This window comes from Bubalus kerabau, chromosome 11 (genome assembly GCF_029407905.1).
Source record: "Bubalus kerabau isolate K-KA32 ecotype Philippines breed swamp buffalo chromosome 11, PCC_UOA_SB_1v2, whole genome shotgun sequence".
Taxonomy (NCBI): Eukaryota; Metazoa; Chordata; class Mammalia; order Artiodactyla; family Bovidae; genus Bubalus; species Bubalus kerabau.
Genome location: NC_073634.1, coordinates 27,428,617 through 27,498,708, shown reverse-complemented (window position 1 = coordinate 27,498,708; position 70,092 = coordinate 27,428,617). Strand labels below are relative to the sequence as shown.

Sequence of the window (70,092 nt, the reverse complement as noted above, 5' to 3'; positions counted from 1 at the left end):
TGAGGGAGTCCATATCAGACATTCTTCTTCTCAGTAAGATAAGAGGTGATGATCCTGGCCCGAGTTCAGAATAAGGGGCTCAGGGGTAGGACTGGGGCCTGAGAAGAATGGTGAAGGTGAGAAGAATCAAGGTGGAAAGTCCCAGAACAACCGCTCTAGCAAGAAATAAGCAGCAGTTAGGAACAAGTGAAATCTGATGATTTACCATATTGTGTTTTCCTTAATTTATTGCTCTTTAGGACTGTCTGCTCTGGAGCTGTTTTAATAACAAATTCTGTTTTTGACTTTAAAAAGGGAATTGGGTGGGCAATTCAAGTTAACTATATAAACATTTGTTTGACACCCATGATATGTCAATTACAGGGCATGGAAAAATGAGTAAGACTTGGGCCCTGGTCCCAACACATTCCAGTCCAATAACAGAGATAGACCTGGTTGTAAATAGTTACATTGCAGTGCAAGAGTGGAATGATGGAGAGAAGAAAAAGTTACAGATGTATAACCAACTGTGCCATGCAGATGAGCAGTGCTGTGAGGGAAGGCTTGGAGGGAGGCTCGGTCTAAGTCTTGGTTTTAAGGGCAGGTGAATGAAAAAGTTGGCTTAAAGCTCAACATTCAGAAAACGAAGATCATGGCATCCGGTCCCACCACTTCATGGGAAATAGATGGGGAAACAGTGGAAACAGTGTCAGACATTATTTTTCTGGGCTCCAAAATCACTACAGATGGTGACTGCAGCCATGAAATTAAAAGACGCTTACTCCTTGGATGAAAAGTTATGACCAACCTAGATAGCATATTCAAAAGCAGAGACATTACTTTGCCAACAAAGGTCCGTCTAGTCAAGGCTATGGTTTTTCCAGTGGTCATGTATGGATGTGAGAGTTGGACTGTGAAGAAGGCTGAGCGCCGAAGAATTGATGCTTTTGAACTGTGGTGTTGGAGAAGACTCTTGAGAGTCCCTTGGAATGCAAGGAGATCCAACCAGTCCATTCTGAAGGAGATCAGCCCTGGGATTTCTTTGAAAGGAATGATGCTGAAGCTGAAACTCCAGTACTTTGGCCACCTCATGCGAAGAGTTGACTCATTGGAAAAGACTCTGATGCTGGGAGGGATTGGGGGCAGGAGGAGAAGGGGACGACAGAGGATGAGATGGCTGGATGGCATCACTGACTCGATGGATGTGAGTCTGAGTGAAGTCCGGGAGTTGGTGATGGACAGGGAGGCCTGGCGTGCTGCGATTCATGGGGTCGCAAAGAATCGGACATAACTGAGCGACTGATCTGATCTGATCTGATCTGGAGAAAGTTCTGTCACTAAGATTAGACATGAACAACCTTGCTTAGATGCCTGCCACCCAGCTAGCTCTCAACATGCTCAGTCTGTGTTGTAGCCAGTGTAGGTTTAATCCTCATGGGAGGTGAGGGAGGTTTTGAGCTGCTTCCCTGTAGGTGTGTGTGGGGTGGTGAAGGTAGGTGATGGTAGGGGCTGTGGAGGGTCCCACTTTCTTGAGATTTCAGGTGTCCTGGGACATTGTGGGACTACAGGGCAGTAGCTTGGATGGGGAGAGAGCTGAGTATGGCTCCCGTGCTGGCTGATGTGGAAAGATGAGCCACTGGAGGCGGGGGCGTTGGGAAATGTAGCCCGGAGTCCCTGGGTGCAGAGTTCTGGACGTAGCAGTATCCTTCACAGAGGGCCTTTACTGACATGTTCTCCATCCTGTCTGCTTGGGCCCCACAGGTCAGGGGCCCACCAGCCTCTCTGTTCCCATCACCTTCCTGCCTCTCCATCTCCCTTCACTATTAAAGAGGAATCTTGACTGTTTATCTTTGGGGAGTGTAGAGGAAGGGTGGAGAGAAACCCTGTTCTCACTCAAGATGTTTCTCCTAAATATTTTAATCTTGCCCAGACATCAAAGGTTGTATTTTCCTTTTTCTCCCTATCACATCCTCCCCTCGAGGCAGACAGTATAGAGGAGACTGGCTGCTTGGATACGAGTAGGGGTGGGATGGTGGTGGAGGAGCTCCTGGGAGCACAGAAATTGGTCATTATCTCTGAAATGTCTCCTGCTGCATTCGAATTTTTGGTCGCCACCTGTAGCCGAGTGTACTACTTGCAAGTAAGGCAGTAAGTGAAAATTGCTAGAGGCCCTAGTTGGCAACTGAGATCTCTAAAGTGGTGATTTATGTTCACAGAACAAAAATGGGGATCAGAGTGCAGATGCGGATGAAGGATTGCCTGGGTTCCTCTGCGTTTTCCCGAGGGGTGGGAGTCAGTGGGAGACTGGGGCTTGGGAACCACTTTGTGGTTTTGCATCGCAGCCTCAGTGCCTTGGGTCTCTGGTTTCTTGGTTTTGCCTGCACTGTCTGCCCATTTCAGGAAAGGGTGAAATTTGGGAGAGTTGGTGTTATAGAAAGCAGGGAGAGGGGACTTCCCTGGTGGCTCAGTGGTAAAAAAAAAATCCTCCTGCCAATGAAGGAGACACAGGTTTGACCCCTGGTCTGGGAAGGTCCATAAGATCCGTAGGGAAGGTCCAAAGAGTTGGACACGGTTGAAGTGACTTAGCACACACACCCACACTGGGAAGATCCCACATGCCATGGAGCAACTAAGCGTGTGCGCCACAACTGTTGAGCCTGTGCTCTTGAGTCCTGGGGCTGCAACTACTGAAGCCCATGTGTCGCAGCTACTGAAGGCCACGCACCCTAGAGCCTGTGCTCTGCACTGCAATGAGAAGCCCTCGCACCGCAACGAGAGTCCCGCTCGTTGCAACTAGAGAGAAGTCCAAGCAGTAACAAAAACCCAGCAGACCCATAAATAAATAAAAGTTTTTTTTTTTTTAAAAGCAGAGACATGTATGATCATGAGCATTACAGGGAGGGAGGGTCACGTTAGCCTGGATCTGAGATAACTCTGTGTTCAGTTGACCTAGAGGGAATCCCACCCCCAGCCAGACTACACCTTCTGTTGGCCTCAGGCTGCGTGCTGACTTGATATCGTCCTCTACCTGCTGCCAGTGTCGGGGGCTTCAGGGGAGAGGACAGTGTGATCAGCAACTGGGAGAGGAACTCACAGGGCAAAGAGGACTTGTGGGAGGCTGGGAGTGAGGAGGAAGAGAGTAAAGGTTGTAAAAAGCCTCTGAGCAGAGAGGAGGGCTGATGAAAGTTCCAAAGTCTGATAATCTTCCATCTTCAGAACTTTTCATCTGAAGCATGAAATTTAATCAGATGTTTAAAGATCCGGAGAAACAAATGAACAAACACAAGAGCAGAAAAAGGAATCCGGGGGGCAGGTGTGGCATCTGCATTATTATTGCAGGGAAGACAGATATTGGAACTGGCTCTGAGACTGGTTTTGGAAACCCTGGTATGTTGCTAGGGGTAAACAGACTCTGGGGGGAAATCACTTTTCATTTCCTGAGATAGGAAGGGTCGGGACAGGCTGGGAGGAAGTGGTTGTGAGTCTCTGGAGACAGGAGCATCTTCATCCCCATCAGCCAGTGAGATGTCAGGTTGAAACCAGATGGCAAACAGTTCATCACAAAGGACAGCCACCAGGGGGAGGGCTTGACTTGAGTCAGGGGTGGGGGGCACATGTCTGGTGCCAACACACTGCTCTGGTCAGAGAATGGTGGTTGGCCTTTCTTGAGCCCCTACTGTGTGCTGACTAGCACTGATGTGACACGCAACCCATGCCGCTCACATTGCTTTCCAAGTGAACGCCCGCCACTCCTTGGAGCACATCCCAGTTATCTATTCTAGCACCACAGCTTAGCAGGTTTTTATTTTTTTTGGCTGCACTCTGCAGCCTGTGAGATCTTAGTTCCCCTACCAGGGATTGAACCCAGGCACCGGCAGTAAAAGTGCTTGAGTCCTACCACTAGACTATCAGGGAATCCCCCAAACTGAGCAGTTCAAAGCAACAATTTATGACCATTTTTCACAGTTCTGTGCATTGACCAGGCTCAGTTGGATGGTTCTTGCTGCGAGTTTCCCTTGTGCTTTGCATCCGCTGTCTCCGTGCTTGTGGTCATTCGGAGGCTGGTTCACTCACATGACTGGGGTTGACCCCGGCTGACTGCTTGGGGCGCAGCTGGGGGCTGTTGACTCACACATGGTTTCTCCGTGTGGCTTGGATTTCTCACAGCATGATGGCTGGGTTCTGAGTATCTCAACAGCAAGTGTCCAAGATGGTCAGGAAGAGCTCAAAGGGTTCTTATGACCTAGTCATGGAGGTACAAGGATGTCATTTCCATTGCATTCTGTTGGTCAAGTACATTCAAGGGAAAGGACTTTGTCTCATGAAGTGGGGTGGGGTGCAGGCAGAGGGAGGTGAGGAATTGAAAGCAGCATCTCTGGAGGCAAGCTACCACTCACACCACATGGGCCAGAGCAGGCTCCATGGATGTGTGACCAGGGATGTGGTACCGGGCCCCACACTTAGAAGGGTTCTGTACCTAGCTCAGTGCTCTGCTGTCCTCATCTTGACAATTTTAATAATTTTTAAAAAAGTATTAAAGTTTTTAACAAGCAGTGCCATATTTTCATTTTGCACAGAAGCTTTTCCAGTCAGGTATCTGGTCTCCAGTGGGACCTGTTGTGAACGATATGAGCCGCGTGGTGAGGGGTGGGACCTTGGCCAGACTCTGTGCTCTGCAGTTGGCCCTTCTGCCTACGGAGAACTGGCAGACCATCTGAGGACACAAGAGACACAGATGCATTGGAACTAGCCGGTGACAATATCTGAGCAGAAGTTCAGATCAGTTCAGTTCAGTCGCTCAGTCATGTCTGACTCTTTGCGACCCCATGAAATGCAGCACGCCAGGCCTCCCTGTCCATCACCAACTGCCGGAGTTCACCCAGACTCATGTCCATCGAGTCGGTGATGCCATCACCATCTCATCCTCTGTTGTCCCCTTTTCCTCCTGCCGCCAATTCCTCCCAGCATCAGGGTCTTTTCCAATGAGTCAACTCTTCGCATGAGGTGGCCAAAGTACTGGAGTTTCAGCTTCAGCATCATTCCCTCCAAAGAAATCCCAGGGCTGATCTCCTTCAGAATGGACTGGTTGGATCTCCTTGCAGTCCAAGGGACTCTCAAGAGTCTTCTCCAACACCACAGTTCAAAAGCATCAATTCTTCGGCGCTCAGCTTTCTTCACAGTCCAACTCTCACATCCATACATGACCACTGGAAAAACCATAGCCTTGACTAGATGGACCCTTGTTGGCAAACTAATGTCTCTGCTTTTGAATATGCTATCTAGGTTGGTCATAACTTTCCTTCCAAGGAGTAAGCGTCTTTTAATTTCATGGCTGCAATCACCATCTGCAGTGATTTTGGAGCCCAGAAAAATAAAGTCTGACACTGTTTCCACTGTTTCCCCATCTATTTCCCATGAAGTGATGGGACAAGATGCCATGATCTTTTTTTTCTGAATGTTGAGCTTTAAGCCAACTTTTTCACTCTCCTCTTTCATTTTCATCAAGAGGCTTTTGAGTTCCTCTTCACTTTCTGCCATAAGGGTGGTGTCGTCTGCAAATCTGAGGTTATTGAGATTTCTCCCAGCAATCTTGATTCCAGCTTGTGCTTCTTCCAGCCCAGCGTTTCTCATGACAGACTCTGCATAGAAGTTAAATAAGCAGGGTGACAATATACAGCCTTGACGTACTCCTTTTCCTATTTGGAACCAGTCTGTTGTTCCATGTCCAGTTCTAACTGTTGCAAGGGGCAGGTCAGGTGGTCTGGTATTCTCATCTCTTTCAGAATTTTCCAAAGTTTATTGTGATCCACACAGTCAAAGGCTTCGGCATGGTCAATAAAGCAGAAATAGATGTTTTTCTGGAACTCTCTTGCTTTTTCCATGATCCAGCGGATGTTGGCAATTTGATCTCTTGGCTGCAGAAGTAAGGCTCTGCCTATTATACCGAGTGAAGTAAATTAGAAAGAGAAAGATAAATATCATATACTAAGGCATATATGGAGAAGGCAATGGCACCCCACTCCAGTACTTTTGCCTAGAAAATCCCATGGACAGAGGAGCCTGGTAGGCTGCAGTCCATGGGGTCGCTACAGTTGGACACGACTGAGCGACTTCACTTTCACTTTTCACTTTCATGCATTGGAGAAGGAAATGGCAACCCACTCCAGTGGTCTTGCCTGGAGAATCCCAGGGACGGGAAGTCTGGTGGGCTGCCGTCTATGGGGTTGCACAGAGTCAGACACGACTGAAGCAATGCAGCAGCAAGGCATATATACAGAATCTAGAAAGATGGTACCAAGAATTTCTCCATTGCAGGGCAGCAGTGGAGAAACAGACATGGAGAACAGAATTTTGGACACGGGGAGAGGGGAGAAGAGGGTGAGATGCATGGAGAGAGTAACATGGAAACTTACATTACCGTGTGTTAAATAGATAGCCAACGGGAATTCCCTGTATGCCTCTGGAAACTCAAACAGGGGCTCTGTATCAACCTAAAGGGGTGGGATGGGAAGGAGATGGGAGGGAGGCTCAAGAGGGAGGGGATATATGTATACCCATGGCTGATTCATGTTGAGGTTTGACAGAAAACAACAAAATTCTGTAAAGCAATTATCCTTCAATTAAAAAATAAATTAAAAGAAAAAAGAAGTTAGGCTCTGGTTGCCAGAGGAGTTCCAGGTGAGATGGGGAAGATCCTCACATTTTGCATGTTGTCTTGGGCTCATATTCAGACTCAGAACCCATGCTGGGCAAAATCTTCCTTCTCTGGGACCAGAAAAGCATCTGAGAATCTGAGAAATGTTCTCCTCCTCTCCCCACTCTACCGCCTCTCTCAGCCTTATTCCCAGGACCCTTGGGTTGAAGACTTTGTTGAAGGATTCTAGGGAGGGGCTTCTGTATCATGCTCTGGGGAGGGGGTGGGACCCAGAGGAGGATGTAGAGGCATTTAATGCCCAGCTCAGGCAGAAGTTCTTAGTGAGTCACCAGAAGAGGCCTGAAGGAAGCTGGGCCAAAGTGGTCTGGGTTTTTTGAAGGAGGGGATGAGGGACGGGAGGAGGGAGCTCTTCAGACTCCTCTAATGAGTGCTGAGTGCCTTGGTACCCTGGGCAGTGCCTCCTTCCTAGCCCCCAGTTGGATGCCTCACCATGCCCCAAGACACAGGCCGTGCCCTTTTCCATGTCGGAAATGACCCAAAGGACCCTAGACCCAGCCCAGCCCCTAACTAGGGCACAAAGCCAGATAGCCTTTGAGAGGGCCACCCTTTTTTGGAGGTGGGCTTCTCAGGTGGCGCTAGTGGTAAAGAACCTGCCTGCCAATGCAGGCGACATAAGAGATGTTGGTTTGATTCAGGAAGATCCTGTGGAGGAGGACATGGCAACCCACTCCAGTATTCTTGCCTGGGAAATTCCATGGACAGAGGAATCTGGCTGGCTACAGTCCATGGGCTTGCAGAGTCAGGCATGACTGAAGCAATAGTGTTCAAGGAGCTTCCCTGGTGGCTCAGCGGCAAAGAATCCACCTGCCGATGCAGGGGACACTGGTTTAATCCCTGGTCCAAGAAGATCCCACATGCCATGGGACAGCTAAGCCTGTGTGCCACAACCACTGGGGCTGTGTGCCTAGAACCCATGCTCAGCAAGAAGAGAAACCGCTGCGATGAGAAGCCCACACACGCCAGCTAGAGAGTAGCCCCCGCTCCCCCAACTAGAGAAAGCGCACACAGCAAAGAAGACCCAGCACAGCCATAAGCAAACGAATAAATCTTTTAAAAAAATTGGAAAAACAAACAAACAGTATTCAGTTTTCTTCAGGGGTCTCTCCCTGTGATGAGTGTGTAGAATTACCTTCTGACTCTGCACACTGATGGGGCATCCAGGCAGTTAATCCATTTCCATTGTTGTGAAGCGAGAAGACTGAGAAGGATGCTGCTTCCTGGGGAGGTGGTTCTAGAATTTCTCTAAACCTCTCACCACTGGCCCATCCAAGGCCTGGTGGATTATCCTTCCTGTGCTGGTCCATAACCTGTTTGCTCTCAGACTGGTCCCTTGACCTTTGGGGGCTGCTCTGTATGGACTGTACGTCTCAGGCTCTTTGCCCTTGGGCTTTCAGGCAAATTCATCCAGTGGGGGGCCTGGCAGCAGGTTAGAAGGTGTAAGGTGCGGGGAACTTGGGGTATCTCTTTCTCCCTGCTTCCTAAGGTGTCTTTAGCAGAAGCTGGATCTCTTTATGGCTCCAGCTCACATCAGACGACCCGTCTGTGGTTGCAATTCCCACCGGACAGCCCTGGTTTCAGACCCTGGTGACCTCACTTTCTCTCTTTCCTGTCTTTGTCCAGCCCTGGGGCAGAAATGGCTCCCTGCTATTGCTCACATCTGGATTGGCTTAGCATGCCTGTGTGGCTTCTTACCTCTTCCATCACCTGTGTAGCCTCTTGTCTCTATCAAATTTCCTCTGACTGACATCACCGGTCATCTGCCTTTTATGAATTCAGGAAGCCCTAGAGGTGGGAAGGGTCCCGTGACCCTAGCTCCAGATGGCGTCTGCAGAGCTCAGCTCTCAGTGCATCCGAATGTCCTGCACACCAGTAACCATACTCTACAGCTGGGGGCAAAGTGAGCAGGCAGTCGGTCTGCTCCCCTCAAGTCCAGATCACTAGACCTCAGATCACTTGCTGAGCAGGAAGAGGGGGCCCAGCCAGGGCAGGTGAAAGGACAGTGTGGCTGAGGTACCCAGAGGCTGGGGCCTGGGGATCTAGTGATCATCCTTTACATTCTTCCTTGATGTGGGGCCCACTCCTGTTGCTTGTGTCCTTACACACCGGAGGCCAGTGATTGAGAATAGGCGTGTGGGTTAGAAACAGTATAAACGTGTGTGTGTATGTGAAGCTTAGGGGTTAATATAGACACTCAAGTGTGAGGCTTATCGGCCTATATAGATGAGTATGGGTTAAGTTTTCATGTCTGTAGGGATGCGGGTCTAGCAGTGATGAACCTCTACCTGGCTCCCAAGGTTACTTACCCTCCCAGAAAAAGTCTTCAGGATCATTGGCAAGACATGGGTCTGGAGCAGAATTTATGGATTTGTTAGCTGATCCTAAAAAAGAGACAATCGAGAGCTGGACCAGAGTCAGGGGCTATGGGAAGCCTCACTGTCCTTCTAATTGCGTCCAGCTCCCTGCTCACTGCAGCTCATGTTTCCACTGGGGTGCAGGGTGACAAGTCACTTGCCAGGTGACTGTTGGGGGAGCTGTTAGGTCCTGAGGGACTGGACTTTTCATTAAAAAAAAAGTTGACCCTACCTATTTTGGTTCTTTGGTTCTTTATCAGCAAGGAGGATCTGGGGGAGAAAAAAATAGGGCAAAAAAGCAAGAAGCAGGAATACTGGAGTAGTAGCTAGAGAGAGAGTATATGTGTGTGTGTGTGTGTGTGTGTGAGAGAGAGAGAGAGAGAGAGAGAGTTCACAGTTAGCCCTCAATGACCTCCAGCTTCCCTCTCCTGCACCCGTATAGTGGGGTCCTCTCCGTGTCAGGCCTGAGCCTGTTGCCCTCCGACAAGGGATCAGGATCAGGCTGGCCCTCATCAGGCCCTGCCCCACTCTCAGAAGCCTGTGCAGGTCTTCTCCCATTCTCTGGGCTGGGTTTGAGGCCGAGCTCCAGGAATGCCACTCCTCCTTGTGTCCTAGGCCGACAGCTTCAATTTGGCAACTTTGTTCTCTCTGGCCTCTCCCCATCACATCTAACTTTCGGTGGGTGCTGGAATCTGTTGACAAGACTTTCCTGAGGCTGCCCGCCTGCTTGGGTTTCAGAGCCCCGCTCTGGAGTTGCTCATTGCTGTGGCCCACCCGTTGGTCAGGACTCCCTCTTCCCAAATGCTAGGAGGTCCTCCGCTCATCTCCCCCGTGGCCAACTGCTGCAGAGCTGCCACCTGTTGTGTGTCCCCACACCCTTCCACACTGCGTTCTGCCTGTCACCCTGGACGGCTGCCCGGCAGCTGCAGCTGAGGCCATCCTGCCAGCACCTTCCCCAGCCCACTGGGTGGTCTCGTCTGGTCCTGGCCCTCCCAGCCTGCCTCACCTGCCATGTACAGAGCCACATCTGACTGAATACAGGACTGGGGGAGGCTGGATGGACCCTGCCACACTGACCCACAGAGAGATGGTCAGCTTTCCTTAGGACCTCTTGGTGTGAGTCAGGTCTGGAACCCAGAGTAAAAGACAATAATAATAATAGTACATGAAGTGATTAACTCGATGACTCACCAACATTACTGTCGGTATGTATACCTCACAACTGCCCTAGAAGGTAAGTACTATTTTAGCCCCTTTTCACAGATGAAGAAACCAACGCTAAGTGATGTAAATGAACCCTTATAGAGGTCCCACAGGGCATCATTTATGGAGCTAGGATTCGGAACCAGGGTGATTGACTTCAGAGCTCAAGTTCATATCCACTAGACCACAGTGACTCCTTGGTGACCCAGGAACTCCATCCAAAGGTCCCAGCTACATCTTCTATTGTCTCCAATGACCTCTTCCTGGTCTGGGACCTCTCCCTAGTCTCCCATGACCTCTATCCAATGGGTAGAGGTTAAGGCCATAGTCTCAGTCAAGCCTTTGAGTACTTCCTGCTCTTTTTGAGAACCTTGAAATATCCTTATTCATGGCCACTTTCAGGAGTGAGCCACCAGAGTCACACACCCCTGCTCCCCACGTGTCCTCAGGTCCTTCATTCCCTGTGTCTCCTCCCTTGGGCTTCCTAAAGTTTCCAGGGAGAGTTACATGGTGGTAACGTTGTTCAACAAAGCTGGAGAGTGGAATATATGTGTACAGTTCATTGATGACTCTACCTTCTCAGAAGGGTCAGAGACTCTATGAAAACAAGAAGGAAAGGGAAGCAGGCCCTGGGGGTGGGAGTGGCAGGAATACATGAGGAAAAAGACAGAGGGACTTTCAGGACCTTCATCTTGGCCTTAGTCCTGTGCAGTAGCAGCTGTGGGTGAGGGAAAAGAAAGATGACTACTGGATTGAAAATGGATTCAGTTTCCAGCTGAATAGTTATATACTGTGGGTTTTTGCAGAGGATGGAGCTGGTGAAGGGTGGGAGTGGAGAGGGCTGGGTACAGGTAAGAACTGGGTAAGTTCACATTTCACACTGAGATAACACTTTGTGATTTCTGCCTCCCATTTAGTCTTGGAAACACGAGATCTAGAGAAAGTTATCAGGGCAGTTCTTTCCTTTTCCTACTAGCCCTCAATCATTGCTGAGTTTGGGATGAATGGCTTAGACATGAGAGGGGTATAGTTCCTAGGAATTCTAAGAAAATCCAGTAAGTAGTCTCCTTAGTCATGCTCTGCCTAGTTTGACGTCACATCATAAGTTCTCAAAAAAATATGTGCAACCCTATCCATGGGCCTCTTCTCTGCAAGGCTACTGCGGCCTGCCTGGGATGGTCTGAGCGCTGCCACTTACTCCTCCCTCCTCCCAGGTCCATTTCTGTTTGGAAGTACAGGCTGGTTGTGAGTTTCTGCCATGTCATCCTGCTTTCCGGGTATACCAGGAAGAAAAGAGAAAAAGAGGGTATTTTTAGCTTTTAGGTTGTTAGAGCCCAAGAAAGCAGAAGGGAGAAGGAGAATAGATTGGAACAAAGAGAAGGCTTTCCCTCCTTGTCCAGCAGTGGAGATGAAGGTGGCAAAGTGATATGGAATCAGGACCTTTCCTTCAAGGGGCAATGATTGTCGGTAATTGCTTGCCGTATCTCTGGGAGGTTTTGGACCCTAGTGGGAAGATACTGATGCTTTTGGCCTCTTCCATCAGCCTCAGCTTCCCTTAGGAACTTGAGATCCCACAATCCCACTGGGCTCTACAAGTGATGATGGGAGCAGGCAATAGGGTTGTAGCTGCAAAATGGATCAGGCTTTCTGGGGTTCTAAGGGTAGTCTTGGTGTTCTACCTCAGCCATAACTTCCCAAAGCATCATTTACAGATTGGTCCAAATCATTCCACAGGGAAGTCTGCCTTTTGGTCTAGATGAGGAAGGGGCTGCTTCAAAGACCAAGGTGAGAAGGGGACTCTGCGGCGAGGAGAGCACTGTGAGGGCTGGTGGAGCCCAGGCGTGACCTCAGAGTTACACACGTGTGCCCCACATGCTGGGCCATGTGGGCTCTGCTTGTGCTCTGGAGCCTGCAGGGTCCTCCATGCTTGGAATAGTCCGGGTCTGCTGACTTGGCGAAATGGGGTGGGGGCTGGGCCACATCTGGAGGGGAGAGGGAAGGAGCCCCCAGTGACTGGGCTGTGGAGGGGCTTGCCCACTCCCCCAGCACCCCCAGCCCCCTTTCTTCAACCACAAGGGCAGTGTAATTCTCCTCACGTTAAAAGTAAACATCTGGCAGCATCTGCAGTTCCCAAATAAACCAAGAACTAATAGGAGGCGTTTGTAACCACAATAGGTCCCGGATGGTGAAGGAGGGAGCTGGTCTCTATGTCAAAGCCAAGCTGGCTACTTGGGGAGTCTCAGCTCATTTGTTTATTGATGAGTGGTTAATTGATTGATCAATGCATCAACTCCTAGATATTTCAGGTGCCGTTTGCCGTGGCCCCAGGGCCTCAGGACATCACATTAACCTTGTGGAGCCAGATAGTCCATGGTATAGCATGACTGGGAATGATGGTCAGTCCTGGAGCATCAGCTGCCCTTTGTTGCAAGTCCAGGTTCAAATATTCCAGAGAATAGTGAGACGATCTTTGTGGCAAAGCCAGTTGGGTCACTGCAGGGAAAAGGGTCATTTTCTAGAAGTGAAGGTTGCCTGGGCCCATTCCTCATTATTATTTTTAACCTGACTGCACTGTGTGTGGGATCTTATTTCCCTAACCAGGAATTGAACCCACAACCTCTGCTTTGGAAGCATGGAGTCTTAACCACTGGGCCACCAGGGAAGTTCTGCCCCCTTCCTAAGACAGCAGAAGCAGATGCTAGTATAAAAGCAGGAATGATCCCTCTGTGTTTGGTCACGGTACCAAAGGAGCATCCAGGGATGAGAGAGAGAGGGAGACAGAGACAGTGAAGAAACAGCAGAAGAGAGGGCTACATCTTGAGGGCAGCTCTCTGAAACCAATAACTGGTGTCAGGGCAGTGATACTGGAAGAAAACAGAGATTAACACATTGACTGCTCAAATCTGATTGACAACAAGCTGGAAACGCAGCTCGAACCTGGCTGGTACATCTGACAATGCTGAAGGGGTCAAGGATGAAACCAGTCATATTCGAATAGCTTCAAGTCCATTCCTCACAGCCACACTAAATGTAAGCGACAGACGGCAATACAAATTAATATTAAAGATGTTGCCAACTTTCACATTCTGGTAGGAGAAATGCTTCCAGCTAGGGACAGATTCACAAGCCTTTTATACTTTGAGGACTAACATCTTCCATCAGCCTCATCAAACAGCCAGAAGTGACGCACGGCTCCCTGAGGAAGAGTCAACGGAAGAGCACGGTGGGAGGTGGGGTTTGGTGGCTGAGTGCTCAGAGATCAGGCAGTCGCTGTAACTTCAGAAATGGGTTTCATATTAGGGGTCTCAAACTGGCTGCCAGCTGGCTGAATCCAGCTTGTAGATATGTTCTGTTTAGCCCACAAATGCTTCTACTTTATTTTTGAATTTGGATTAGTGGCCAAAATGCACAAATCTGGGGACTCACGAAAAAAATCCCAATTTCCTTGAAATACCTATGCACTCAGGCCCAACGTCCCCAAATGGCATCAGCCACCAGACTTGCTTCCCTGCTGGATTTACATTCATGTGTGATATCAACTCCTATATTAAGCCATCAAACACCTTTTATGAATCAGCGTTAGTGGAGCTGACTTTTCAAAATTCTAATTTAAATGAAGGTTATGTAACAAAATGAGAGTGAGATTTTTGTCTCACTTCAGGTAAAAAGATCGAGCTACTCCATCAATCCACTGAAGCAGCGATCTACTTGAAATCATTTTTTAAAATTAATCAAGCAAGATGACAAAATAAAAAAGAGTTTAGAAAACTTTTAAAAAGTTGGTCTGTCATCTTGGCAAGATTGTGTATATTCACAACTATTTACAATAGTTGCGTGTGTTCCTTCCAGGCTTTTTTCACATGCATTTTTTGAAACTTACTACTTTACTTATTTATTTGGGGTCCTAGTTGCAGGGTGCGGACTCTCTAATTGAGGCGTACGGGCTTAGTTGCTCCATGATACGTGGGATTTTAGCTCGCCAATGAGGGATAGAACCCGAGTCCTCTGCATTGCAAGGCAGATTCTTAACCACTGAACCACTGGGGAAATCACCTCATGTGCATTTTTACATAGTTATATGCCTAGGTTTGGGGCTTCCCTGGTAGCTCAGCCGGTAAAGAATCTGTCTGCAATGCAGAGACCCTAGTTTGATTCCTGGATTGGGAAGATCCTCTGGAGAGGGGATAGGCTACCTGCTCCAGTATTCTTGGACTTCTTTGGTGGCTCACATGGTAAAGAATCCACCTGCAATGCAGGAGACCTGGATTCGATCCCTGGGTTGGGAAGATTCCCTGGAGAAGGGAGTGGCAACCTACTCCAGTATTCTTGCCTGGAGAATGCAATGGACAGAGGAGCCTGGTGGGATACAGTCCCTGGGGTTGCAAAGAGTCGGACTTGACTGAGCAACTGAGCACAACACAGCACAGGCCTAGGTGCACATCTTCCTTTTTTCATTTAACACTATAATTTACATGTTTTATCATATTGCCGTATAACCAACCCTCACTTTTTCTTATTCTAAATAATGTTGCAAGGAATATTTGTGTGCATTTGAACCTCTCCCTATTTTGAATTGTTTGCTGGGAATATATTTTCAGAGATAGTATGAACTTGCACATGAAAGAGTTAACCTGTAAATTCCTAACCCAGAAGGACTCTCTATAAATCTCTGCATCTCAGCAAATTGTTGGAGAAGCTATAGGAAAAAAAAAAAAGGTCACTTCAGCATATGTGATAGGAGTGTGGGTAATTAAAACAGAAAAATTCAGCATGTGAAGTCCATTCCAGGAACAGCACTATCTAGAGACCCAAGTCAAATAGTACTAAATGTGCTAAGCAGAGGCCTATGTTTAAAGAAGAAACTCATTTGCTCTTAAGAACCGCAGAGCGCTGCATAGTTCAATGATGGAGTCAGAAAACTCCGCAGAGCATCAAAGCCTGGTTCAAAAAGATACGGGAGGCCAAGATACAAGACAAGCTGTCTTTCCCCATTAAAGCATCTCGGTGCCCCAAGTACAATAGTCGTTTCTTAGAACAATGGCTGCCTTTAAAATTTTTTATTGTCGGGAGAAAAAAAAATGACTAAACAAAACCAGAGCATTTAAAGGTAACCTATATCCTATAAACAACTGAAAAGGGTGGTGTAAACAAGGTGATATGTCAAAAAGTGAAATGTGATACAGATAACCTCACGACCATCTCCTGCACAAGTTCAGATGGATAACAGTGCCTTAAACCTCCAAGCAATGGGAAGCAAAGATACTGTGCTTTTTTTTTCCGTTCTATTTTTTAAAACTTTTGGCTGTACTGCCTGACATGTGGGATCTTAGATGGTGACTGCAGCCATGAAATTAAAAGACGCTTACTCCTTGGATGAAAAGTTATGACCAACCTAGATAGCATATTCAAAAGCAGAGACATTACTTTGCCAACAAAGGTCCGTCTAGTCAAGGCTATGGTTTTTCCTGTGGTCATGTATGGATGTGAGAGCTGGACTGTGAAGAAAGATGAGCACCAAAGAATTGATGCTTTTGAACTGTGGTGTTGGAGAAGACTCTTGAGAGTCCCTTGGACTGAAAGGAGATCCAACCAGTCCATTCTGAAGGAGATCAGCCCTGGGATTTCTTTGGAGGGAATGATGCTGAAGCTGAAACTCCAGTACTTTGGCCACCTCATGCGAAGAGTTGACTCATTGGAAAAGACTCTGATGCTGGGAGGGATTGGGGGCAGGAGGAGAAGGGGATGACAGAGGATGAGATGGCTGGATGGCATCACTGACTCGATGGACGTGAGTCTGAGTGAACTCCGGGAGTTGGTGATGGATAGAGAGGCCTGGCGTGCTGCAATTCATGGGGTCGCAAAGAGTCGGACACGACTGAGTGACTGAACTGAACTGAAACCTCCAAGCAATGGGAAGCAAAGCATACTGTGCTTTTTTTTTTTTCATTCTATTTTTTTAAAACTTTTGGCTGTACTGCCCAACATGTGGGATCTTAGTTCCGGGACCAGGGATCAAACCTTTACCTTCTGCATTAGAAGCGCAGAGTCTTAACCACTGGACAACCAGGGAAGTCCCCATACTGTGTATTTTATTATTATTGTTATTTTTGGTGGCAGTGTCTTTCCTCAAATGGATGAGAAAATTGATTTTATGGAAGGGTGGGACAAAATGAGAGACTTTTCTTGAGACTGACCTCTGTGCTGAAGACCTGAAGAGCACCAGAAGGGCTTCTAGGAAACAGCCCACAAGTTTTGTTTCCATGCCAGGCCAGTCAGCAGAACCTCTCAGGGCTGGATTACGGAGCACTTGAGAAACTCCACCTCCTGTGGAAAGGCAGCCTGTCTTTGGTAAGGAGACATGGGGCCTCTCTAATCTACTAGAGCTCTTTGAAGGGCCAAAGAAGTGTATGGATAAGGGGGGAAACAGTAGACACACTCTATTTACACTTTCAAGAAGCCTCTGACAGGCTCTACACCAAAGCCTGTTGAGTCGCCATGGGACTGGGGGGGATGTCTGGTGACAAAAGGGAACTGACTTACAGATAAGAGACACAGAGTAAGGATAAGGTTTTCTCTGGGTGGGAAAGTGTTAACAGCGGGGCTCTTGGTAGGGAACTGATGCTCCTGGGGGACCAGGTTAACTTGCCCTTAGTAGTATGACATGTGAGCATCAAGCCCTTTGCTTTCACAAGCCACATGTGGAAACTGGTCTCTTTGCTCTAGAGTCCCAGCTCATATATTGTCGTGTTGAATGTATCCATCTTTGTGACATCTCTAGTGACAATGTGAACTCCTAAAAGGTAGGGGGTATGTTTGATATTTTAATATTCATTACAGTGACTAGCACCCAAGTCATATTTTGTGGCCTGATCCCTTGAGTGAAGAGTGAGTGTGCATTGAAATCCCCTGGCTTGCCTGAGACTCGAGCTCTTCCGTGTAGGCAAATATCAGCTAAAGGCTGTAAGCTGTGCGCAGATCAGGAGACTCTGCATGGTCCAAGATGTTCATCATGGGCAAGCATACATTGAATAAAATGTTAAGTGAAAAATAACTCAAATTGCACTTTGTTTTTATTAGGAATGGCACAGAGAGTATACATAAACGTATATTTTAGTTTAGAGAAAAGAATATAAAGTGTACTTTTGAGAGTGACAGAGTCAAAGCTTTCAGTGACAGCCTAAGTAAGGGTTTTGGGTCAACTCTAATTCAGTGCTTCTTAACCTATGTTTCATTATTGCACCCTCAGTTATCTCCCCCTGACAATACTCTTGTGGATACTTTTTGCTAAATGCTACCACCCCATGGAATTTTAACAGCACAGTTATATCTCCTGTCTGTTTGTGTGCTGTGGCCCTTTGGAGGGCCACAAACTATTGTGATATTTAAGATTTTGTTGTTGTTGTTGGCTAAATGTGGTGTTGGAGGAGACTCTTGAGAGTCCCTTGGACTGCAAGGAGATCCAACTAGTCCATCCTAAAGGCAATCAGTCCTGAATATTCATTGGAAGGACTGATGCTGAAGCTGAAACTCCAATACTTTGGCCACCTGATGTGAAGAACTGACTCATTTGAAAAGACCTTGATGCTGGGAAAGATTGAAGGCGGGAGGAGAAGGGGACGACAGAGGATGAGATGGTTGGACGGCATCACCGACTCAATGGACACGAGTCTGAGTAAACTGCGGGAGTTGGTGATGGACAGGGAGGCCTGGCGTGCTGAGTGACTGAACTGAACTGAAGTATAACGTATTTTTTTTCCATCTTTTTTTTTTTTAAATTGGGGTGTAATTGCTTTACGATGTTGTGTTAATTTCTGATGCACAGCAAAACGCATCAGTTACGCCTATACATATATCCACTCTTTCTCAGGTTTCCTTCCCAGTTAGGTCGCAAAGTTAGTAGCGTCCCCTGTAGTACACAGTAGGTTCTCATTAGTTACCTATTGTTTATACAGTAGTGTATATATGTCAGTCCCGTTCTCCCAGTTCATCCCACTCCCCTTCCCCCACTTGGTAACCCAAGTTTGTTTTCTACATCTGTGACTCTATTTTGGCTTTGCAAATAAGTTCATCTGTACCATTTTTCTAGATTCTACATATAAGCAATAGTATACGATATCCATCTTTCTCTTTCTGACTTACTTAATTCTGCATAACAGTCTCTAGGTCCATTCAGGTCTCTTTAAATATCATTGTTTTGTTCCTTTTTATGGCTGACTAGTATTCCATTGGATATATTAATATGTACCATATGTAGGATTTTTTTCATCTCCCAAGAACCAAGTTTTGTCTTCTTGGGGATGATGGTGCCCCTGATGAGAATGTATGCTGAAGAGGACTCTTGGAAGGTTTGGGCCTGTTATTCAAAGAGAACAATAAAGAGCTGGATATCTGAGAATGGATTGGGGAGCAAAAAAGAAAAGTCTTCTCTTGCCCTCCCCCTCAAGCGAAACAGAAGCTCAAACAGGAAGTAGGACGCTGCCCTGGGTGTATTACTCTGGCCCTCCCAGTCAGCTCTCTCGCCTTCTCCCCGCTGCTGCGTGACGATTACAGACCTCACATCAGGCTCCCTCTGGCTTCAAGGTGGGTTTGGTGATGGAGAACTGGGAAGGAGATGGAGGAGTAGGGGAGGAGAGGATGGAGAATGAGGGGAGACTGGGGGCCTCTTTGTGAGGCCATCCCACCTGGTGGTGTTCTGTGGTCACTTGAGTCCTCCTGGGTTCTCCGGGGCTCTGATAGCAGATACTACTCCTTCCCTTGAGTAGAGTCTGTAACAGCTCTATTGCTACTAGTTCCAGGTTATTGCACCATCCCCATGGGGTTCCTTTGTACCCACACATTTGTAAAAATATCCAATGTTCTTGGGGCTCTCTGTTTCCTGTTGGGACCCTGAATGATTGACATCGGGTGGGAGAGGGGAGGTCTTGTCACTGCAACTCAGGAGAGACTCCTAGAGCTGGAATAAGGCCAGGTGAGAGGCTGTGGGGGGCTGGGTAGGATGGGGCAGGAGGACAAGGGGTCACTGTCCTGAAAAACAAAGCTGAACGGGGCCTTGATCTGGTTTCTGGAATGAGGTGGAAAATGAACTTCTCCCTACATGATCATCAAAGATCCACCAGGGCTTTAGAGGTGATTTTGAGAAGTATCCTGGTCCGTCTCCTTCACACAGTTGGGACGGATGGAACTCTTTCCCCACTCAAGCAGGTAGCACTGGCTTAGTTTCACAGAGAGGTGAACAAGGGAAATTAAAATGCTGCATGACAGGCCTCGAAGGAGTACTTTAAAAATGCCCAGGTCTGGGACTTCCCTGGTGGTCCAGTGGTTAAGAATCTGTGTTCCAATGCAGGAGACATGGGTTCCATCGCTGGTTGGGGAACTAGGATCCCACATGCCCTTAGATGGGCAACTAAGCCCATGCGCTACGAAGGGATGAGGCCAGAGAGGAGGACCAGGTCTCCTTAAATTACTCTTTGGGTTTCTCATCACAGGCAGAGTGTGAGTCTGGAAATTCCCAAGGGATGAGGCAAATCATTGATCTCTTGGGTTCACGGTGGCACTGCGCTCCTGGGCGAGACAGTGGTAGAGGGGAAGGATCACACAGTTTCAGGAGTGACCACCTAGGCTTGAATTCCAGATCCTCATCTCTCTGGGCCATCACTGGTCTCACAGGTGCCATGAGGATTAGACCAGAAAGTGCATGTAAAGGCAGCGGGGCCCCTCTTCCAGGCCAACTGAGTAGTCCCACATTCAAAGCCCACCAAGCTTCTTCCCAGCTCTTCACTGGCACCAAGGGGCAACCAAGCCTCCCCAACTCTGGCTTCCAGAAGCCACAGAGTGAAAGAAGCTGTTGTCATGGACAGGGGTGGGTGGGCACATTATCCTGAAGCCTCCTAATCCCATTTTCTGCTTTCATGTTAATCCTCTTCCCCCTCCTGTCTGCCATACACTCAGCATCCAGGGCACTGACCCGGGGAGCCTGGCTCCACCTCCTCCAGCGCTCCCTGGTGGAGGTGCTGGAGGTGGAGGGTTGGGAGACAGTCCGGGAATGCCTGGGTCCACCCCAACTGACCTGGATCCTCTTGTAGGCCAGGCCATGGAAGAACATGGAGGGTTCAACACACTCATAACAGTAACAATGACAATAGTAGTCAGTGTTTCTTAAGCACTGTGTGCTGACCCTGGTTAAGAGTTTTCTGTATGTAATTTCATTCAAAGCCCGTAACACTGCTATGAAGTGGGTATCATAAATCTGAACTCTGCAGATAAGGAGATGGAGGCTTAGAGAGTCGTCACAGCCCAGACCACACAGTGAGCAAAGCGAAAGACTGGCCAGAGTTCGTCCAGAGCCTCATGGGGGCCTAGTGGCACCATGGGCCCTCTCATGTTTTTCCTACTCCTCCAGCCCTGGGGAAGACCCACCTCCTTCCTCTAGTACCAACACCTGAGGCTTCGTTGGACAAATGCATTTCTTCCATGCTCTGGATCTTGGTGTCACTGGCTGTGCAGAGAAGAGGAAAGAACATAGACTTCGGGGCGGAAAGCTATGGATCTGGCTTCTGCAGGAAAGGGACGAGATGTTCTCAGGAACTGAACTTCTTCCAGGCTCACAGGTGGCTACATGGAAACGGCCGTAGCGGGAGGGACGATTTGGCTGTCGGCTTTCACTCACTACCCTCTTCAACCCTAGCTGCAAACGCTGCTTTCTATTCTGCAGGACTGAGTCTGACCATTTTTGCCCCCCAGATACGGGTTTGGAATTAAGGCTCACTCACTGAGGAAAAAGCTGTTTACTAAGCCTTTACCCACCTGCAGACGAGTCTTTTGAAAGGGTTTATTCCCTTTGGCCTCCATTCGAGTCTGGCATCACTGAGTATGGGCTCCCTGACTCTAACTTCATTCTCCTCCCAGGACAGGCTTGGAAGGTTGGCTTAGGTTTGAATGCTCCCGAAATCCTTTGCAGCTGTGACCTGGGCTTCAGTTTTCAGGTCTCTAAAATTGGAATGATAACCGTGGCTTGCCGAGGCCAAAGCCTGCCCCTCCCCACAGGCCAGTGAACCCATCTGGGAACTTCTAGAAGCCCAGAAGGCAGTGGTGGGTTAATCTTCAGCCTTCTCTTTCCTCGGTTCCCGAGCCCTGTGGGCCTCTCTGCTGACTGTCACCAGGGTCTTTGTTTCCCTGTGGATGGCACAGACCCTGCAGACCTTGCTGCCCCAGCCCTGTGGCACCTCCTTGGGCCTAGCATGGTGGTATGGTTCACCCACCCTCAGAGCTCCACAGATTGGCGGGCAGTTGGAGAACAACAGAGGGCAGTGTAACCTCTAACACTGGCCGGCACAGGGCAGGCTACATGTGTGGCAGCGCATGAATTCAGCTGAGGAAAGGGGTATGGAGGCTGGTGGAAGCCGAACTCCTCCTTGGAGTGGTGGGGACTGAGGGTGATGAGTATGGGCAGGACCCAGCTTGGCTGATTCATGGTGTGAGGTTCTGCGGAGCCTCTGATGCTCCCTGCTCTCCACAGTCACCAAGCCTAAGTAAGCAGAGGCAGGAGGTAGGGTGTGTGGGTTGGGAGTGGTGGTGCTGAGGTACCACCTTGAGGGTCTGAGCGGCTCCATCATGAGGACTCCGGGACTAACATCAGCTCCTCAATTACTTAGAACTAAGGGGACAACCTGTGCATAAGAAATTATGCCAAGCACATCTGGTGAGAAGAAATCAGGTTCTGAGGTAAACTTCGGTTATTCTTCTTAAAGCCCTTAAAGGCTTGTGCACTTTGAGAATATTCTAGAAGTAGAATGGTGTACAGGCGAGAAGATATGGGATCTCAAATTAGAAGACTTGCATCCAGAGAATTCATTGGTGGTCCAGTGGTTCACACTCCATGTTTCCACAGCAGGAGGCACAGGTTCAGTTCCTGGTCAGGGAACTAAGATCCCACGGCTGCATGGTGCAGCCAAAAAATAAAGAAAAATTAAATCAAACAAAACAATCACACAGCTTTAAAAAATAATTACTATTAAAAAAAAAAAAAAAGAAGATGACTTGTATCCATGCTGGGGCTCTCTCTGGTCTCAGTGTGATCTTAAACCTTTTCACTCTGGGCCTCCATGTACCTGGGGCTTGTCCTGTTAGACCCTCCCTCTCAAAACCCATGAAGAAGGGGCTGGGCTTTCCATGCTGTCTCCCCACCTTCCATATATTTATTTCTTGCTCAAAAAAAAAAAAAGAAAAGAAAAGAAAAGAGAGGCTCTGAAAAAGAAAAGTGTGCATTACCATGTGGTGATAATGGCCAGGACCAACCCCTCCACCAAGGCAAAGCCAACCAGACTGGAGACTGCTCAGGATCCCCTGGCATGGCTGACATCCCACCATTAGGACATGAGTCCTTTGGGTAAAGGCTTTGTATATTAGAAGCCAATGGGTATTAAAATTTTAACTTTGTTAGGGGAAGGGGTTCCTCATGTCTTTGGTTAGGACAAGGATGTGGAGGACCAAGGAGGGAGATGGAAGCCATGGGAGTAGGGCTTGAAAACACATTTTGCTAACTTCAGTGTTTGCCATGGAGATTTCACTTCTTTGTCATACACCGCTCCTCCCCCAACTCCCAGACATACACCAGGGACAACTGAGCACAAGTCAGGCCAAGAAACTGTGCCTGGGGAGGTCAGTCCTTGCTGTGAAATGTCATTTTATTAATTGATTTTATTTTTTTTTACAAAAATAAACATTTTAATGAACAAGAAGTACAAAAGCTTCTGGATACACAAACTCCAGGAGGGGGGAGAGGCTGGTTTTGGCTGCTTTGAGGCTTTCACTGAAAGCAAATGAGGCAGAAAGGCCCCGGCCCCACCCCCACCCCAGGTCCTGGCTCAAACTGCTACCTGCTCCTCAACCCACGACTTGGCTCATACCTTGTGTGCTCCTGCCTGTGCCCTTGGGCTGGCTGGCAGGCGCCCCCTGTTGGGTTCCCAGAGGCAGCCGCCCTGGGGTACAGAATCGCCCACATCTTGGAGCATCCCTTCAAGTCTCCGCTCAGGAGCTTGGCTAAGAGAACGTGCTCCATGACCGATTGTCCCCTCGCAGCCCCTGCTGGGCCATGGCACATGCAGCAGCACCAGCAGCAGGGGCTCTGGCTACATTCTCACACTATAAACACAGTGATGGGGCTGCCCATGGAACTGTCCCCATCGAGGGGCAGAGCCCCCAATGGGGAGACCAGCCTGAGCCCTACTGGCAGCCGAGATGGTGAGAGGGGCAGTCAGCTCCCTCCCCCCTGATTCCTGGCTCTGGAGCCAGCAGTCTCAGACCTAGACTGGTAAAGTCACATTTTTAACATTTGGCATTATTGCACGTTGTCCTGGTCACCTCGGTCTGTCTGGGCTGTCAGCTTGGTCTGCAGGGGTGCCCATGTGACATGCAGTGCTGCTAGGGCAAGTCACGGGCAAGCCCAGCTGGCGGGGATGATCAACGGAACCTCAGATGGCTCAGCCAGAGGCCCTCACATATGTGGTCTTGCTGGGATCAGGGACCACGTGGCTCCATCCTGTCTTGAAAAAGACCAGTTGCCGACCTGGAGGCAGAAGTGAGAGGTAACAGGACTGGATGCTTCTCTCTCTGGAGGCAGGGCCACTCTCTCTAACACAAGGACACTCATCTCATCCCCTCAGCCTCCTTGTCTTCTTATTGTTTCTGGCTTCTGATGGGGGGCCACCACTACCCGTCAGTCTCTTCTGGGGTCTGGTCACATCCCTCTGGATGTCCTTTCCCCCAGCTCACCTGTCCAGGTGGTCTGGTTGGTGACCACAAAGGCCTGGCACTGGGCATGGTTCTCACAGATGTCCACGGCCTCAGCCAGGTTGAACACGGAAAGGAGGCAGCCTCCATGGTGGTAGGATGGCCAGCATCGGTAGTCCTCCTGGGGGATAGTACTGTCGGGGAGGCGCTGGTACTCTGTGGGTTGGAGATGGAGCTCAAGTGAGAACTCTGTGTGGCCAGGGGTAAGGGCTGGGACCACTTGCCTTAAAGGGCTAGGAGACCCATTTCTTGGAGGTAGTCTAAAACCCAGCCCAGTCTTCCTAGCATGGAGATGCAGGCAGCTACCACGGTGGAACTGGGATGACCATTCAGGAAAGGCAAAGCTCAGGTTACCTTTTGGGAGATACACATCTCCCAAATCTAAGGGCACACAAGTGATTTAGACTGCATGTGATGGTGGGCACATGTGTGGGACGAATGCACACACACAGAGATACTGGTTGACCACGCTGGTTGCTGAGCTTAGAACATTTTAGACATTTAAAGCTGGGCTTCCCAAACTTCAGTGTGCATGTGAATCTTCAGGAATCTTGTTAAAATGCAGGTTCTGATTCTGAAGGTCTGGGGTGGGGCCAGGGAACTGGCATTTCCAACCAGCTTCCGGAACTGCTGGTCTGCAGACCACACTTTGAGGAGCAAGAGCTTCCGGCTGCCCTTGGTCCCACTTCCTTCTGGCCTTGGGGAGAGAGGCTAGGCCAGCTTCCTGGGTAGCGGGGGTCAGTCATGAGTTTTTGAAGTTCAGAGGCATGCAGATGAATGTAAAACACAAAGGATTACCATTTGGGAATCCACAACTTGAGTGTTTGGGGCAGAGGCTGGCGGAAGAATATGAAATCTTCCCATTTCACAGAAAGAGCCCCCAGAGGCTCTGAAAACTTCTCAATCCGGAAGCTGCTTCACTGCAGGCCTCCTGTTCATCAGAGTCTTTCCTGCTGCCTGGGGAGCCCCAGCTTCGGACTGATAATGCAGAAGCCCTGGGCCTTGGCCACCCCGCCTTCCTGCCTCCTTCTTCTACAGGGACTAGACCAAAGTCCAGGGCAGGCTGTGATTTATAGCCCCATAAACGGCGTCCTCAGGGACAGAGTCAGCCATTGTTCACCTCGTTAAACTTTATTTACAGGGCTAACGAGGGCTCCCCCACCCCTAACACTGGCCAGAGCTCCTTGAATACGGATGCTGCCCATCCCTCGCCCCCTGCCAACCATGCTAAACCCCAGGGCCTCAGCGGAGGGACCACGCAGCCTACAAGTCATGACTGGAATTCTCTCCCTGCTCTGGGGCTCCTTAACTGGTATCAGGTGGAGCCCTCTCCACCTCCAGCCGTCCTCCTAGCCCCAGAAGGGTGAGGAAGGAGAGAGAAGTGTAAACAGACTGTGTTCCAGCTGTGTAAGAGGAAATGAGTTAACTGCTTTCACACATTTCACCTATCATTTACTCCCCGGAAGAATTTTGTGAGGCAGGTAATACTGAACCCAATTCACAGATGAGGAAAGTGAGGCTCAAGGTGTAAATACCTTGCTGAAAGTACACACAATACAGAAGGAGCTTTGCAGCCACCCAGAGAAGGGGTGTCAGAGCCCAATCCCTGGTTCAAGGCAGAATTATAGTTATTCCCGGGCTTCCCTGGTGGCTCAGATGGTAAAGAATCTGCCTGCAATGCCGAAGACCAAGGTTTGATCCCTGGGTTGGGAGGATCCCCTGGAGAAGGAAATGGCAACTCACTCCAGGATTCATGTCTGGAGAATCATATGGACAGAGGAGCCTGGAGAGCTACAGTCCACAGGGTTGCAAGCAGTCGGATACGACTGAGCGACTAACACACACATACATAGTTGTTCTAGCTCAGTCAAAGGGAAGATCTCTGAGTGAAGGCCAAGCAGTCTCTCTGCATCACTCCAAGTGAGTCTCAAAGGGAGGTTGAGCCACTTCCCCAACTAGGGGGATCACTCTCCTCGAACTGCTCCCCACCTTCCCTGCCCCTGAATCCCTACAGGGGCCACTCACCGGCTTGGCTGCCCGCAGTGGAGTTCTGCAGATACTGCCCGCTCCGGTACAGGTGCAGCACCTTCTCCAGCTGGGCCAGGGTCTCGTCCACCCCCCAGGCAAGCTCTCCTGCAGAGTGCAGTGTGGCTCTAAGAGGGCGCCTGGGCTCCTACATCTCCCTCCCCACCCCCACCCACCCCAACTCTGGAGCCTGGGCCCTGATGACCGGAGGACTGGGGCGGGGGTTTGCCACAGAATCTACTTTGGGAAGTGATGTTTCTGGACTGTGTGCCATCCTGGGCCATTCTTGTTCCCACGCTTGCTGGAAATGCGGGGGAAAAGGTGATGGGAGGCAGTGCTCACCTGTGGCGTTGACGATGCTGTCCAGCAGGGGCCGGAGTGAAGGCGGGGCACTATGGGGCAGGAGGTATGTGAAGAAAAACCTGGGGCCGAGAGAAATCAGGGGCTCAAGGTCCAGCCTGTGGGGACATAGCCTTCCTCTACCCCAACTTGGGACAGAACCCCAATCTCGCTAGGGAGCCTGATCCCTTGGGCTAACCATTTCACCCATACAGCACCAGAGGATGCCTAGGAGTCGATTCAGACTAAGGAGTCAATTCAGCATGTGCCCTGTTGGGGTCTGAGCAGATGCTAAGGCCACAAGTAACTTCACACCAAATTGAAGTCTGAGGTGTGTTTTCCCCATCCATCCTGGGAACTTGTCCACCCCTCAGCCCCACATTATCCCCCAGGTTGACCTGTGTCAGACCAACTTCCATGGCTTGGCTCTATGAGGAGCTTCCACTAGTGAAGGGCCTGGGGAGGAAGGGGCAGGGCCCTCCCACCAGCCCTAGGCTGAGTCTGATGCTATTTTAAGAAGCCTCCAGCTGCCACCCCCTAACCCGGATTCTCCTTGGAGCTGACTATTTTTAGCTTCATGGTCAGGAGCCTGCCTGTTCCCTTCTGGATGCAGGGGAGCCTTTCTCCGCCCCTGCCACTCCATTGGTCATGGCAGAGTCTCCGGCCTTGGCTGGTCTCTTGGACCCCGTGTGAGCTCCCCTCCCTGCCGTGCCCCCTGGGGCCTCTCGCTGGTCCTCCTGAGTGGGGGTGGAGGTCACCTGTAGGCATTGTAGAGGTTGCGTTTCTCATTCATGGCCTCGCACCAGCCCTGGGCAGAGCAAGGCAGGGTGAAGTTCCTGGCTGGGAACTCGAGTATGCAGTCAGCGTTGCCTGTGCACGGCGTCTCCTCCACACGGGCGTCATCCAGATCTGTCACCTTCAGCTCCCCGTCCACCAGCACAAACTGTCGGGGGCGGAAGTCCAGCAGAGTGACCGAGCCCAGCGGGGAGTGGGCCAGGTGGTGGAGAAGCCGGCCCAGGCTCAGGCAGATCTGAGGGGCAGACACCGGACTGCTCACTGCTTTCCTCCAGGGAGGGGAGCCTGGGGACTCCAGGGTGCCCTCCTTTGAGGCTCTGGACTGAGCTGTGTGTGTGTGGGGGTGGGGGGAGTTTGCCTTTCTCTTAAAGGCTCGAGTGTTCACTAAGGGCTGAGGCCTGGAACCTTACGGAGCAAACCAGTGATTTTCTACGATCCCATGGCTGGCCCGACCCTGAGGGTAACATGGAGAAAGTGGGGAAATGGGCAAGGGAAATTTGGGGACTCCTCTCTGAAGTTTCATCTCAGTGTGGGTTCTGTCTAGTGCATGCAAATAGAGGGCAGGCCAGGATGACCTTAAGATCTTTCTAGGCCTAGGACACTGGCCCTCCTGCAGCCAGGCTGAGGGGGTATGTGTGTGTGTGTGAAACAGGAGTACAAAACCAGGATCCTCTCTGCCTTGGTTTTTTTTTTTTTAACCCTTTGGCTGATGGCTGAGTCAACTTCGCAGCATCCTCCCTCCTTCCCTCCCTCAACTAAGGAGGAGTCCAAGCTGCTCTGGAGGGCTGACCTTCTAAGGGAGAACCATCCCAGCCAGGAGCCCAAGGCCAACTGGCCCTCCTCCCTGCTCACTCGGAAGCGATCCTCCCAAGAAGTCTGCAGCAGCTGGATCATCTCCACAGGGGCGCCCAGCTCCGTGATGGTGGTCAGGGTGTCTGGGATGTCCTCACTGTCCTGGTAGCAGTAGCCATAGAGCTGAAAGAGGCCCAGTCGGGTCATGGGGTCACAGGGTGGGGACAGGAACGAGGAACAGCTGGGTTGTCAGATGCCCCCACCCTCCCATCCCTAGGTCTCTGCTTCAGCTCAGGCCAGAAGAGAATAGCCACTCTGCCTGGGAAGCCTGTGCTCTAGCCCACTGTTCTAGCAGCCCCTTACCTCTGGCCACTCAGGTAAATGGGCAGGTCTGAGCACCATGTGATAACCATGTGCCAGGCACTGTGCTAAATGTTTTACATGCATAACTCAATTCTTAGAATAACCTAAAAGGGCATAGTTGGTACTATTAGTATCTCCAATTCCCATGTGAGGAAACCAACTCAGAGAGGTTAAATTAACGCCACAAAGTCACACAGTTAAGAAATGCAGGAGCTAGGATTTAAATATATGTCACTCTGATTCCACAACCTTGTTCTTTCCAAGAGTACCATTTGCTAACTGGCAAACCAACAAATGGTTATTGTACCTCCTCCCCTGTTCTAATGCTTGTCTTTGCTTCATCATTTCCACTTACAGGCACCTTCATTTTTCCTTTGCTCTGGTTTTTCTGTAGGGAAAGCAATCTTCCTGAAGATTTGTAACAAGTGTTGCATCAGTACAAAAAGAATCCAGGGCTCATACCCTTGGGTGTTCATTGCATAGTTGGTGGGGGTGGGGGAATGACCCATTATCAGCTGGGGTAGTAGTGAGTTCCTGGGGAAGGTCACTGTTCTTTGAGGGCATGGTCTCAAGGGCCTTTCCACTCCATAGGATCTGGGGGAGGGGCTTTGTACAGCTCAGCTGGCCAGGGGCTTCTGGGAAACACAGCCTGACTTTGTCACCGACACCTAAACCAGGATCCATGGAGAGCCCTGCTTGTTCCCGCCTTTCCCACCTCGCTGCACATCAGCTAAGGGATCAGCCGGTGCTCAAAACACCCAGCACCCTGTGGGGCAGGAACACAAAGGCCAAGTTGTTGGGGCCAGAGTAGGAAGAGAGGAGATGGGGTGGGGGTGGGGTGGATACCAGCAGAGCCAAGCCCCTGGGCTAGATGTCCCTGCAGCTTTCACCCTTCTCGGTTCCACTCCCGGCCCCTACACTCTCCCTTCCATCCCAGTAGGGACCTTTTAGCCTCCCCATCCCTGGAGCCAGCCACCTCAGTCCTGCCGGCATGAGGGAAGGCACATCTCAGATCACTAGGGTGGTGACTTGGGGGATCGGGGGAAATCCCGGGTGCCCTCTTCTCCCCTCCTCTTCTTCCCTCCCCACCCCACATCAGCCCAGGGAGGCCCCAGATCCCAAAGGGGGCAGCGGTAGGGGGAGGTAAAAGGAGCAGCCCTAGAGCCTGGTTCTCATTTTCTTGCCCAGAGTCTGAGCCTTTGTGGGAAACTTCTGAAGGTTATTAAACACCCGGAGGTCGTTAAATGCGCTGTTAACGAGGTATTAATCAACACCCCTCAGGAAAAAATAAAAAGACACCATTAACCCCCCCAGGAAGCGAGAGGCTGAGCATTTCAGTCGCATCTTTTGTTCCTCTGGGAGAAGAAATATACTCTGGCAGGGCCAGAATCAGGGCCCAGGCAGGCCTGGGGCCCCAGCTGAGGCTGGCGGCCCCAGAACGACAGAGGTGCAGGGGAGGGGAGACCCTTGTGCCCTTTGACCCTGGGCTATAGAGGCATCTATCACGTGAGGGAGTGTGTGTGCGTGTGTTGTGTGTGTGTCAGAGGTGGGCTGGGGAGGGGTCACAGAAGATGGATGGAGACATCCCGCCCGGGCAGTCCCAGAGACCACAGCAAGCTCTGAGAAGTGCCCAGTGGGACAAGCTGTCCTGGGCCTTTGCTGTTTGAACACCCACGGCGCCAACTCTGGGGCTGCCAGAGAGGGGGAGGGAGCCTCGGGGAGCGGGAAGCACTCTCTGGCTCCTCCCTGGTTCAGCAAACAGTCGAACAATTTTGAAATTTTAAATGATTAAGAGGTATTAAAACAACATTATTTCTAGTTCCCTGCACACCTGAATGGAAGCCTCCTGAGTAAGAAGACCCCCAAGTAGAAGACCCTCTTTGGAGGCAGAAGTGACACTGCTAAGAAGCCAGAGGGATACTGGCCTGGGGGTCTGGGGATGAGACCCTCCACCAAAGCCGTCCCTAAATTCACCCCAAGGTTCCTCCACCTCCCTGTAAGTAAGGGTAGCTTTTCACTTCTCCCCTGACAGAAAGGACCTGGGACCCTCCCACCCACTTGTGTCTTAAGGCAACTCACCCCAATCCCACCCTGTAAGAGTCACACAGCCAACCCAGTCTTGGTCTAGAGAGGGACTGAGTGAAAACCAGTTATAATTTTTTTCTTTGACACCTCCAGCATTGTGGTGGGGGCCTGACATTAAAGTGGAGGACCATTCTGTGATATACGAGGGGGTGGTTAGCTGATGCTCGTGTTGAAGTCTGAGTCGGGTAAGAGAGGGCGGGAGGAGTTCCTTAAGAGACAGAAGAGCACAGCAAACCTCCAATCTGCCGTAAGGGAGAGGGGTCTTGAGTCAATTAACACTCAATATCCTGCTAACATACTCAAGACCTTCCCCACTGCCTCGGAATCTGACTGACACCCCAGTTTCCAAAAAGTTCCCAGGAGCCCCCAGGAAGGGAAGAGAACTAGATCCTCCCAGTTAGAATAGCCACGTAACCAGCTGCTCATTCCCTGCAGCTCCAGAGTCAGCTATGCCACCAGGCAAGCCACCCACAGCTGCTGGCTCTGCCTGACCTGCAACCAGTTCAGAACCCAGAACCCAGTCGACACGTGTCTAATCAGGGCTGGGGTAGCCTGGGTGCCAGCAGTGATGTCAATAGCTCTCTGACTTCTCTCTACTATTCTGTGATGCCCAGACCTGGGGTCCATCTCACTCCTGAGGAAAGAAGGGAGGGACTCCTGGGTTTTTGCTCAATTCTCCCGGGTGCAGAAAGATTCATGTGAGTGGGCTGGGAGGTGGAAGGTGTGGGCATGGTTCCTCAGCTGGGGAGCCTGCACACACCCTGTGTTCACTGGGCCAGGAGCAGTCAGGGATTCCCCTCTCTGTCTGCTCAGACATGTGCCAAGGGAACAGTTTGTCTAATCCCAGGACTGACTCAAGGACGTAGGAGAGCTGGGGGAGAGGAGGAAGTGGGTGTGTTAGGGCAGTGCTGGGACTGTGAGACGCCCACTCCCTCAGTCTAGCCTGGAGGGGACAAGGTGGGGTCTCATCTTTCCTCTCTGCTCCCCAGTGAATGGGAGAGACAGAGTCCCATTTACTAGGAACCTGGGCATCTGGCCTTCTCAATCCTTCAGTCTCTTGGCCACATTTGCTCAGGTAATGTGACTCTCAGACCCTCAGGCCCTCAGCCTGTCCCCTGAGCATTGAGCTAGGACCCCAAAGGTTCCCCAAAGCCTACTTTGAGGCCCAGGGTCTCCTCAAGGAAGGGCTATGCATTTTGTGGCCTACTATCCAATCCCCTCCAGTTCTTCCAGTGGCTTCTGGGTGGGGTACCCGATATTCTTGGGGAATCAAACCTGGTCTTTTTCTAGCTCTTCCAACCCCATTTGCTGTGCCATCCCACCTTCAAAGTCAGATAAGTCACTGTTTGGAAGTTGAGAGAAGTGGGGTTCAGATTCCATCAAGAAAGTGAACAGATCACTGCAGCTGTGCCCCTAGCTCAGGGATGAGCTCTGTTCAGCGTCTTGGTTTGGGGTCATTTCCCTGGTGCTCAACACCCCAGCTCCAGCCAGAAGCAGGGTCCTAAGTCCAAACAGACTCCAATCCCCATCCCGAGTTTTGGAACCCTCTGTCCTGATCTGTTTTGGTGTGGAAGCTGAGGAACCCGGGAGTCTCTCCGGACGGCCACCCAGGAATGAGAAGCAGGGTGGCGTAGAGGGGAGCTGCCATGGACCGGGTTCTGTCCCCCAGTTTAACCTGGCACAGTCACTGGGGCTCCGCTTCTTTATGTGTAAAAACAAGGGTTCTCTTCTAGCCAGAGAGACCGGACCTGGGCACGTCCAGCCAGCACCCTCAGCCCCGCACCCGCACCCTCGTACCTGCAGCACGTTGGGATGCCGCAGCCGCTCCAGCAGCACCATCTCTTTGAGCAGCTTATGGGCCGCCAGTCGATAGCAGCCCCTCCGCGCCCCGAACTCGCGCACGCAGCTGCCCAGATCGTGGCCGCTGAAGTCCACCGCCTTGAGCGCCACCGCCGCGCCGCCAGGCAGGCGGACCCGGTACACGGCCTTGGTGTAGCCCGAGCCCAAGTACTGAGCGCCGGACACGTTGCGGAGCGCGGCGCAGCCCAGACGCGGGCCCGGACCAGGGGAGCCCGGGCCGGGAGCCGGGGGCCAGCCCGGAGCGCCGTCGGGCAGGGGCCGGGCCCGCGGGGGCCGGGGACGCTGCAGGCCCGGACCGCCCGGAGCCAGGTCCATAAGGCGCCGCCGCTCCGGCCGGCCAGCCCCGGGCCCGGGGCCCCCGCGGGAATAGCGCTGCACCTCCTCGTAGCGCGCTCGAATCTGCCGGGCCAGCTCCCCGCGGCCCCCGCGACGGCCCGGGCCCGGGGCTGGTGAGGGCCCCGGGGACTGACCGGGCCGTGGAGGCTCCGAGCCCGGTGCGAAGAGCACGTTGAGGACCGAGCCCAGCAGGAAGGAGGCGCAGAAACCCGCGGCCACCGCCGCCCGCCGGCGCCGCATCGCTCCCCTCCCCCCGGCCGGCCGGCCCCGCGCGGCTCCCCGGCCGCGGCCCCGGGAGGCTCAGGCTCCGAGGCGGCTCCGCTCTGCGCTCCGCCGGCCCCCTGCCCAGCCCACGCGCATGGCCCCGGCGGCCCCGACCCCGGCCCCGGCCCCTCGCGGGCGGCACATCGGCCTGACACTTGCCTCCCTCTCGCCCTGCCCCCGCCGCTTATAAGGCCCGGAGCCGCCCCCGCCCCCGCCCCCGCCCCCTCCGCCTCCGCCTCCCAGCTCCCGGCCCGAGCCCGTCCTCGGCGCCGCCCCCTCCGGCCGGCCTGGCCTTCCCCGCTGACTGACAGCGGGACCTCCTCCCGCGGCCGTCCGGGCCTGAGAAGCGGCTCGGAGGCGGCTCCGGCCCTGCCCAGCCCGGGATCGCCGGCCGGGGGAGAAGGGGAGGCGGCGGCGGCGGCCCCGGAACGAGCCGAGGGGATCGGACCCAGAGCGAGGGCGGATAACGGGGCCGGGGCGGCCAGATAACGGGCCCGGGAGGCGGTCAACTGAGCCGGCGGGGCAGGATTGGGGAGCAAACGGAGGGGCGAGGCCGGCGGGTAACCGGTTCCGGAAGGGACGAGCAGCTGGGTCCGGGGTGCGCCCTCCCTGGGACCCGGGGCCGTGGGGCTGGCTGGGCGCGGGGAAGGGGCGTGGGGCCCGCCGCACGCGGGGGACGCTGCTTATCGCTTAGTCGCGGATTCGGGGGCCGGGAATGGGGAGGCGGGCGCTCAGGGGCTGGCACCTGCGAGCGCCCGTAGGACGGGAACTCTGGGATCCGAAGAAAAATCAGGAGATGCCCTCTTCCATGTCCCCTACCAAGTTTTTCTGATTTTCCTTGTTCCTAAAGCCCCACATCGAACCCCTACCCTGGGGATTCCCGCAGACAGACGTTAGCCGCGGATCACGAACTTTATTCGTGCTAGTAATTTGTACAAAGAGCACTTGTATCCACGGACATGCGTGGTCCTGATTGTCTCTGGAGCGTGTTGCATTAGTGTGCTGAAGGGGCCACTGTGTCCGAGGAAGGGAGTGTGTACCATGTGTGTAAGTAGGTGCTGACTCCAGCAGAACTTCTGGTCCCTCCTCCTCCCTCCCTGATTGCATCATTAGCGCTAATTGAGGAGCTTTCACACGCCAGCGCATTAGTTGTTTGGAGTGAGCTCCCCCCTCCTGAGAGAGATAAGCCGCCGCCCCTCCCCCTCGCAGTCCTCCGCTTCTTCAGCGCCCTGGAATCCTAGATGCCCGTCCACCTAGATCCCCCCACCCTTCTTGGGCACCTTCCTGTCCCCTGGTCCTTTCCTGGTTAATCGCTTTCTTCCTCTCAGTGTCAGAGATTAGCTCGAGAGGAGGCAGGAGGAGGTGGAGGGCCTAGAAAATCTTTCCTCCAGGAGGCTCAAGAGTTGTGAATGCAATCTCTGTGATGAGAAAGACAGAAATCTCTGGCCGGTTCTTTTGGACCTGGAAGGGCAGAGGACAGCTCTGAATCCTCAACCACCAGCCTGTGATCCCACTGTTGTAGGGGTATCCAGCCCTGACTCCTAGGGCCCCCTAAGAGTGGGAGATTTGGGGTCCAGTCTAACTTGGCAAGCATGGGAAGGGCAGAGTGAGAGAAGCCTCCATTCTCCTGAGGACCTTGGGTTTGGTAGAGTCTGGTCTGGTCCTGTTTAGCTGCTCTGCCCTGCCCCGGCCCTTGGCTGCTGGGTATGGGGGAAGGCTCTGAGCAGATGCCCTCCCCAGCCCTCACACCAGATGTCTTTGGTCTAATTAACTGTTCTGGGAAAACCAACCTGGGTTTGTAAACAGAGCTACTGGCTAAAGTCAACAGGGAGCAGCAGCAAACAGCAGACATCCCCTCACGCTCGGCCACAGTCCAATCCCGCTCCCCACGGAAGGGAGGGGCCTTGCGGATCCTGAGGCCTCCTGGCCCGCATCTGAGTCAGGGAAGACCTCTCTTCCTCTGTGACACTGGTATGGACATTTCTTTACCCCAGTGGCTCAGACAGTAAAGAATCCGCCTACAACACAGGAGACTGGGGTTTGAACCCTGGGTCGGGAAGATCCCCTGGAGAAGGGAATGGCAACCCACTCCAGTATTCTTGCCTGGAGAATCCCCATGGACAGAAGAGCCTGGCGGGCTACAGTCCATGGGGTCCCAAAGAGTCGTACAGTCCATGGGGTCCCAAAGAGTCGGACAGGACTGAGCCACTAACACATTACTAGTCTTAGGGGCTCCTCTGCTGGGGAGGACTGGGGATTCTGGGAAGACAGAGTTGCCATCCCAATGCTCTGCCTCCCTTCCAGAGAACTCTTGGGATCTATTAGTCCAACCTCCTGATCCATGGGGAAGCTATTATAGGGGGAACGTTCCTTAAAGAGCTTTCTTTGGGGCCTGCTGTGCTCTAGAATCTTGGAGAAACCTCCTAGGTAGGGCTTGGCATTGTTGAATCTCTAACTCAGAGTTGGTGAATATAACATGAACATTGTTAAGTTCGTTACACATCATGTAGGTATTATAATAACATGGTCTGAAATTAGATAATTATTCCTGTGATATCTTTGCCAAGCTTCAGTGTTTCTGTTATGGTTTGAAAGTTCAGTGCACACAGGGCCTGAGAAAAGGCCTGAATATACATACATACAATGCACACGCGTGAGCCCATGGACAGTGACCTCACACACAGGAACAAAGGCATTTCAGCTCTCGTTCTCACACTCACTCGGTCTCTCTCGCTGGCTCTCAGACATACAGACATATACAATCTTTGATGGAAATAGGTTTTTGGCCTCTGAAAAAAAGAGGTTTAACGTTTTAAACAGATTAGAGTTTCTGAATTGGCAGTTTCTTGACTTCTTAACCAAATTGTGCTTGTTTGCTTTCTTTTTTTCTTTGCCACCCAAGGAGTAGAATCATCATTTCAAAGAACTGAAAAAGACCTAAAACTCTTGTTCAGGATCCAGATTTACTATCTGCCCTGCTCCGAAGACCTGGCAAGGCCAGTAGCCTGGGCCTCTCCGACCAGAGTCCTCAGGCCCACAGGCAGCTCAGAGCACTGGGGCCCTCCTCCAGCTCTTACTCAGGGCCACAGTGGTGGTGCTGTGTCTGCCTGTTCAAGAGCTCAGTGCTTCAAACACACCATGTTTTCCAGCCGCTCCCTCTACTTATCACACCCTCACCCCATCCAAAGACTAGCTTGGATAACAATCCTTAGGGAGGAGGCAGATGGTCCAAACTCCAAAATACTAAATTTCTTTGGAAATGTCTTCAAAATACATGTCTTTCTGCATGCTTTGTCAGATTTTCTTAGGCTGCCAGGATAGGAATATCATCTTCTCCTCAGTCCTCTTTATTGTCTGCCTTCTCCCTCCAGGCCAGGTCTCAAATACGTCTTTTGGAATGTCACTCTGCAGCTCAGAAACCTGGAGGAGAAACTGAACTGGACCTTCAGGCCTTTGGGAGCTGGCTCCAGCCCTGCACCTGGCCCAGTTCCCCTCTTTGCATTTCCCCGCACAGAACCAGACCCCCTTGACCTGTTGCCTGCACTGGCTCCTGACTTGGGGCCGTCATTTGTGTTTTCCCCTGTGGCCCTCCCAGTTCCTTTTCCTGAAATGCCCACTTGTAGCCTTACCCACTGGCTTCCCCAGTGGCTCAGCGGTAAAGAATCTGCTTGCAATGCAAGAGACTCAGGAGACACGGGTTCGATCCCTGGGTCAGGAAGATCCCCTGCAGGAGGGCATGGCAACTCACTCCAGTATTCTTGCGTGGAGAATCCCACGGATGGAAGAGCCTGGAGGGCTACAGTCCTTAGGGTCACAAAGATTCGGACACGACTGAAGCGACTGTAATACTCAGTCCTCAGCCTTTCCACATCTTTGCTAGCTGCTAGCTGGTTCATCAAGGTCTCCCAGAAAATAGTGAGTCACAGACACTGCCACCTCACTTGAGATACCTGGGTCCCTGGGACCTTGAAGGCCTATTCTTAGAGTTCTGTGGATTTATTTTCTTTAAAAGGAAATGTACAAAACACATTTCTCAGGTCTTGGAAACCTTGATGTAGACCAAAGAGTTTGGGGCTACAAGAAACCAAGAAGCCTGGGTTCAAATTTCATTAACTGAGTTACTTCGGGTGAATTAGTTAATCTCTCTGTGTGTTAATTTTCTCATGAAGAAAATGGAAGACAATACCAGTACCTACCATGTAAAGTTGTCAAGTGATGAAATGCAGAGACATTTGAAGTGCCTGGCACAGGCTAAGCCCTCAATATGAGTAATCTATAGCTAGTATTGGAGAAGGCAATGGCACCCCACTCCAGTACTCTTGCCTGGAAAATCCCATGGACTGAAGAGCCTGGTGGGCTGCGGTCCATGGGGTCGCTATGAGTCAGGCACGACTGAGCAACTTCACTTTCACTTTTCACTTTCATGCATTGGAGAAGGAAATGGCAACCCACTCCAGTGTTCTTGCCTGGAGAATCCCAGGGATGGGGGAGCCTGGCGGGCTGCCGTCTATGGGGTCGCACAGTGTCGGACACGACTGAAGCGACTTAGCAGCAGCATAGCTAGTATTAATGATAATATTGAACAAATAAACATCTGGGACAACATGTTAGACAACTAACCATAACTCTGCCTAGAGGGAGAAATGACTTTAGCTACTTTCCATCCTGGTTTCCACTGGCGAAATCTCTCAGCCTCCTGGGGCTCTCTCTGTGTCTGGAATTTTCACTTTTTCCCAAATCAGCAAACCAGCGGTCGATCAGAAGAGGCCTCGTTGCCCCCACTACCACCCTGCGGTGAGCTGCAGAGGGAGAAACATGAATCAAGGCCTGATTCTTGGTGCCACAGTGACCAAGCACAGGGAAAGCCTGGGTCTGTCCTCCCTGGGGCAGGAGCTGGGGGAGGGGACGGCCCAGAAATTGAGGAGGGGGGACGAAAGGGGTGGAGTCAGGCAGCCTGTGCCCCTACCCCCACTTCCCTCAGGTAGGAAGTGAAGCTGACGTTTCCAAAATATAAAAAACAGATGATGAGGGTCAGGTTTCCTACACACTGGAGAGCGGGAGCCCCAAGGCAGAGTCCCCAAGAAATGATGTGAGACAGAGATGAGGGGCAGAGAGAGAAAGAGATTGGAGAGAAGAGAAGATAGATAAGGATGCAGAAAGACAGAGACAAAGACAAAACCCCTCTTGAATCCTGAGGGTAGTCAGACAAAGACAGAGACAAGAGACAGAAAGCCATGGTTCAGGAGAGATGTTTCCACCCGTTTCTGGAAAAGAGCTTAGTTCCTCTCTGTGGGTCTCAAGATGGGAACGTGAGCCCTTTTGGCTCCATGACCCTGTTGGAGGATGAGGCCCTCCAGAACTCCAGAAACGAAAAGGCCCTCTGGGTTCAGAGCTCTCCTTCCCCAGGCCGGTCTCTGTCTGGACCTCCAGCTCTGTGGTTCCTGAGCCAGCCTCTCCTTCCTCCCTCCTCCCTCCTGCTTAGCCTCACCTATCAGCCCAGAGAGGTGCTCTATGACAGCTTCTCTCTGTTTTTCCTGGATGTCTGGACCATGTGTTCTCTTCCTTCACTGGTTCCATTGATTGGAGGATCTGGGGCTCGGTGGAGCTGAGGACAGACAAGATTGAGAGGCACCTGTTTAGAGCCTTAGCCTTGGAGCCAGGACGGAAGCAAGATTGTGTCTTATGTAGAGAATGGACTTATGGACACAGTGAGGGGAAGAGAGGGTGGGATGAATTGCGAGAGTAGCACTGATGTATATACATGACTCTGTAAAATAGACAGCTAGTGGGAAGCTGCTATAGGGAGCTGCTATAGGGAAGCTGCACCGGGAGCTCAGCCTAATGCTCTGTGACAACATAGAGGGGCGGGATGGGGCTGGGAGGGAGGCTCAAGCGGAAAGGGATGTATGTATGCTTATTTTCACATTGTTGTACAGCAGAAACCAACACAACGTGGTAAAGTAATCATCCTCCAATTAAAAAATTGTGTGACACAGAAAATTATGGGAATTTCAAATAGCAATGCTGCTGCTGCTGCTAAGTCGCTTCAATCGTGTCCAACTCTGTGCAACCCCATAGATGGCAACCCACCAGGCTCCCCCATCCCTGGGATTCTCCAGGCAAGAACACTGGAGTGGGTTGCCATTTCCTTCTCCAATGCATGAAAGTGAAAAGTGAAAGTGAAGTAGCTCAGTCGTTTCCGACTCCTAGCGACCTCATGGACTGCAGCCTACCAGGCTCTTCTGTCCATGGGATTTTCCAGGCAAGAGTACTGGAGTGGGGTACCATCACCTTCTCCGTCAAATAGCAATGTATATAAATAAATAAAATTTTATTGATATATAGTAAAGAAAAAAAAAAGTATTGTGTCGTAGACTCATTGGGGGAGGGAGAACAGTGAGGGCTCAACCCTAGGGTCTCTGTTCCCTGGGCAGATACAGAGGCAGGGAGAGGAATGAAGAGCTGGCCACTGGATCAATGGGTCATGGGTGGACTCTGGTGGGAGGGGTGATGGAGGGGAGGCCTTTGTCTTTGTCCAGAGGCCTTTGCAGGGGAGAGGGATGGGAACGGGAGCATAGGGGCCAGGTGATCCAGTCTAACAAATAACACCTTCTCTGACCAAGCCGAGTGCACCCTGAGCCAATGGGGCAGCTCTTCTCCCAGGCCATGTTAGATAGAAAGAGCCAGTTCTTTTCAAGCAGCCTCAGGGCGGTGGTTTGGAGAGTAGAGAAAAAAAGGAGAAAGAGGGGCTGTTGAGTTTGTGCATCTGGTTCTGGACCTCCAGAAGACTGACAACTCTCTTTGTCTTTCCCAGCTGCCCCCAGAGGCTGGCCTGGACCCAGGCCTAGGAAGAAAACTGTTCCTTACAGTTAAAAAGGCCTCTGCCCTGAGGACCTTACCATGTAATTGCAAAGATTCACATCAGGCCATCAGGGACGCAGGGGGCTGTGGAGGGTTTGGGCAGGGAAGAGCTGGCCCCCTGCCGGAGCCCTGATGGAGAGTTATCATGTTCTGAATGCCTGTTGTGTGCCAGGAACCATCTAACTTCTTAACACATACTGTGAGGTCTGTGTTACCACCCCCGTTTTATAGATGGGGGAATCAAGGCTCATGAGGTGAAGGAATCTGTCCAATGTCACACAAATTGCAAATGGCAGAGTGGACCACTGTGAAATCAGGAAGCAGCAACTGGAACCCTGCTTCAGATCTTCTCTCTGTTCTTTGCTGGTTGGGGAAGAAAAAAAAAAAGAAATCCTGTCAAAGGGAGCAGCAGACAGGCAAGCAAATGCCACCAGTGGGAACCAAGATGGAAACGCATTAAGGTGATTTCTGCCTGCAAGCAACAATGTTTGGTCATAAAGATTTATTATTTTATTGTTCTTATTAATTCTAATGATAGAGTACGCTCATTAAATGCCTTTCATCATCATTTAATCCACTTAATACCTCTCGGAGATAAATACTATTATTATCTCCAATTTTCAAGATGAGAAAATTGATGTATAGAGCAGTTAGGTAACTTGTGGCAGAGCGAGGATTTGGACACAGAAGCCTCTGACAGCAGAGCTGTTCACTCCCATCTTCCGTCCTGTGTCCGTTGTTTAGTTTATGGCCTGGGCTGGGCTCATTTCAGCTTTAAAAATCCCAAGGTCAGCCTTTCCAAGCTCAGTGCTGCAGATTGCTTCAAAGATGGGCATCTGATGATGTTTGAGGCTTTAAAGGACAGAAGTAGAGGGCAGAGAGGAGAGAAGGAGGGGGATCCTCTACCCACCCATAGGAAAAACCACAGACTCGGGGACCAAGAGGAAACCCCTATGAAGTGTTTTTCAGAGACCCCAGCAGACTCTGTAAATCAGGGGTCCCCACCCTCCAGGATCTAATGACTAATGATCTGAAGTGGAACTGATGTAATAATAGTAGAAATAAAGGGCACAATGAATGTAATGCGCTTGAATCATCCCGAAAGCATCACCCTACTCCACCCCAGTCCCTGGAAAAATTGTCTTCCATGAAACTTGTCCCTGGTGCCAAAGGGATTGGGGATCGCTGCTGTAAACCACCCTCTTCTCTTTCCTTCTGGGGGTTTATAAAGGGTTAACAAGACTCTTGGAGTCTGCACGGAATTATAATAATTAGTTGAAAAATTCCAAAAAGCACAAAAAGGAAGTAAAAATTACACAAAATCCCTCCATTAAAAGAGATTATATATCATAAGATGTGAAAGCCACCTTGCCCGCCCCTCCAACCCCACCTGCAGCAGTAACCCTTCTGAAAGATGCTATGTGCAGACTCCCTAAGATGCCCTATGAATTCATCATCTCCTTCCTCCCACAGACTTCCCTTGATGGCTGTCTCATTTCTGCACCAGCAGGCTCCAAGACATCTCAGTCTCTTCCATGCTTCCAAACTCAAACTTAATCCTGTGCTTAAAAAAAAAATCTCTTAGATTTGCCCCTTTATTTCTTCACTGACATCCTCCCCAGACCAGGCTCTTCCTCATACATCTGGTCTGTTGTCTGGGTCCCCTCGATGCTCTCCTCCCACCTCAAAGCATGTACAGGCACCAGATATCCCTGCCAAGAACACTGCTTCCAGCCCATCATTTTCCTGCTCTAAAATCGTTGATGATTCCCCAGCATTTGAAGGATAATTCAGCTTGGCATTTAGAGTCAGTCACAACCGACATCTTCTAGTCTTGTTTCCACAAGTACTTCCTGACGCTGTGCTTTCAGCCTGGCTGGTTGCTTCACTCATCTTAGAGCTTTCTCTGCTTTTCCTGCATGATGAGATCCTTTCCCCACCTATCTAAAGCTTGCCCATCCTTCAAGGCTCATTTCAAGATTTTCTTTTTCCAGAAAGCTTTCCCTCACTCCTTTAGTTCACATCTACTGCTCATTTCCCCCATGCCTGACCACAAGGGGCTGTGCATCATGGTTCAGAGAGCCCTGCTTGGAAGAGACCTTGGGGATGATCATCAAATAGTAGTTCTCAGCCTGGACCCCACGGATCTTCAGGAGTCTGTAAACATATTGTGGAGGGGGAAACTATTGTCAATGTCTCATGATAAGTTTGTCCAGTCAAGGGGAACATAGACTTTCTTTGCTTGTGCCTAGAATTATATTATGCCTTGAGTCTCTTGTGCTGATGAGTGATACTGGTTGTTTATTAAGAAAAGTGGGAGCAAAATTAGGTTATGTAAATAGACCCTGATCACACCATCGTGGTTATCTGGGTCATGAAGACCTTTTCTATATAGTTCTTCTGTGTATTCTTGCCACCTCTTAATATCTTCTGCTTCAGTTAGGTCCATACCATTCCTGTCCTTTATTGTGCCCATCTTTGTTTGAAATGTTCTCTTGGTATCTCTGATTTTCTTGAAGAGACTTAAAAAATAATCTGGGGTTTGTGAGGATGAATAAAAGGGATCCTTGATGGTGAAAAATTGGTTACTGATCCTGCCTATCTCCTGACCAAGGTAGGTCTCCCCGCTGATACTGGAATAGCCTAGGCACCCCCTCATAATGGACAAGCTCACTTTCTTATAGGGAGCCAAGACATTATTTGATCGTAGTAAATCTAAACCATCTCCCTCAGGACAACCCTTCAAATTTTGAAGATAACTTAAAACCTTCATTGGCTGCCAGCTTTTTATAGGCCAAAGACAAACTTTCTTTTGTGTTTTCGGAGGCCCCACATGCTATAGCCTTGCCCACCTGTCCCACTTCCCCCTTCACTGCCCTGCCTCCCTGTCTCTGCTGAGATCCATTTACCCTCCCCTGCTCCTCTCCCCTTGGAGAAGGCAATGGCACCCCACTCCAGTACTTTTGCCTGGAAAAATCCCATGGACGGAGGAGCCTGGAAGGCTGCAGTCCATGGGGTCGCTAGAGTCGGACACGACTGAGCGACTTCCCTTTCACTTTTCACTTTCATGCATTGGAGAAGGAAATGGCAACCCACTCCAGTGTTCTTGCCTGGAGAATCCCAGGGACGGGGGAGCCTGGTGGGCTGCCGTCTATGGGGTCGCACAGAGTCGGACACGACTGAAGCGACTTAGCAGCAGCAGCAGCAGCTCGTCTCCCCTATTTACTGTGCCTTCTGATTGAAATGCTTTTATCTCCCCTGTTTGCCTGGTTACTCTACTCATCCATAGAGCTCAGCTCTGAAAACACCTCCTCAAAAAAGCTTTCCCTGACCATCCCAGTACGGATTCTTGTATCCCTGTGTACCTATTCATTGCAACCCTCATCACAGCTGTAATTTTTCTCATTTGTGTCATTCGATTGAAACCAATCTACGCTGAACTATATACACTGTGAAAGCAGGACCTTGTTTGATTTCTTCTTCTGGTACATGCCCATCACCTAGTACAGTGCCTCGGGCCATAGGCAATTAGTTAAATATTGATTGATATTGTTATTATTTATTTCACAAGGCTGTTAGAAACAGTAAATGTATGCAAAGTATTTTGTAAGCTCCAAAGCAGGGCCTATCCCAGATCATGCTCCTCTGATTCCCTTGTTGTTTGATAGTGCTTCCCTTTGCACCTGCTGTTCCCTCTGCCTGGAAGGGTCTTCTATCAGACCCTCCCGTGGCTGCTTCTGTGTATATTCAAATCTTAGCTCAAATGTCATTCCATTGGAAAGATCTCCCCGACCCCTCTCTACCATGTTATACTGTTCTGTTGGCAGAACATTTGTCATTGAAAATTATCTTGATATGTCTATCGTATTTTCCCTTTTTCTGTTGTCAGTCTCTCCCCTCTTTAGACTGTAAGCACCGTGAGATCAGGGTCTGTGTTTTGTGCACTGCTGTTTGCTCGAATTGCCTAGTAGTGGTAGCATCTTGCAGGTACCCAGGACTAAATAATTGTGGGTAGATTGAATTTGACATTCCAGTGAGCTTCTGCCAACTCAAGCTGAGCCCTTCTCCTCCTATGGTTTGGACATCATACCTCTTGTAATGTGCTTGTCCTCTGATGTTTTATTTTCAGGGATATCAGCCTCATGCCAGAAGCTAAATAACGAATGTCTCATCAGCAGAAAGAAATTCTCTCCTGTCTTAACCAAACTCAGCCTCTTTATCAGAAGCCTGGCTTCCTGCTTCCAACAACTGGGATCTGAACTACTTCCCAGGAATTTACCTGCCTTGTTTCTCTCCCTCAAGGCTCTACATTGTGACTTTTAAGGTGACAATCAGCTAATCCAATAACAGAATCTTGCTAATGTGCTAACAGGAGAGGGTGGAAAAAAAAAAGGCTCCCAGCTCCCTCCCTTCTGACTCAGGTAACATCTGTGCATTTAACAGGGCCCTTCTGGAGACAATTAAATAAATGCTTTATTGAAACAATAAAATTAATAGGGGTCTCATAGAACTCAATGAAAGGTTTTTAAAAATTAGCTTCATTGTTTTTTAAGCTTCAAATTAAACTTTGCTAGGCAAGGGGGTGGGGCAGGGCCAAATTTTCATTAAAGCCGGTCTGTGCCCACGGGGCCACCCATTTGGGAGGGAGGGAGTCAAGATCCCAAGCCTGAGCATTCCCTATGGAAGGACCGCTGCTACTGTTTTGAGGGCCTGGCTCCAAAGGGTTCCCCACTGTAAGAGGCGAGGTTATTTTAAAACACCATTCTGGTTCCAGTCCTAGGACTCTGTGACCTCATTGATTGACCAGCCCTATGCTTCATGAGATTTGAGTGCCCTAGGTCAGGTGTCCCATCAAAGGAAATGTCATGATGACATTTGTCATGCCGAAAGAATGGAACAATGAAACTGGAGACACTCATTCTGGCAGGAAGTGGGTGGGACATTTGTCTGGTTCTGCATTTGTCTGGATCCAGGCCCATCCACCTCACCATGTTGCTTCACAACCCTTGCCCCAGCTGGGTAACCCGTGGTCTCCTGTTTCTCCCTAAGGACCATTTTCAGCCCCCAGAAAAGCCTGGGAACTCAGAGTCTGTCAAAGCAGAACCTGAGGCCAGAGATTTTGGGAAATCAGTGGGAAGTGCTGGTGGGGCTGGGAAGCAGGTGTGATATGGGACCAGGGGACTTTTAGATGAGGGATTTGCCTAGCTTGGAGGACGCTGGGATCCTTTACAGCATGATTCTTGTGGAAGATGAGGTTCTTTGTCCAGACCGATGGAGCTGGCATAAGACTGTCTTCAGGACTCCTCATTATTCCTATCAAGGTAGCACATTGATTCAAACCATCTGTGGGCTTGTGAGGTCTGATTAGACTTGGCATTTCCCACCCTGGGCTCCCGACTTACGCCCTATGTGAGTGTGAGGAGCAGGCTGGAGGTGTGGTTGAAGTCTGGGGTGGACCCTCTCCCTGAGCCTCAGCTTCCTTGCCCCCAATGATGCAGGCACATTTGGCTCCAGCTCCCCGACTCCCTGGGCTGCCATTAGGCATTGGGAGGGGTTCTGAGCTGAAAGGCAGAAGGCTTCTGCTCCCAGCCCTGCCTTTAACTAGTTGTATAACTTAGAGCAAGTTATTCAGTCTTTCTGGGACTCAGTTTTTTCACCTGCAAGGTGGGATAATGATACCTGCTGTGGTTGTTTTGAGGATCAAATGGGGCACAGGTGTGAATGGCTTTGAAGTGCATGAAAAAAAGATGGTATAAGTGATGTTGGTTTCATTAATGGCATTCCCTGTCTCAGGACACAAGGCTTTCCTGTCTTGGAATTGCCATCCTCTGAGTACTGAGTTCAGGGCATCTTTGGCATCTGGGAGAATAAAACTTTGAGGGCCTTGTTTATTAACTCATCTGGTCCCTCACTTCACCTAAGGCTTCTACCCTGTTCCTTCCTCCAGCACCCCCTAGTCTCCCAGACTGGAGGTCTTGGAGATACCTTTGACTTTTCATACCCTTTTATCCCCTTGTATCTATTACATCAGCACATCTTACTTCTTTCTTTGAAATCCATCCCTGACTCACCTTTTCTTTCGTGGTTCCATTGCCATTACCGTAGTCTAAGCCATCATTGCCTGGGTTTCCTTAGGAGCTCCTCAATGGGTTTTGCCTCCATGCTTTCCTGCACAGGGCTACCAGCTTCATCTCCTCATGGGCCACTGTTTTTTAGGTGACTCCCCTGCTGAAGAAAACTCAGTGACTCCCCAGTTATCTCATCAAGGCCTTGCCCTCTGTGTGCTCTCAAAGGCTTCCACTCCTCTGCTCCATTGGCTGTATGCAGCTTGATTACCCGTAGTTCCTCTGCACATACCCTTCCCCATGATCGGGTCTATTTGCTTATAGTCCTCCAAAGATGAGGTAGCCTTCCTACTTCTGTGCCTTTGCACAGACCATTTACCTTGCTTGGAGTGGAAATACCCTCTCCTAGCCACACCCAATCTTCATTATTCAGTTGAAGTCTCCAGTTCTCTCCCCAACCCCCACCCCAAATTTTTCTAAGGAGGTTGTCTTATGGGACCATCTCCTTGCTCTCTATCCTAAACTCTTCTTGCTTATATTGGCAGTACTGACTTCATGTCAACCATCTTTCATTTCTTGTCCCTTTGCTCGTTGAGGGCTGGAACCCTGTCCTCTATCTTTACTATAACATCTAATCAAAGTCTGGATGCCCTGTGAAATCTTGGTTGTTGGATGAACGAAGAGATCTGGTTTGGTGAGTAGAGACGGTATGGAGAATTTCTATTTTAAATAGAGATTTCCAGTCCCCTTCACTCCTCCCCCACCCCACTCAAGCTTTTCAGAATCCACCCCCTCCTATGTCTTCATCCATCAGTAATAAAGCAGGAACAACAGGGGGTTTCTTTCTAATTAAAGGGAGCAGTTAGTGTTTCCACTTCAAAGCCCTGAGAGAGAAGACTTTTGTTCATGGGCCTGGGAGCTCCGGAGCCTGGGTTGGGTGGGGAAGTGGATCTCCCCAGGCCCAGCCAAGCATTAAGCTCCTGAACCTGAGATCCCCCCATTTGCAGGCAGAGAAGCTCAAATTTAAAACAACAATGTAATTTGGTAACTTGGGCTCTGATAAAACAGTTGGGGGAATTTCTTCTCTCCTAGCGTCTAAAGCCAATGTTATTACAGGTGTGTGCTTGTCTCTCCCACAGCCTCCCCAGTCCTGTTGCCTCCCCAGTCCTGTTGCCCCACCACACACACAGCACACACACATGTACCACACCACACACTCACACGCATGTGGGACTTGCAGCATGGCGCTTCCTGAGTGGATGGCTCCTCTTACTCCCATTCACAGGGCACTCTGGCCTGGACGATCCCACACACCCAGCTCCTCTCATACATAGCATCTCTCCAATGCTGAGAAACAAGACACTCTGGTTGAGACTGTTCAGTCTCTATTCAGCTGCAAGTCAGTTTGGCAGAGAGGTGTTCTCTTCCTCTGACATCCAGCGGCCACAGTCTGGTCCTCTCTGCTGGTCCCAGGCTGATTCCCATCCCCTGATTATAAGCTGGTTCCTGCCTCTGATCACAGACTGAGACCCCAGAGTGGCCGCAAACTGACATGGACATGGTCAGAAACTGAAGCTCCAAAGCGGCCACAGAGTGTGTCCTAACAGCAGACCCAGTCAAGAGCGTAAAGTGGGTCTTTGGTCTAGCAAATCGTCTCACAAATACCACATCTCCCTGATAAGGGAGATGGGAAGGGAGCTTTTGACTCGGTTCTACTGCTGAAACTCTGTAAAGCCCACATTATCCCTCCATCCTATCTGGAGCACCTAGTCTCTGCCATTTAGTGATGAACAAGGCTAAATACATAGATCCTATGCTCAAATGTCTCAGTGTTAGATAAGACACTATCTATTTTACGATCCTGTATTCAAGATTCCCCTTCTTGATTTATTAGCTGGGTCACTTTGGACAAGTTACTTAACCTTTCTAAGTCTCAACTTCCTAACGGGTAATTAGGGATAATAATAATAATGACCTCCAGGGACAGTAAAAGGATTAAATGACGTGATCTATCAAGTGCAAACACAGTGCGTGGCACATAGAACATGCTCAATAAATAATAATGGCCATTCATTCTAGTGGGAAGGTAGACAAACACACCTAAAATTATAGAACAGCAGAAGATCTGTCCTAGTTCCATGTACCAGGTGAAGGAGGAACCAGGAGGAGACCCTGGGTCTGCTGGGGATGTCAGGGAGGCTTTTGTGGGGGTGGGACTTGGGAGTGGGGGTGGAGGTAGCCCTTGGATAGAGACTCGTGGGGGTGGAAGTTTGCTTGGCTGACCAAGCCTGTTGGGTCCAAGTGGAGGAAAAGTCTGGGGTCAAGAATGGCATGCCCCTGTAGACTACGGGCAGAATGTTTTAAAGATTATGGGAAGGTACTATTCTCATGACTCATCAAGAACTGATGAAGGCAAGAACACTCTGAGCATCCAGGAATGTCTCAAAGGGCATCTGATGCTGATGGTGGATGGTGATGGTGGTATAGTGCTGAGATAGTGGTAAAACAGGGCCACAGTTAAGAAGTAGATGGCTAAGCTCTTCTGGCTGTACTCACCTTTCTGCTCTGACCTGGCCTTCTGTCTCCTTTCCTTTCCTGTTTTCACGCCCCACCCCCTTCCTTCATCCTCCCCATCTGGGGACACAGAAAGACACCCTTGATCTTATCACTTGCCTTGCCCTCATCCCCCAAAGACCCCTGGGTCCCTGCACCAGTTTGGGTTGATCAGAGGGGGCTGTTTCCACACCGGTGAGGACGCCAGTATGGGGCATGGCTGCCCTGCTTCGGCCTTGCTTGTTCCCCTGATTATTTCTCTTTAATTGAGCGTAAAGAATGTGAGGAATGCAGAGGAGACCGCTTGAGGAGGGCTGCTTCGGCGGCCCCCTCGGGATCTGGGATTCTGAGCTCTGGATGGGAGCTCTGCAGATGGCCGCTGAGCCCCACGGAGTGTCTGTCCTTCCTGGTGCCAGCCCCCCAAATCCCCCGCCACCCTCCCCATCGTGGTGAGTCCAGTTCTTCAAACTTGGATCCATCCCTTCGCTCTTCTGGGTTTATTCTTCCTCCTTTTTTTGCACAGAGAATTTCACTTCTTTGTCAACCGGCCACAGTCTCCCCTCTACCTGGCAGTCTGCCTTAATTTAACTTGTCTGACATTGAGAATCCTTATCAGTCTATAATTCCAGGTGGAATTCTAAAAGCTATTTAGCCTCCTCTGGTGGAGGAGGGGAAAGCTATTAGCCTCCTCTTCTGGCCTTGCTGGGCTGTGCGAAGATGTGTGTCCAGGTGCGAAGTTGGATGCTTACCTATCAGGAAGGCATCCTGGTGAGTCACAGCTGGACTGTGGGTGGGAAGCACTGTATGAGTCTCCTCTGTCACTTTTCAGCTTTTCAGGTGGAGCGTGAGGTGGAGGAGAAAGCACAGGTCGAGGACTCAGACCTGGGTTGGAGTCCTGGCCCTACCCTGTTGTCTAGTGGCTATGTGACTTCAGGTGAATTGTCTTATCCTCTCTGAGGCTGTTTCCTCGTGTTTAAGAGGATGGTGGCATGTCTATATGTGTGGTGTTGTAAAAATGAAATTGGATGTGTTCAAGCATGTGAAGCACGTAGTAGGTGCTCAGGAAGTATTAGTTTGGCTCTTCTGAGGAGACTAGAAAAAGGGGATGGATTTTTCTGAAAAAGATTTCACTTCCTTTGGCAAGTGTGCTAGGGTGTCCCAAGAGATCATTGAAGGGACAGGGTGCTGAGGGGCCCAGTCCCAAAATTTCCACGCAGAGGCCAATGGGTCCTGTAATTGCAGATGAACGGGAAGCCAAAGAGAAATGCAGCATTGGGACGACTTGGGAATCCCCGTGCTGTGGCTCTGGCTCCTTAAGAACGGAGAGTGACAGCTGTCTTCCTCCACCTACCCTCCCAGGAGGCCTGACCCAGGCAATGGCTCATCCTGCAGCCAGAGGGTCTATTTAAAGAAAACTTCCTGCCTAGGAGAGATGTTCTGTGTTGAGATAGCTAATCTTCCCAGAATAGCTGAGCGTGGGCTGATCTCTTAATTTTCACAAACAGGACGCGGATGGGGTTTGGCGGGGGGTGGGGGGGTGGTTGAGGTGGGTGCAGGCCAAGCTCACCCAGAGGTGGGGGCTGGGCAAGGTGGTTTTCCCTGGTTTCTTCCCACCCTGACTCCACAAGCTGCCTTTGGCCTCTCGAATCTTCTGTTCACTGGTTGGTGGCTCCCTGGAGGTGCTCTGTCAGCGTGGCAAGGCCTAGAAGGCACTGATTATATTCTGCAACTTCTGGAAAATTCCTGCCACTAGCGATTTTCAAACTTTTCTTGAGATGAACATTCATAACAAAGTGGGAAGTAAATGGACCTCGTGAGTGATGGTGTAGGGAGCTTTATCATTGGGGGTGTTTATGTGCAGGGACTCCTGAGCAGGGCTGTGGGCCCCTTCATCTTTATGGCGCCTGGAATGCTGGCTATTAGCGGGGCTTAGGACAGAGGCTGACCTGCCGGGCTGACACTGACATTGCCCTTCACTTCCCAGAGGCAGCGTTGCTGCCCTCCGTTCTGTGGCAGGAGGTGCCCCAGGGCCACCAGCGGAGAAGGGTCCCCATGAAGCTAATGCTGTGGCTTGATGCTGAGGCGGGGAAGGGCAGCAGGAGTCGGAGCAGAGTGTAGAATGAGGGGAATGAGACTTCGGGTGATGAGGGTGGAGTATTCATTTGCAGAATATATTTTCCTTGGGACCAGGCTGCGTCTTTTTGTGACGTCAGCCACTAGACCGCTCTCGCTCTCAGAGCTGCAGCCCTCCTGGAGCCGCTCTGTGCGTCGCCGTCCCCCAACCCCCCAGCCCCCATCCCCATCTGGGTCTACATTCCTGTTCACAGTCACAGCAGTCCTGGCGGCGGCCATGGCTGAGCCACATCTGGGGTTCTGATGACCACGTCTGTATCCCCCTGTCACAGAGCCAGTTATTTCTCTTCTGACTTTTATCTGCATCTGTGCAATCTGGAGGGGATCTGTGCACGGTGGGCTTCCAGCCCCAGGAGCTGTCAGTTTCGGGGGGGAGGGGGTGGTTGGGGAGGACTCCCCTGTCAGCAGGCCCAGAGGAGTTGCCCTGATGGGCTTCAATTGGAGGCAGTGGCTCCCACCTCTCAGCAGTCATGGATTCCAGGCAGAGACAGTTGGGGAGCAATCGCACCAGGGCCTCCCACCTCCTTCCCGGGCCCCCTCCCTCTTCTGGTCTGACTTGTCCTATGCCACCCGCCCCTCCTCCTCCAGGAGCTAATTATGCTTAGTATTGGTACCAAGTCCAGGTTACGATTCCAAAGTGACATTGGAGACCGTGGCAGGAGAAAGAGAACGTGCTTGCTGCATTTGAGAGGGAGAGGAGTGTAGGGGAGGGAGGGAGAACAAGATCGGACTGGGCAAAGGTGTCTTCAGGGGTTTCCTGGCTATCTCAGAGGTCCCTGGACTGGTTTGGAAAGGCTCTAAGTAATGCCAACAGGGAACACTAGGGGCAAGGGTTGTGTGATCAAGATGTTCCATGCTGACAGGCCAGGAGTGTCCAGGAAGGACATCTGGCTTTTAAGCCAGAGTACCTTGGGCCATAGACTGGGTGTCCCAACTGGCCTTTGATCTGGCTATTTTGTGGCCAGAATTCCCATTAGTTCTTGAGACTAATGGAGAGTGGTGGGGGGCCGGAAGCACACGGAGCATTTCTCGCTGTGGTCCTTCATGGTTAGACAGACACCCTCGCCATAAAAACCCGGACACTGGGATTTCCCTAGCAGTCCAGTGGTTAGGATGTCATGCTTCTGCCTCAGGGGGCATGGGGTTTGATCCTGGTTGGGGAACAAAGATTCTGCATGCTGCTTGGTGTGGCCAAAACAATAACAACAACAAAACCCTGGACACAAAGTCTAACCCAGGAAGGAACAGAGGACTCCAGAGAGCCAGTCCCTTCCCTCTGGTCTGGCCCAGACCTGCTGGTGTCCTGGGAACTTTGCAGGCCAGTGTCTACCTGAGCAAGGTCCTGTAGGATGAGGGAGGTGGACCCCCTATTGGCTTCCCTCACTGGACTACAGAAAAACATAGGTTTGGGGCAGAGAAAAGACATCAGAGAGGTCCTGAATGGGAGAGTGTGTGAGAGTATGAATGAGCCCATTCGTGAGTGTCTGTGTCAGGGATCAAACTTTTTGCTTAGAAGTCTATCACCCCTGCCCTGACCTGGGACTTTGCTCATTGTATTCTGGAAGAACCTTATGATTTAGAGCAGGGTTTTGCTTGGCGTGCTTTGCAGGATGAATCAGGATATTAGCCAAGCCTGAGTTAGAGCTGGTTGATTGGGAAGAGTACCCCTGAAGTGGTGGGGTGGTGGTGGGGTCTCAGTGGTTCTGTGGAGCTGGGAATTAACCAGGTCTGGAGTTGCTTTCCTAGAGCAGAACTTCCCACCCATGCTGTGATCCTTGTATTACTCTGCAGTGGGTTTCCAGGCTCTGTGACCTCAGAACCAACTCTCACTCCATAGCTGAGCAGAAACCCCATCTGGATCTCATCTGATGGAAGTTGGTTAGCTTCTGAAACAGCCATAACCTTCCTCATGCAGAAAGAAGATATCCCAGTTGAGGCCCCACACTTGCCCTGTGAGATATTCTTGATGGGAGCAGTGATTCCAGTCACATCCAGGGCTGTTGGCACTCTACCTGAGTAACTAGCCTAATCTTTCTGAGCCTTGGTCTTCTCATCTGTAAAAAAAAAAAAAAAAAAAAAAAAAAAAAAAAATCGGTAGTCATAGAAATGCCTAAGGCATAGGGTTGGTATTAATTAAACTCAACAAGAACTAGAAAAAGCCTGTTCCAGTGCCTAACACCTCGTAAATGCTCCATGCATGTTAACTCTTACTGTTTGCTAATTCCCACCCCACAACAGACACCTCTGGGCCAGGCTTATGATTTACAAAGATCAGGATGAGAGTCTGGAGTTGGGGCTGCAATGAGGTTTTGGGTGAAGATTAAGAGATGGGGTTAAATTCAGCAGTTTTGAATAGTGTTTGAATTGAGACTGGCTTGGGGTTCCTGAGGGCTGGGTGTTAGCATTGAGTTTAGGGTTCGGATGACATTTGGGAGGGAAGTTGTTAGGAGAATTACAGTCTGGGATGGAATTGCCCTTGAGGATGCCTTTCTGTTAGGGGCAGAATGACTACCTCTGTCTACATCCCAGCATATACTCTGGAGTCACATTGGGGCTCTGCAAGTCTGGCTTCTGGGTGGGGAGGTACCCTGGCCTGCTTAAGCCTGGAGATTTTCCCAGGATGACCCCCACCCCTCAGGCTTTGGTGGAAAGAGCAGTGCACACTGTCAGGCCTTTTGTAGAGAGCCCTAGGAGGTCCAGGCGGGAGAGAATTTAGGGCCAGAGGATCTGGGTTGTGTTTTTGGGCAGTCCCATCCCTCCTACACAGCAACGCCCTATTCTCCTTTTTCCAGCCCTCTCACTCCTCACTGTAGCCCACATTCTCACCTGGCTGGCCTCTGATCCCAGCTCCCTTGCACATCTCACAAGGGAGCAGGCAGGGAGAAACCTTGGCCTCGCCTGGGTGCCCTTAAATCCCCCCGTCTCCCCCAAGCCTCCACCTTCTGGGGGAGGGTAAGACACAAAGATGGATCTTTCCACCAGCCCAATCCTCCTCCCTCTGGCCTTTCTCCCTCTCCCGCTCGGGGCTGGCAGAGGCCAAAGAAAACAGAGCTTCTCCAGCTCACTCTCACTCTCTCTCTCCCTCACTTCCTGCTCCAAAAAGATGGTTACTCCCTCCCCCACCCTGGCTCAGGACCTGGCCTTGGTGTCAAGTTTCTCCAGAGCTTCCAGAAGCAGAGGCCCTGCCTGGGCTCAGGCTGGACCCCTCACCTTTCCCCATTTCACCTCTTCTGTTTTTTTTCCTCCCTCAACCCAGGGTCCTGTGTACCAGTCTCCCCATAGTTAAATTTTCTTCTGTAGCTAGTGGAAAAGTCTTGTGGAAGGCAGGTTTCTTGGGGGTGTGGGGGGTATGTGGCATAAGAGTGGGGTCAAGGAGAACAGAGCTGCTGGGGACACTGTGGATTGGGTGAGAGAGTCCTCTGGACACAGGAATTGAATACATTTCCTTTTAGTAATATTGACCGAGTGGAGAAAAGCTCCTCCTGCAGCCCAGTATGAATGATGCCCCTGAAACTGTGTGGTGAGGGGGCCTTGGCCAGTGGGCAGCCATTATATCTTTCCCCAGAGGGTCAACACCCCCAGGTCCATTTGTGGACAACTGAGGAGACACGTCTTCCTCAGCATCTCCTGAATTTCAGATCCCTGCTCAATCCAGTTTTAAGTCCAGCTGTGGTGGTTTAGTTGCCAAGTTGCATCCGACTCTTGCAATCCCACAAACTGCGGCCCACCAGGCTCCTCTGTCCATGGGATTTCCCAGGCAAGAATACTGGAGTGGGTTGCCATTTTCTTCTCCAGGGCATCTTTCTGACCCAGGGATAGAACCCAGGGATAGAATCTGCATTGCAGGCAGATTCTTTACTGACTGAGCTATGAGGGAATCCTTTCGTAGTCCAGCTACCCTCCCCAAATTCCCTCGGAGGCATCTCAGCGTCTTTTCCTCTGCTCTGGCTAGAGCTTTGTTGAAGAGCCTCTCAGTTCCTAAGGGGGCTCTGGGGGTTCTGACGCCCTGGACTTCTCCCTGCCCCACGGACTGACTGTCTCTCTCCATAAGGAGGATTCTCTTCTGGCCCAGACCATTTTTCCTCTTCTCTTCTTCACCTGCTCTCCCCAGCTTCCCGACCCAGAGCTTGGGTGCCCTTGAAATTATTGTGCAATTGATTCAGAAACAGAAATTCAACAGATGGGCTCTGGGGTTGCCCTCCTTAGATTCGAATATTTGCTCCATTACTCACCTTGGGCAAGACACTGGCCACCTTCCTTGTGAAGTAGGGATGGTAACCATCTACCTCCTAGAGCTGTTGTGAGGAGTAAGTGAGGTCAAGCAGTAATGCATGTAAAGGACTGGATGTAGAGCTGGGCACATGGCATACATCTGGTAGGTGACAGCTCTTATTATTACACCTTGGCTTTTGATCACTCACCTGCACCTGAAGGCAATTCCAGAGACACGACTTGAAGGGTGGTAGAAGAATGAGGGTGTTACTCTCCGTCGGTAGGGGTCCTGGTTTGCTGACCACTATGTAATACAGAGGAGTCTGGTGGGCTGCAGTCCATGAGGTCGCTAAGAGTCAGACATGACTGAGCAACTTTACTTTGACTTTCACATTCATGCATTGGAGAAGGAAATGGCAACCCACTCCAGTATTCTTGCCTGGAGAATCCCAGGGACGGGGGAGCCTGGTGGGCTGCCGTCTATGGGGTCGCACAGAGTCGGACACGACTGAAGTGACTTAGCAGCAGCAGCAGCAGCATGTAATACCTGTCCTGGCATTTAACACCAAGTTAGGTCTTTCCTTTCATCCCCTTCCCTTCCTCACTCCCTCTCTCTTTTCTGATCTTAACACTTATCAAAAATCTCCTCTGGACCAATACTTTGCTATGTACTAAGGATATCATAATAGATAAAGACAAACAGCCTGGAGTATGGTCTTAGAAGGTGGGGGAGACAAGCATATAAACCAGAAAAAACAACACTGTATCTTCATTGCTGTGGTAGAAGCATGTCCAGATGTGGTGGAGCATAAAAGGCTAAGTCAGTAAAGCTTCAAGGCTCAGGAAGGGTCCTGAGCACCTGCGGTTTTCAGGCGGAGGGAACAATTTAGCAATGAGTGACACAGAGGTGAGAAGTACAGTATTTTATTTGGGAATGCTTTCTCCAGGCTGGAGTTGAGGACCGGGAGTGTGAACACAGGGTCTGCGGAGAATATCTTTCTTCTGGAGAATGCTAGAAGAACAGTTTGGTTGCTCCTTCTAGAGTTCATCTAGGAAAGCACTTGCTGCAGCAATCTGAATGTCTCATTCTCCTTTCCTTCAAGTCTACTCAGCTGCCACTTTTCCAGGGAGGCCATCCTATTCTGAATGGTGACTTGGCCCTCCCCGCCTTTACAGTTCTGTCCCCTCATCCTTCAACTTGCTTTATTTTTCCATAGCACTGTTGCCATCTAACATTGCATATATTTTATTACTTTTACTTTTAACTTATTTTAATGGAGTTGATTTACAATATTGTGTTAATTTCTGCTATGTAGCAAAGTGACTCAGTTATACATACATATATATATATATATATACATTCTTTTTCATATTCTTTTCCACTATGGTTTACTCCAGGATATTGACTATAGTTCCCTGTGCTATACAGTAGGATCTTGTTGTTCATCTTAATTTTTGTTTTACTTTTCTCCCACTACAAGAATGCAAGCTCCATGAAGACAGGGATTTTTTAAAAAAATTTGAAGCGTAGTTGATTTTTACAGTGTTGGTGTACAAAGTGTTCAGTTATACATACATATATATATTATTTTCCATATTCTTTTCCATTGTGGCTTATTATAAGGTAGTGAATATAGTTGCCTGTGCTGTACAGCAGGACCTTGTTGTCTATCCATTCTATATATAATAGTTTGCACCTGCTAGTCCCAAACTCCCCATCTGACCCTTCCTCCTCACCTCTCCTTCTGGGCAACCACAGGTCTGTTTTCTTTTTCGAAGACAGGGATTTTTGTCCTTTTTATTCACTCCTGTATCCCTAGCGCCTGAACAGCTCGGGGAGGGTCCTCCTTCCTTGATTCACGCGTGAGACGTATTTGACTCTCTCTAAATGTGCCCAGTATGGTGCTGGTGAGCCACAGCCAATGACCCCCAGAAGGGTGAGCTGAAGTCTGCTGCTGCTGCTGCTGCTGCTGCTAAGTCGCTTCAGTCGTGTCCGATTCTCTGAGACCCCATAGACGGCAGCCCACCAGGCTCCCCCGTCCCTGGGATTCTCCAGGCAAGAACACTGGAGTGGGTTGCCATTTCCTTCTCCAGTGCATGAAAGTGAAAAGTGCAAGTGAAGTCGCACAGTCATGTCCGACTCCTAGCGACCGCATGGACTGCAGCCCACCAGGCTCCTCCATCCATGGGATTTTCCAGGCAAAGAGTACTGGAGTAGGGTGCCATTGCCTTCTCCGGAGCTGAAGTCTAATCATCATCATTTTGAGGTACTTGCTGCAGATTTTGGAATCCCATTCAAAACCTAATGCATTAGAATTTCCACAGGTGGATGCTGCATTTTAGCAAGGATGTTTGGTGATTTGATGAGCACTATAGTTAGAAACCACATCTAGGCAATCTGGAATACACAGAACACGCCTCCTTCATCAATAGAAGACTGAAGTACCAGGAATCAATGCAGAGAGACCAATCAGGAGGCTGTAGTTATAGTCTAGCTCAGGGACAAAAGTACTTTTGAATAGGGGTGAAAGCATTATTAGAGATAGGGAGAAGTGGATGGATTCAGGGGATGTTCAGGAGCTGAAATCTTGAGATGAATTGCATATGGCAGATGAAGGAGAGGACGTGTCAAGAACGGGCTCTATGGTCCAGGTGCATAGATGAAGGTGCCATCATTCAGATGAGGAACCCTGGAATAAGACTTAATTTAGGGATAAGATTATAAGTTTAGTCTTACATGTATTGAATGTAAGGTGCTTTTGGCAATTGGGGAGGAAATGTCAAGTCAGCAGTTATTTGCCTAGGCCAGGGGATTTCCAAAGCCAGTCATCTGAAAACATGATGTTCAGGATGGAAGTAGTCAGCTTTCAGCTAAGCAAGAAAACTGAGATCAAAGGAGTTTATGTGCACTACCTCAGCATGTTTACCTGCCAAATTAAAAAAGTATGCAAACATATATATAGTTTCCATTGTGAGAGACAAATAAAGTAATGGAACCAAAAATAAAATTACATGTGCCCTGAACTTAATTATGCTAGGTTTAAAAAAAAAAAGGCAGGAACTATACAACTGTGAAATGCATGTGTAGCTCTTAGTGAAAGATTTAAATCTTGCTGACACCAATATGAAATGATGGGTTGTGATTCATAGGGAAGGTAATGTGATTTCTGCAGATGGGCTCTGACCTTGGGCGCCCCAGCTGGAGTGCAGAGAGTGGTTCTAATTGAATCAACACTGGGCTGGGTGGGGGTGGGGCAAAGAAACAAGCTCCACTAGGACTGTGGGAGGAACAATCTCAATGGAGTTAAACAGAAGGAAAAAACGGGTCAACAGGCAAAAAGTGGTTCACGCAGGAAAAAGGAGTTTAGAAAAGCAAGATGTGTCCGGCTTCTCCAGTATGGGCCCAGGGGAGGGAAATAGAAAATGTGAAGACTGGGAGCGGCCTAGTGACCAGAGGATGTTCATTGTTTTGCAGGGTAAGGGATATTTCACAGATGTCTCCTAAGCTAAAGGGAACTATCACCTTAACTGCCCTTTGTTTTTTAAATATTTATTTATTTGGCTGTGCTGGGTCTTAGTTGCAGTACGTGGGATCTTAGATCTTCATTGCAATATGTGGAATCTAGTTCCCTGACCAGGGATTGAATAGGGACCTCCTAAAGTGGTGGGATTGCTGTCTTAGCCGCTGGACCACCAGGGAAGTCCCTGCCCTTTGTTTTGATTTTGGGCTGGCAGAGCAGTCTTCTGGTGCATATTTCTACTTAAATAAAGAACATTTTTTTTTAAGCACAGTAGAGAATATTGTTCTAAGCCCTTTAATACATTTTCTCATTTGATCTTTACAATAACTAATGCTTTTGGTCACTATTATTATCTGGATATTACAGAGGATAGAATGGAGGTAGAGAGGCTAGTTCATTTCCCCAACATCACAAAGATAGTAAATGAGAGCTGGGATTGGAACCTAGGCTGTTGGACCCTGAGGTCCCTGACTCTGAACTACTTCCTTGCCCTTAAATACCTAGTTGGTGATTTTGGTTGGGGATTTAAGTATTCTGATTCCCCATGAGGGAGTGAGGGGGTCAATCCCATATTAACTGAATAAATCAAAGCTCTAGTTTTCATAGCTCCTTCTGTGAATTTTGCTAATCTGAGTTTGTTACTGAGGGATCAGTAGAACAACTAGTTTCTGTCCTGAAACACATGGGTCAGACCTGGAACGTGGTCTCTAACCTAATAGCTGTTTCTGGCAGCTCATCCAGTGCCTAACATGTGGATGGAGACTCTTTTGTTGAGGAACTGAATGGAGTGGGGGCATCGCCTGAGGGGCTCTGAGAGATCTCCAGGCAGCACCCTGGCTAATGGCCCCTAAACAAAAGGTGATACTATTTTTGACAATCTTCAGCAAATTTTCAGTACTGAGAATCTCTTTTCCTGTCAATTGCAAGCTCAGACTGGCTAACATTTATTAATACAACTCCATACTTGTGTTTGAAACATAACTATGGAAGAAAAAAAAAATCGACTCCCGGATGTAAATCGAACCAAAAATGCACATAGAATGTACAGCAAGGCCAGGCCCTTCGGAGAAAAGTTTCCAAAAGCCTTCTTTCCCACTGCTACCCTCCCTCTTCCCCACCAAAGGTTTCAAATGGAAGGAAAGTGGATGTTTTACAAACTCTAAGTCTTGAATGGCTACAAATGCCTGTAATTTGGAGTCATTTTTTGGAGGCTATGTTTCTATACTGCCATCTGGAATGATAAACTTGTGGAAAAGAAAGGTTCTCCGCTTCAGTGTCTCCAAAATGCCGTTTGAGCACTCGGGTGATGCCTGAAGGCAGCGTTAAACGCTCCTAAATCGTACAGAGTTCTTTACTATTTTAATATTATTGTTATTTTTCAACTTTTAAGGTTTTTTTTTCTCTTTTTCTTTTTTGAATCCATGCCTCCTGCAATGGAAGCTTGGAGTCTTAACCACTAGACCGCCAGGGAAGTCCCAACTTTTAAGTTTTGAAATAATTATAGAGTCACAGGAAGTTGCAGAAACATGTACAAAGGCTCGTGTGTCTTTTACCCAGTTTCCCCAGAGACGAATCTTGGGTATTATTTTTAATTAAATAGAGAAAATTAAAAAGTGGCTCAAACCCTTCTGTGGCAAGCTTTCCAAAGACTGAATTTACACTTTAAAGGTCACATTGATTTCAACAAGGGAGGAAAACTTTTTTTTTTTTTTGACCTGGTAAACTAATTTGAGGAGGTTTAAAATGCATTTGGACATTTTATTTCTTTTCTTTTAAAAATGTAGAAATTGGTCCATAGACACAGGTAAGTGAACATCCAGGCTCCTCTTACTTACAGCCATTTGTAATCTGAGCCCAGACCACTGCTCCAGCCTTATTTCCAACTCTTCCTCCATTGTTTTCAGTGTTCTCAATGCATCACATTAGCAATTAGAAAATGTCAGCTCCTGTAACAAAAAGTTTGTTTAAAAAGAACTCTGGAGTAGTCATTAAAATTTCAGTGATTTGGGACCAAATGAATTTGCAGGTATTTTCAGTAATATAAATAACTTTCATTTATGGCAACTAAGAAATTCATGGAGAAATTCATGAGAAGGGAAATGACTAACTTATTGTGTTTATATGCGTCACTTACTTCCTCTGCCCTGCCCTCTGATGAATGCAATAGAAGAGGAGAAAATTATTTTAGCCATTTAAGTCACATTTGTGTCTCCCATATTTTTGGAAAGAAATGACAAGCATTTGGCAGCTGAAACGCAATAGAGGAGAGGGAAATTATTTTAGCCTTTTAAGTCACATTTGTGTTTCCCATATTTCTGGAAAAAAATGGCAAAGCATTTGCGAGCCCTTCTTTGGGATAAGGGACCTTTTATGCAAAGCTTTTTTCTTATCACGCTCTTTTGTCCATCTCTCTCATAAAATAATTTGCTAACTTGAAATCTCAAAATTTTCTTGAAACTTGCAACTGATTCTAAGAGAAGAATCAGTAGGATATCTGTAGAATTTACCCATGTTAATTCTAAGAACTCCTATTAGAGGTAAAACTATCACACAGATTGATTGTGATAGTTCATAATTTTCAGAAGAGAAATCTTAAATGCTTGTTTTAAAAAATCCATCAGTAATGAAATATGACCTTACTTTTTACAGAGAGTTTTGGAGAGTCTGACATCTAGTCCCTCAAAATCACAAGATACTTAAAAACCTCTAAGTGATTGGTAACTACCCAAATGCCCAGAATAGGTAAATTGTGGCTTATTCATAAAAGGAATATTATACAGCAATGTGAATGCAATTGTGTACTTGAAAAATTATAGATGACTCACAAATATAATGCTTAGCAAAAAGACCAGATGCTAAAGAGTACGTATGGGTTGATTACATTTATATAAAGTTTTAAAATAGGTAAAACTGATTAGCAGTGTTGAAAGTCAACTGTTGGTGCGTAGCATGTGGTAGGTATTAAGGGAATAGGAGAGGGATAGAAAAAAGGCTGAAGCTTCAATACTTTGGCCACCTGATACGAAGAGCTGACTCATTGGAAAAGACCCTGATGCTGGGAAAGATTAAGGGCAAAAGGAGAAAAGGGAGAAAAGGGAGAGAGAGGATGAGACAGCTGGATGGCATCACCGACTCAATGGACATGAATTTGAGCAAGCTCTGGGAGATGGTGAAGGACAGGGAAGCCTGGCGTGCTGCAGTCCATGAGGTGACAAGGAGTCAGATACAACTAAGTGACTGAACAGCAAGAGAGAAACCTGGGGTGCTGGGAATGTCCTGTTTCTTGATGTTGGCTACCTGGTGTGTTTGATTTGTGAAAATTGAGCAAGCTACATACTTAACGATTTTTTCACTTTCACCGGGTACAAGCCCATAAAATGTTAGAAAAAAAATGTACAGTGGGATTATGGTAGAGCCTGGGTCGCTGGCAGGCACCCCAGCATCCTTCACTCCAGACATGATGGCGGCCTCCATTCAATTCTGTCTCAGACAGGGTGGCGTATGGTGGGGAGGTGGGGCAGGCTCCATGGAGACAGCATAGATGGTCTCTAATTATACTTTTCCTTTTAGAAAAAGGAATTTTTTTTTCTTTTTCCAAAAGAAGGATTTTAAATGATAGTTCATGGAAGAACCTCCTTGATGTCATTGTACCCTTGGAATACTTTTCTCACCGACTAATACGTGTGACTACACCCCCACACACACATCCCCTAGCTCAGCATCACACTGCCTGATAGAGAGGGGCGGTGACAGCCAGAAGGCTTGGAGTATCACAAAACTGGCTTCAGACTTGAGCACTGCTTCTCACCTCACCTGGGACCCTGAGCAGGGTCTGCTCGCTAAGCCTCAATTTCCACCTAGCAGGTTGACACTGAGAACTAGATAAGGCCTCGAAAGGGATATATATTGTCCCAGGACACTCCCTAACAGGTGAAAGGCATTTGAGGAGTCCTTCCTTACATTATCTCTAATTTTCCACCTGAACAGTAGATATTTTTATTTTGCAAATGAGGAAACAGCTCGCATGGAGCAAGATCACACCTACTGAGTGGCAGAGAGGACCTGAACTCCAAGTGCCTGACTTCTCTGATAGGTTGCCTCTGACTCTATGCCAACAGCTGCCCATTCTGCTGTGGCTCCAGGACCCCTGGGGATGAGCTCCCTGGATCTCTGATTATTTCGTTTTCTTATTTTCGTTCCTACATAGTAAGTGCTCCATAAAATGATAATTGTTAGTTATCAGGTAGGAGGAATAGGATGATTAATATGAACAGACAGCGTGGTATGTAAGGATAATAACTTCTATTTCAAAGTGTAGATGTGAGACTCAAAATGTGGGCCAGAACTCCCACCACAGAGCCCAGTGCCCAGTAGGGGCAAAAATGTAAACCATTTGCTCCTCTTCTCACCAGCTGTCTCCATGTCCATCCAGCACTTGGGGCCTCCTTCGATCTCATTTTTAAGTTCCCCTAGACGGATCATGGCACGTGGCTGTCTGGCTCAGCAGGCAACCATGAGAGGGTCTTGCAAACACATGGGTAGAGGGGGCCTGAAGGCCTGACGACCTTGGGCGTACCCAGTGAGAGGCATAGCCCAGCTGGCTTACTCTGTCCACTGGAGCCTGTCTCTCTCTGCTCAGATATCCCAATAATCTGCCACTCACCCAGGCTGCTATAAACCTCCATGCCCCCATGGACTTCAATCTCTTTGTTCCTTGGCCAACAATCTAGACTCTAGCAGTCAGCTTCGCTGCCACGTTCTTCCTTACCCTCCTGTCTTCTCAGCCGACCCTAATCCTCTCTTTCCTCCTTCCAGCCTTCATCTTTTTTTCCAGCCCATTTAGCCCTCCACCTGCCCTATCTCACCCAGTTCTAACCCAAACCCAACCCACTCCACCCCTGCCTAGCATGTCCTCTCCTCCCTCCCCGTCTGCCCTCACCCCCTGGGCTCTGGAGAGAGTCTCTCCCACCCAGATCTCTGGAGGACCACGCACGCCTCTGGCTGGAGGAATGATTGCCAGCCATTCCATTCTGGTGAGAGCGGATGCTCCAGGCCAGCATGTGGGCTGTCCCGCTGGCCCTCAGGCCTGGGGATGCCCCTGTAGTGCCCTCCTGCCCGCCCTACTCCAGTCCCCGTGAGCGCCACGGGTTCCTGGGTATGGCCTGTCTCTGCTGTTGTTTATGTAATTCTTCCCTGCAGTAACAGGGTGTTTACTGTTGCACAAACACATTTTGGTTTAACGGCTGACAGTAAAACTGTCTGATAAAGTTTGATTTAGCGAAAGAAAGCAAAATAAATCTGGGGGCACGGAGAGCTGTTGGGAGGAGAGACTCCTAGGGCTTTGCAGAAGGGGCAAGAGAGCGAGGCCAGGGAGCTGGCTATACTTTCCTGGCCATTCTGTCTGCCTGTCTCCCAGGAACACCTCCACTCTGCAGAAAGCTGGGTTCCTGTTATATTAGTAAGCACCCAGACCAGGCACAGCATATGCTTGGACTTCCTCTGTTGTCTGCCCTTGTGAGTTGTCTTCATCCTTCAGTATCTGGTGTGATGTGTGCCTCCTCCAGGAAGTCTACCCTGATTGCTCCAGCTCAAACAGAGCTGGCAGTGTGGCCTGAGAGAAAGATCCTTGAGCTAGGAGACCTGAGGACTAGATGTTGACTCAGGGATTTTTTAGCAGTGTAGCCACAGGCAAGTCCTGTTGCTTGTAGGGATCTTGGTTCATTCAGCTGCAAAGGGGCATGAGCAGGATAAAATACAGAAAAGGGCTTGGTTCTTGATAAAGTCCCACCCACATGTAAGACCCTCCTATCTGGTTCTCCTCTGAAATCTCGTGAGGCATGTCTTGGCTGTGCACTCAACTCTACTTGGCTTGCAAAGTAGGTTAAGGTGAGCATCTGTCCTTCTCTTGTGGGATGATTCCAGCACTACCGCCTGTTGCCAGTAGCTCCTTGTTGGGCTGTCTCCTACCCCTGATTTGTCAGCATAGGGCTGCAGTGAGGTGGTAGGTACCCACAAAACATGTTTTTTGAACTTTTTATTGAAGTTGACCTATTGAAGCATGACATATTGGCAGAAAACAATACAAATCCTAAGAACACAGCTTGATGCCATTTCTCAGACTGTACACATTCATGTAATCAACACCCTGATCAAGAAATGGAACCTTTCCCCCACTCCCCAAATCCCTCCCAGCGACTCTTCCCGCCTGATACCTGCTCAAGGATAATCATTGCCTTGACTTCACCGTAGATCAGTCTCACTTGTTTTTGTACTTTATGTGGATGTATATAAATAAAGATAACATGCACTATTTTGTATCTGGCTACTTTCTGAAATTCATCTGTACTGTTGCGTGAAGTAGTAGTTCCCTCATTTTCCTTGCTGTGTCGTATTTCATTCTGTGAATAAACCATGATTATTTATCTATTCTGTTGTTGATTGGCCTTTAGGTAGTTTCTAGGTCATCTATATTATGAACTGTGTTGCCATGGACACTCTTGTACATATATTTTGGTGAACACATTTATGTTGGATGTATACCTAGGATGGAATTATTGGGTTAAAGGGTATGCATACCCGAAGGGAAGCTTTGGAAGATACTGCTGAACAGTTTTCAAAAGAGGATTTGCCAATTTATGTTGCACTCAACCTTTGGTATTATCTGTTTTTTTCATTTCAGCCACTCAGGCGGGTGCATACTCGTGTCTGTCTAATGGTTCTGTCGATATTTCTGATAACTAAGGAAGTGGAAACACATTTTCATATGGTTTTTGGTCATTTGTATATCATTTTTTGTGAAGTACTTGTTCAAGTCTTTTGCCCATATTTCTGCTGAGTCCTTTTTGTCTTTTTTAAGTTGATTTATAGAAGTTATATATATAGTCTGGATCTGAGTTCCTTGTCTTACGTGTACATTTCATATATTTCTATGAAATTTTCTCTCACACTGCGGATTGCTTCTCCAATCTCTTAATTCTGTCTCTTGAAGAACAGAAATTCTTCCTCTTAATAGAATCCAATTGATTTCAGTTTCTGGGAAATGTGCTTTGACTGGCTGAATCTAGCTTTTATCTTCCTGGCTGACTTCATTCTTTCCTTCTGAGTCATCCTGTTTCCCATGTCCGGTGTGGTGTTTTGGGGGAAATAAAAAGATGGTTTTCCAGGAAAACCCAGTTGTTCAGGTCCAAGCTGTTCACCTTGAAGCCTCTTTTCACTTGGAAGTGCTGCCTGAGAATTGCTGGTTCCCATGCTCAGGTACCTTCCAAGCCTTCCCCTTTTTCCAAGAATCCAGGTTAGTTTTGTGGACAAATCGTCCTTCTGTCACTTAAATCTGACTCTCTCACTCAAGAGAACCTAAAAGGCCAACAAGCAAATGAAGAGTTGTTCCAATCATTAATAATCAGAGAGATGTAAATTAAGGAAATAATGAGATATCACTTTACAACTATTGGACTGGCAGAAATTAAAGAGCTGCATAACACCAAGTGCTGGCTGGGATATGAGGCTCTACAAAGGTGATGCTCTTATTTGGAGGAACAAATCAGGGCAGCAAACAGGATTACTGAGTTAAAACTATTGACACCTGTGTATGGCAGACCTCCCACAGGCTCAGGAGGGGCATGGCAGGGCTGTGTGTCGCAGTATAGCACTGGGGATGGGGAGTATCTGGGTGGCATCCTTGGGGGAGTGGATGCGTAGGATGTGGTACAAACCATGGCATATTATGTAATAGTGGGAAGCAACAGATTGATGTACACTCAGGAGCATGCATGGATCTTTGAAACATAGTGCTGGGTAGAAAAAAACAGAAAGAGAGATACAGTGTGATATCATTTGTGTAAGTTAAAAATATGCACAAGAGAAATATAAGCATTTTGCAAAAGCAAAAAAGAACTAAGAGATTCATATGCACATTATAAGAGGATTGCCTGTTAAGAGGGATGGGGGTGGGGAATAGAAATAAAAGGGGATTTTAAAAAATCTGATACCTCACCTTCTTTTGCATCTTCTGGATCCATCTTTAAAAATTTCCTTCTTCATAATTTCTTCTTTTTCCCTTCCCAGAGGTCTCAGATCTCACTAGTCAATCTCCCTTTGCATCAGCTCCTCTGAGGCCATGTCTCTTAACTTATTAGTTAATGTTTACCAACATCCACATTCACTCTGAACGCACACCGCAGTGGCCCACATGCGATCCCATGGGGCAGGGGATTGTGGGAAACAGGAAGACTTGAGGGGGGACCCTGTCCTACTAGTCATGGTATCTGGCACCTGGGAGCTGCTCAGTCAATGTCTTTTGAATGAACCAAAGAAATTCTAGCTCTGCTGTATACCAACTGTGTCGGCCAGGGCACATACCTTCACCTCTGAGTTTTGATTTCCATTTCTGTCAAAATGGAGATAATCAGTAATTTCAAGCTCACAGGGTTATTGTGAGGCTTAGATGAGATCGTTGCTTTGGAAAGCACTTCATTAACTGGAAGGAGTTATCCGTGCAAAGGAAAAAGGGCAGAGAAAAGAATGTAGGAGGCTCAAATCCTAGCACTTCCGCATATTAGCTGTGGGACCCTGAATAAGGCAGCATCCCCTCATCTCAGGTTTTAAATTCCATAAAATGAGAAGCAAGAATGTCAACCTCATAGAGTTGTTATGAGGATGAATGACAATATATATTTGGTATTTAAAAATAGGTGCTTAGAAAATGGGAGGTCTATATCTCCATTCATTAATCTAGTCAGTGAATTCTTGTTGAATGCCTACAATACGCCAGGTGAGGTTCTAGACACTGGGAGTGGAGAAGTGAACAAAACAGACAAAATCCCCAAATCCCTTTCCTTTGGTCTAGGGGAGAGGGGTCACATAAGAAACAAAATTAATAAGACATGTAGTATGCAAGTTGATACCAAAGCCAGAGGCGAAAACTAAGCCAGAAAGGGAAATAAGGGAGCAGCAGGGGATTGGTGGAAGGCATTTCCTTTTTATTTTGAGTGCTTGGGAAAACCCTAGCTGAGAAGGTGATGGTTTGAACAGAGACTTGTGGAAAGAGAGAAAGTAAGCCCTGGGGAAGTGCAAAGGCCTTGAGCATGCACATCTAATATGTTCAAGGCACAGCAAGGAGGTGAGGTGGGTGGGTGGGGGGATGGGTAAATGGGGATAGGAGTGGGGATGAGCTCAGAGACTAAAGGCCTCAATAAGGTTGATGGTAGAAGCCCCACTTAAACATGTTGTAAATTATACCTGGCTGTGCAGGGATATCTCAGGGGAGGAGGAAAGATGGAAAGAGCTGTGATTTTCAGGTGTGGAGGAGGAGCCAAGGTAGGTGTACTATTTTTCTATGGCCACCTAACAAATTGCACCTGAACTTAGTAGCTTGAAAGGATTATCATTTAGTATCTCAGACTTGCTGCATGTCAGAAATTTAGGCACCGCTTAGGTCTCTCCGATGTCTACAGTCAAGGTGACCGGGCGGGCTGTAGTAATCTGAAGACTTGTTACCTGAGAGAGAGTCTGCTTCTACCCTCACTCCTGTGGTTGGGGACAGAGTTCAGCTCCTTCCAGGCTGCTGACAAGAGGTCTGTCTCAGGTGTCTGCCACATGGGCTTCTCCTAGTTCTGTCTCAGGCTGGCCACTGGCTTCCTTCAGAGCCAGAGCACGCCCACGAAGGAAACCACAGTCTTTCCAAAACATAAACTTGGAAGTGGCATCTCATGACTTCTGCTTTGGTCTATTGGCTATAGAAATAGGAGACTACTTGGGAATGCCAGAGGAGCAGAACAGGTGGGAGGTCAGAGGTGAGGTTGCCTGCCACTGGGCACTGTGATGGTCAGCAGTGGCAGAATTGCCAAAGACTATAGCCGGATGAGAAGTTATTTGTCCAGATGCAACAGGGACATTTGAGAATTAATACTTTGTCAGTTCAATACAGTGCCACTACTTCCTTCAAGAACTAGGAGTAATTGAATAAGTAGGAAAGCTAGCTAGCTAGCTTGCTATCGTCTACGTGGTGCTCTGTGGTCCTCTTAACCTGGCTAATTAGGCCCTCTGGCCTCTCATTCTGAGGGTAGGTTTCGACTTGCAGGAGAAAAGGCATTGCTTGTGTGTGTGCCCGTATATCCAGGCTTATCTTCTGTGATGCCTGCATCTCAGGTCCTGCTCTTCCCTGAGGCTGGAGACCTCTGGGTTCACCTTTCCTCTGCTCCCTCCTCTGCACTTTGTCAGAGGTCACGTGGGAGGAAACAAGCCCCACGCGGTTTTAATCATTTTGCTATAAAAGCCGAGCTGCGCTCTGCTTTGATCCAGGCTGAGCTGCTGGGAGTCGGGCTGGCCTGTCCTCGGAGCAGCTCCGCGCACCGCTCCCACATCAGACGACAGCCGTAAAATGGAGCACAGCTCATTAATTCTCCCTCTTAACCAGGGCACCTGACAAGAAGTGACTTTGAAAACCCGGAGGACGGATGGGCGGGCCAGTGGGCGTCTCTGGGGCTACGCGAGGAACATCTGTTTCCAGGTCCCTGGCTGTTAAATTGACATCTTTTTATTTGAAACTTTTCTTTTATTTCCCAACTTCCTGCAATTGGCAAGGTCTCTGTGCCAGGGAGCAGACGGCGTGGCTTTGGGGGCTGTAGGAACTGCGTGGCTTTGCTGTCCTGCATGACAGGCTTGTGAGTGCCCGAGTGGGCAGCCTGGCACTCTGTCAATTATTGAACCTATGTTTGTGCAGAGAACATCAAACCCCATAAAAAAACGAAATGGCCTTGAAATTGAAAACCCCGTGAATGTCTGTGAGCCTCCATATGAGAAATATTAGCGTTTCAGAACTAGAAAATTCACTGGGAGCCTGGCATTTTCCGTCAAGGGTCTTCTCTTCTTGGGATCCAGCAATCTAGTTTCTTCAACAAGATCCAACCTCTGTGCCTGCAGCCTTTATCCTGGATACTGAGATAGCTATTAGTGACCAGAGACCCAGGGTTGACCTTTAAACTCGAACTGGCCAAGTTCACTAGCAAAGGCTAGGTAGACCCTTCTCAAGGTGACAGCTCTTAGGATAGGGGATTGGAAGTGGTCAGTGCATGATTCTGGTTATCTCTACTTTGTCCTGGGGGCCTTTGGGTCATCTTATATTCTTGGCAGTCTGATCCACATGCTTTATCCTTCATCCTTCAGGGTCCATTCTTGGCCATGTGGCTCCAGGTCAACAGGAACAGGTGCTTGAGAAACAGTGGCATTACTGAGTCCCAAGGGATCACCAGAAGATAATTGCATCTGGTTCTACACATATATCTAGTGTACACAAATGTGTGTGTGTGTGTACATGCATGTGTGGTGCCAGAATATGAGTTGAATGTTGGTATATCTGTGTGAAAGCTTAAGGGTACGGTGACGTCTGTGTGTTTCTGAAGCATGTGCCTGTGGAGTGAGTGAAGAGTACACAGCATATCTTTGTCGGAACATGTTTCTGTTTGTTAAGGTGCATAAGGAACTGCTGGGATGAGTGGCTGTGTGCTTTTGTGGATGTGTGTGAGAATGAGAATTTCCTCATTCTCATGCTTCCTGAAGGTGGTGGGGATGACCTTGTTGGTTCTGCTTTACCACTGGCTCTAACACTCGTGCCCCTTAATATCCAAGACCTTGGCTGTTTCCATCCCCAAACCTTTGAAAGTCCCATTAAGACGGTAGGCTCTTCAGTCAGGCTACCTGGCTTTGAATCCAGAAAGAATCTCTTTCTGGCCACATGAACTCGGGCAGGTTGCGTAACCTCTGCATGCTTCAGTTTCCTTGTCTGTAAAAGGAGAGTAAAATAGTGCCAGATTGGAGAATGCAGAATATCATTCAGGTAAAGCAATTTGAAACTC

General features: G+C 49.2%; 1 protein-coding gene and 2 long non-coding RNA genes across 6 annotated transcripts; 1 reads left to right on the top strand and 2 right to left on the bottom strand.

Moving 5' to 3' along the window:
* Positions 1-20,671: 20,671 nt before the first annotated feature.
* PKDCC (protein kinase domain containing, cytoplasmic) lies at positions 20,672-33,040 on the bottom strand. Of its 2 annotated transcripts, XM_055539911.1 has the most exons (7): positions 32,233-33,040; positions 28,048-28,170; positions 27,159-27,430; positions 26,404-26,483; positions 26,062-26,169; positions 24,019-24,192; positions 22,914-23,812 (listed from the first exon to the last, which is right to left on the bottom strand). In XM_055539911.1, exons 1-7 carry the CDS (start codon positions 32,869-32,871, stop codon positions 23,727-23,729), a joined length of 1,482 nt encoding a protein of 493 aa, XP_055395886.1. In that variant the 5' UTR covers positions 32,872-33,040; the 3' UTR covers positions 22,914-23,726. The 2 variants fall into 2 exon arrangements, with proteins under 2 accessions (XP_055395888.1, XP_055395886.1); XM_055539913.1 differs by lacking the exons at positions 22,914-23,812; positions 24,019-24,192 and adding an exon at positions 20,672-22,182.
* Positions 29,725-32,306, top strand: LOC129622968 (uncharacterized). Its single transcript, XR_008700216.1, has 3 exons — positions 29,725-29,856; positions 30,170-30,346; positions 32,169-32,306. It is a non-coding gene; the product is annotated as an uncharacterized LOC129622968 (long non-coding RNA).
* A 4,516-nt stretch (positions 33,041-37,556) lies between the features above and the next one.
* Positions 37,557-48,434, bottom strand: LOC129622969 (uncharacterized). Of its 3 annotated transcripts, none has more exons than XR_008700217.1 (4): positions 48,378-48,434; positions 45,828-45,981; positions 38,384-38,500; positions 37,557-37,694 (listed from the first exon to the last, which is right to left on the bottom strand). It is a non-coding gene; the product is annotated as an uncharacterized LOC129622969 (long non-coding RNA). The 3 variants fall into 3 exon arrangements; XR_008700219.1 differs by lacking the exon at positions 48,378-48,434 and adding an exon at positions 46,374-46,549; XR_008700218.1 differs by lacking the exon at positions 48,378-48,434 and adding an exon at positions 46,201-46,337.
* Between the last annotated feature and the right edge of the window lie 21,658 nt (positions 48,435-70,092).

Coding starts and splice junctions, on each gene's coding strand:
- PKDCC (XM_055539911.1), bottom strand. CDS start 32,871: ATGCGGCGCCGGCGGGCGGCGGTGGCCGCGGGTTTCTGCGCCTCCTTC. Junction 28,171..32,232: donor GGCATCCCAACGTGCTGCAG/GTACGAGGGTGC, acceptor GGCCTCTTTCAG/CTCTATGGCTACTGCTACCA. Junction 26,484..27,158: donor AACCTCTACAATGCCTACAG/GTGACCTCCACC, acceptor TCTCGGCCCCAG/GTTTTTCTTCACATACCTCC.